The sequence below is a fragment of the Amblyomma americanum genome, chromosome 1 (assembly GCF_052857255.1).
Source record: "Amblyomma americanum isolate KBUSLIRL-KWMA chromosome 1, ASM5285725v1, whole genome shotgun sequence".
Lineage (NCBI taxonomy): Eukaryota > Metazoa > Arthropoda > Arachnida > Ixodida > Ixodidae > Amblyomma > Amblyomma americanum.
This window is the reverse complement of record NC_135497.1, coordinates 498708639-498780727: the sequence shown is the minus strand read 5'-3', so window position 1 is coordinate 498780727 and position 72089 is coordinate 498708639.

Below are 72089 nucleotides of genomic sequence, written 5' to 3'. Positions count from 1 at the left end.
CATTTAAGTTGGCCCTGGCGCTTGTGTCTCTTTCTTCTCCTATGGTTCCATCGTCTCTTTGATCTTGGTTCTTTATTCTTTACATTGGTTTCCTCAGAGCTCTGGGTCCCCCCAAAAAAGCTGTTGCTTGGAGACCTATCCTACTACCCACCCTCTAGCCAGTGGCACCACCGTAATGAATGCCATCCTGTGCAAAAAGGTGGGGCCTGACCTCGTACACTTCCCTGTTAACTTCCATTACCCCGTATCTTAGTCATCGACTCATTAACCTAATTACACGTTTAGCCTCAACGATCCTCCTTTCCGTTTCGCTAGCCTGCCTATAGACCTCTGGGATTGTGAATATCTTCACATGCACACTCTCAGAGGCTCTCTAAGTCTACGCATCCCCACTTCTAACTGCTTCTCGATATTCTGGATCCTCCCCTTCAGCACATCGTTGAGACCGGCATGGATAACGACAAGGTGTTCGCCATCTATGTTCTCCCCACAACCTCCTGGGCTTTGGTCATTGCAGCTACCGTCCACTTCCCTGACTGGGCCTCCACCTGCATCCGCCTGCCCGCCTTCACTGTCGACAAAACGCCTCCCTCAACCCTCGCAACGTTCCCAGTCCCCGACTACCAGAAACCTCCTGCGCTCTAACAGTTCGCTTCCTAACTGCGACTGTTGGCCTCCGGATCGCACTACCTGTCTCTCCCGCCGCCGTACGCTACTGTCGCGAGGTTTTACCTCTCTCTTTTCCCCAATCAAAGCCTGATGCGCTACAGCACTGTAGGATCGACGAGCCTCGTCCCCCACCTGACACTGCTCCGAACCGGGGTGCCCTGCCGGCCGTGACCTGAGCGCGTCTACTTGCTCATCTACCTGGGCCCGCTTTTCCGCTCCTCCTTCAGCTCGCCCACAATTTGCTCCAACAGGTCGGCATTAGCCTCCTCCCTCTTAAGCGAGTCGGTGACGTGATTTGCTAACTCAATCTGTTCACTCGTTCCGCCTTCAGGTCCCACTTGAGTTCCTTAATCGAAGCTGCCATTTCGCTTTACACGTCTGAATGGCCTCATAAAAAGGCTTACATATCTTGCACGCGAAGCTAGCCCCATCTGCCTCGGCTATGCTCCTGAACCTTGTCTCGTCTAAATAGCACCAATGGTCGCGCTCCTGGCACTGCACTAACTCCCCGTCCACCTTGACTTTCCTAGATTCCCGACCCATCGTCCGGCTGACTACGCAGCGTAAAAGCCCGCCAAAATTCCTACACAAAAACCTTTGGCACACACACTTCCGCTAGCCTTCCTACCCTTAATTCGGTTTAAAACTACCGCCCGACCGCATGTACAAGCGTAAACACCAAAAAGCACTTAGCTTCGGATATATTCGCTGGAGCTCCGAAAAAAAGCGCCCTCCTCCGGCGGCGTCACGAGCACCAAAAAATTGATTACCTGAAATAAAGTGCCGTGAATAAACTTGGTACTTGTCGACGTCCGAATGAAGGTCTCTCTTAATGCGCGCTAGCCATTCGCGCCGGCGTCTTTCCGGCAACAGCCGTGTCTTTCCACATTCGTCCACGCGCACTTTCGGCACCTTGAAGAACCGAAGGTCCGCTTCCTGGTTCTTAATCTTCTGCTTCTTCATATGAGTGTGAGTACTGCAACTAATGGTTGCGCAAAACCCCATGCAAACGCGGTTACAAGTGTTAGCAATGCGTCACTGACACTGCGTACGGTGGTACGGGTAGCACGGGAGAACGCGAGCTGCATCACAAAATGCCCGCTAATTCCAGCTGGTGTCAGTTTGCTGACGTAGGTGAATTCCCCCTATAGTAGGATACACCTTAAAAAAATAGCAGTTGGTAACACCAGGCCACTCTCCGTGGCATCCTGTATTATTACTCCGCTAGGCAATAACAACAATAAACGTAAGCTTTTAATGTTTGGCTTTATTAAAGAAGCCAGATATAGAAATTGTACATATCACAATTTTTTCTTGTGTTTAGCTTCCTTTTAGGCAACTACAAAAAGTTTTAACAACTAACTACTTTTTTGTTCTGGATGAATTTTGTGCGGCGCTCCTGAATGTGTGGAGAGCTTCACTGCAGACTTACAGGGCCTGTGACAGGGGCTCTTAAAAAAAGGTTCGATGTTCCTTGCATGCTAAAGGACGCTGCTTCACAAATATTGTCCACCAAAAATTATTTAAATGGGTTTTGTGGAAGCTGCGTTTACTGTAGTCAAAATTTGAATTTCCATGCCTTTGCGCCTTTTCCGCTCTCTCGTCAATTTTTCGTAGGCTGTAATGTCGGAGCTCCTCCGCTGGCCCCTCGCACTAAAGTCCCGTGATAACATGAAGAAGCGACACTCTCCTCCGTGCGGCGCTTTTCTCCTCGCTTGTCCTCGGCGCCGGCTCCCAACGCAGCACACGGGACGTTTTATCGTCCATGCTGGCACGTTTAGGGGCCGACTGCGGACCTCACTGAGTTAACAAATGTTCACAAATGGTGGTAAAAAGCATTGGTAATGCCGAAATTTACCTTGTGGGTAGTTTTCGTTTCTGTTTATTTTGTCTGTATTGGACATTCATGTGCGAAACATTTTTTCTTGTGTGCATTTTAAGCTTCATAAACTTTCTGTGCCACTAAATAAGGTGTTGAACGGCGTGTATCCAACATAGTTTTGTCGTTGGCAATACCCATCTGTGTTAAGGTTTGCTCAGTCCATGCGCACATATAGACTGTGTTATGTTTGGCAGGCCTTATGATAAAATAGTCGCGAGTGCAGAGCAAGACCAAGTGTTCGGTTTCTCAATGCGAACGTGGCTGTAGTGAACTGCACCTGAACCATCTGACAGAGTGGCGCATGGCACAGTGCCAGCGGCACCGTCAACCACTAATCGACCGCAGTAATAGGAGCTGCCACACATGCTCTGCTGAATTTCAATGCGAAGTCGTTAATTCGACCGTTGAGTGGAAGAACAGGCGCACTGCGTCCGATGGAGTTGGTTGAGTGCGGTGGTACTATCGCGAGTGTGATGTGATGCATAGGAGAGAAGCATAACAGCAGTGCTGATTAACAGTGCATAAGTAATGAGTGAATGAGAAGTGAGTGCTAATTAGCGGCTGTTAATTTCTTAAGTGTAATTTAAGTGTAAAAACGGCCAGAATGCCAAAAATGAACTGAACATTAATGAAATTGCTAGTACTTGGGTTACCATTAATCAGTGAATAAAACGGCTAAAATGTTAAGTAATAAAGGACCAAATATTAGTACCTAATTACCAACCCCTTATTAGTAAGAAGTAACCAGTGAATTAAATTTAGAAAATGTTCCAAATGTAATCAAATGAACGGTACCTGAAATGGAGGTCGTAAAGGCTATATAGTAGCATCTAATTATCGATCTTAAAAAGTTAGAGGGAATTAGTGCAAGATGGCTAAAAATTACCTGAATGTAATCGCATTGGCAGTATACTCGAAGTGCAGGTAGTAAGGGACTAAATAGTGACACCTATTTACCGAACCCTTATTAGTGAAAAGTGGCTAATGAAGGAGTGGACATCACAGTGCACTGAAGACTGAATTTAGGCACTGGCTCGGCCCAAATTTGGGTGCGACCAAATGTGGGGTGTGGTCCATTATAATTCCATACCAATTTTGGTGTCATTTGGCCAAGGTCAATTTTTGGGTCGATCATGTTGCATTTTGAGGGTAGCTCGGGCCACTAATGTCCAAGCCATTGTCGGGTCATGACTTACCCAGGAAGTGTCTATCATGTATAGGCAAAGTCTCATCACTATGCTTGGCTAAATGTTATAGTGTGCCTATGCAACCGCAGCTACGCAGTTGTTTTACTGATAAGCAAGACAAGATTTTGCTCGGAGTAGCACCCTCCGGATTAGTGCTTTCGCTCCAAAAACAGACAGAAATACTTTCACAACCCGAACCGAAGGCTCCGGCCACTGCATAGTAGCAAATGACAATTTAAAGCATCCGCGAACACTATGCAAATCTGTCAACAGAGTCTGTACCTCAGCCAATAGCAATTAAACTGCAATCATCATTCACTAATGCTTGGCAGCGGTATTCGAAGCAAATGTAGCAATAGGAGATGTACAACGTGGGCTAGATAACGCTGATCATCCCTTTACTTTGCCTGAGGGATGCTGATATCAGAGAACAAGCTGGAAATAACTCCTCTGCAAGGCATTGTTTGGTTTTCTGTAAGAAAGAAGCCTTCTAACATGTTCTGGAAAGGTGTGTTCAAGCTCATGTATTCATATGCGTGCTGTTCACAGAACAAATCAGTATCTACAGTGCTGCTACGCTGTTCGTAGTCGGAACGAAGGCCATTCTGCGAGTGTTGTGAAGCCACTGCTTCATCCGCAAGCGATCGCGCTCTCCTTGCGGGATCATAAAAACGGCGAAGCCGTCCTTACGTCTTTTACTGCAGTTAAGTGCACAGCAGCCAGGAATAACGCGAGCGCATAGCACAGAAAACAATGTGTGCTACGTCTGCTGCGGCCAGGCCAGGCGAAAATTGGCGCGAGATGAAAAGAACATCACGAGCAAAATCACTAGCGGCGCGCTTTTCCATTGGGAACGGCAGCAGTCCGCTGCTGCCGTAACGAGCGCTGCATGACGTAACGAGCGCGGATTCGAGCGAAAGCCCAGCACCTCAGGCGGCCGCTAGTCGCGGAAGTCGGAGTTTTAAAGATTGTGTTGTAAATTATCGACTGGCTCATGAGGTCTCGTACGCGGCATGAACACTCGTTGGCCTCTACTCCACATAATGCGGGCATTTTATAAACAACCTCAAACACCCTTTTCAGGCGCCCTTTAAGTTGTATCTGACTATAGGTTGCTCTCTGGCACCCCCTGCTAGAGTCACGCTTGTGATCTTGCCGCCAGATTTTCTTGACAACGAGGCCTTTAACATTACCGCGTTAGAATTCTAGATGTACCCACCGAAAGCTCTGTGTAACCGCAGCATAAGTGAATTCCGACTGAGTGCGATTAGCAGCAAAAAAAAAAACAAAAAATTCAGAAGACAATTACGCTCCGTTTTAAGGGTATGAAGCGATACCGTTAATGGGATGATGCCCATATATGTGGCATTGGTCATTCTCTACTTAACATTCACGTATCACTGGGAGTCCCCATGCAAGTCCTGACACAGTGGTGCAGTTGTTAGGCCATGCGCCATTTCCTTGCGATGGCAGGTGCTGCCAAAGGTAGAGCTTCTGCGACGCAGGTTTCAAGCAACCCGACGCCACCAATAATTAATTGAGCTGCCATATGACACGGTGGGCTGGTTGCCAATATGCCACAAGGCCACGTGACCTCTGCGATGTCTTCCACCTACGTGGTTGCTTCCACATAGGTTGCTTCTCTGGGGATTTAAGTGCGAGAGCACTACTTCACGAGCTCAAACTGGCTCACCGGTTTGAGTTACGCTTGACCTTGAGGGTGACCTTGGGCAAACAATAAATCAATAGAATTCGCTGTGGTTTAGCTATTGGTAAACCTTGAGTGACGCGAGAGCTTCATCTGGCCTAGTGCAACTGGCTCAGTAGAATTGCAACTCAGTCTCGCCGCTCCAATATGCTGGGCGTTTATTTTTCATCGTCTCCCCTGGAAGTGGATTCACTCTCTCCCCCTGTCTCTCCTCTCCACTCCCCCATCCCCACATTCGGTATCGCCGGAGAGCCGCGCCGCCGGCCGCAGCAGCAGCTCCGCACCACGTTAGTAACCACGTGACCACCCACGGCGCCACCACGGATATCAAGGGCGGCCACGCAGCTCAAGGGGTGCCACGCTGAAGGGTGGAAGTACTAGCGTAGTGCAGCTATAGCTAGAAAAAGAAGGGGGGTGGCGGGACGACGCCGTTTGCCTGCGTAAAATTTCTTACTTAGAAGAGTGGGAGGCAGTCGTACCCCCCCCCCCCCCCCCCCATTTAAGCTATGTCCTTGCTCAGACACCGTACAAATGCGTCAGTCTTGAGGAGCTCCTGTCGCAGAAAATTAGGTGTCATCGTCGTTGACGGCCAGCGAAAAATCCACGAACAATCCTCATAGTAGTAACCTAGAAGGCAGGAGGGCCACATGGGGCACGTGACCTTGCTGCGTCATCACAACCTGACAACCAAATTTGTGGGCCAACTGCGCACCATGGCAGGTGGCAGAAAATTTAATTATTGGGCGCGACAGGTTGCTCTTCGCGGGCAACCTGGGTCGAACAAGCTCCAACAATGCGCAGGTCACTGGAGGAAAACCTAATTTACCGCTGCGCAACTTCGCCAGGAGGTCTATGAGGACTTGGAGGGATCTACGAACGTTCTGTAGAGGATTGCCAATTCTTCATATATGGACATTAGCCCATTAACGCTATCGGGCAGTACCCTTGAGGCGGGCTTAATTGTCCGCTCCATCTTTTTTTTCTTCTTAACAATGGCTCGAGGGGCTCGACTTGCAAGGTGCACATCATTGTTTCCCCAAAACGAGCCACTGTGGGCATGCGCAAGGAGGCAATTCTCTGAACATTTCTTTTAATGCAAGAAAAAATAGAACTTAAATTGTGCGCAGCTTCAATTTTTGTTTGTTTTTGAACATTGCGACGTCTTCACACGAGTCTTGGCAAGTCGCCAACATAGGATATTCTTTTTGAGGAGCAACGTAATCATTAAAGACATAGCCACTCAAACACCTTAATCAAAGGGTGAGATCAAAACCGCAAAATGTTATCTGATACTAGGCGGTGCTGTATGTGTCCTAGAAAAGCTCGCGCATTGCGCGCACCGCGCAGCCAAAGCAGAAGCCTTCAGCAAGATCACCTCGTGTACAGCAACGCCCTGGTAAGCCTTCGGCCTTCATACTGAAATAAAGAAAACATACGCCGGCAACCGCAAGCCGACCACAGCGATATCAGCAGAAGCACTAGGAAGCAAGCAGTCGACGAACACCAGCAAGCCCCCTGAGACGGCGACTAACCCTCGGAAGGAAGCGACAGGAGTGGGCGACCCGTATTCACCGCCGAGTACTCGGTTGCAGAAGGCTCGATTCCAGAAGGAAATGGAGAAGATGGATGACTCCATGTCGGAGGCCAGCAAGCCCTGGAAACCGAAGTTTGCGACCGACTCGGCCCGATCCGCTTTGAAGGAGCTGAGGAACGCCTCCTAAGCGAAAGGTGGTGGTTCGGCGGCACCGAAGAAAGTCCCAACATCTCGGCAGGACCGAGCACGGCCTGACTTGGACACGGGGGCGCAAGGGACAAGTGTAGCTACCACTCCGTCCAAGGGGGCCAAGGGACCGGAAAAGGTCCAGCTAAAGGTGAGCGCTTCGATTGGTGCAAGCGTGCCATAACGTTTAGATTTTGAAATGTATTTGTTTGCAGTTGCAGTACTTAATCAGAAATCGCGCCGTCTTCCACGCAGTGGCTATACGCTTATATGTGTGTGGCACCTGATTGCTCACGCTTCGTTTTGCAAGTTCTTTACGTTCACTTGGAATTTTTTTTCCGTGTTCTCATTTTAAGTCCGGGCTAAAATATGTGGTGCCTGTTGTGTAAGCTTCTTCGGTGAATGTGGCACGGTTAAACCGTTTTCTATAGACTTGTTGTAACAAGAAAAAAAGTTGTATTGCTGCTGTTAGACCTCACGCATAGCTGGGAGCAAGCAAATAAATCTTCTGTAAACCTTCTATGAACAAACCAATACATGCTCGGCCGTCAGTCCTCAGCGGCTGCGGAGCAACTAACCACGGCGACGGTCAGTGCAGTGACGCAGCAGAGGCTGCTAAGAATTTCTGGCTCCGGACAGGGCTCCATTGAAATCTGAAGCTGGCAACGTTTAACGCTTGAGCTTTATCTAGTGAGGCTAGACTAGCAGTGCTGTTGGAGGGAAAAGTGGGAATTAAATGGGATGGTATAGGAATTATTGAAGTTAGGAGGACATGTGAGGCGTTTACAATACTAAAGGTCGGACACTTAACGTGTTTTCGTGGATTAGCGGATGGACGAGAACTAGGCGTGGGATACCTTATTAATCAGGATATAGCTGGCTTCATATAGGAATTGTATAGTAATAATAAGAAGGTAACAGCTATTGCAACTAGGCTCAATTGGAGTTGCAAGATGATATGGGTGCAGGCCTACGCGCCTACATCCAGCCATGATGACCAGACCGTTGAAAGCTTCTATGGAGACGTAAAATCGGCAATGAATAAAGTAAAATCACACTATACTGTACAGATGGGCGACTTCATGGCGAAAGTGGGCATGATGCAGGCTGGCGACCAGGCGGTAGGCGAATATGGGATAGGTTTGAGGAATAGGCGGGGAGAGTTATTAGTCGAATTCGCAGATAGCAATAATTTACGGATCATGAATACCTTCTTCCGCAAACGAGAGAACAGGAAGTGGGCCTGGGAGAGCTCCATTGGTGAGACTGAAAATTAAATCGACTTCATACTGTCACAGGCCAGACGGAGAACAGTCGTAGACGTAGAGGGGGACTGAAGAACGACCGAGGTTTTTAATCGCCCAGAACAGAGCCAGCTCGAGCGCGCCTCACGAGAACGCGACCACTTCGTCCTCGTCACGGCTTAGCGCGCAGGTAGCTCGAGCCAGGTCCGTGGCATTAGTCCCCCGAAAAAGAAGAGCATCGTCCCGATGCGAGGGTATGTACAAAGCAGAAAACGAACAGGAAAAGCAGGAAGGCAATGTTTAAAAAAAGAAACGAACAAAAAGAAACAAATTAAAACGCAGAACCCGAACACAGTTTAAAGTGGAGCGTCATCGCTCTCACGCGAGAAGTATGGCTTAAGTCGCATTGCATGCACAATGTCAGTCCGTGGTTGCCGACGACCGGTAGCCACAGTTCCACGTGGAACAACCTCATAATTCACGTTTCCAACAAGATGGAGCACCTCATAAGGTCCGAAATATCGGTGCAGCAGTTTTTCGGACCATCCCTTTTGGCGGACAGGGGTCCACACCCACACACGGTCACCGATGTTGTAGGTAACCTCCCTGTGGCGCCTGTTGTAACGTCTGGAGTCCGTGTCTTGTTGAGCTGTGATGTGCAAACGAGCAAGCTGGCGAGCTTGCTCGGCTTGTTCGACAAAGGAGCCCGCATCTGGTGTCAAGTCATCATCCACGCACAGGAGCATGGCGTCCAGCATCATCCGCACTTCTCTGCCGTAGACTAGACGGAATGGTGTAAAGCGGGTAGTTTCTTGAGTCGCAGTGTTGTACGCGAATATGATGTAGGGGAGTATTTGGTCCCAGGTTCTGTGCTCCACATCCACGTACATGGAAATCATGTCGGCCAGTGTTTTATTCAGGCGTTCTGTGAGCCCATTTGTTTGGGGATGGTATGCTGTCGTTGTTCGATGGCTGGTGTGACTCAGCTCAAAGATGTCGTGGACAAACTGAGCTGTAAATGCCTTCCCTCGGTGTTTGATGACGACGGACGGAGCGCCGTGTCGAAGCACTAATGCACGCATAAAGAAGTGCGCAACTTCGAACGCTGTGCCTTGAGGGAGAGCCTGCGTTTCGGCGTAACGCGTCAGGTAATCGGTTGCAACAGCTATGCATCTGTTTCCTCCCGACGACAAGGGAAATGGTCCGAGGAGGTCCATGCCGACTTGTTCAAAGGGTATGTTAGGAGGTATGATAGGTTGCAACATGCCAGGCGGTTTCAGAGGCGGCGTCTTCCTACGCTGGCACTCACGGCAAGTCCGAATATATCGCTTCACACATGAGGCAAGGTTGGGCCAATAGTAGTTCTGCCGCACTCTGGCAAGTGTGCGCGTGAATCCAAGGTGCCCAGAGGTCGGCTCGTCGTGGCAGGCGAGGAGGATCTCGTGGCGGAGGGCGGCTGGTATAACCAGAAGGTAACTCTTACCACTGGAGGCAGAGTTTTTCTTATACAACACTCCGCCTCGAAGACATAGGGATGGCAGCCTACGAGCCAGGTGGGAGGGTATCGAGGGATGGTGACCTTCTAGATGCTCCATGAGCAGCTTCAACTCGTCGTCCGCACGTTGTTGTGCGATGATGTCGGACGACGTGACTGCACCAAGGAATGCTTCGTCTTCTGCGTTACCTTCGTAAGGTTGCACGGGTGAACGCGACAAGCTGTCAGCGTCGGTGTGCTTGCGACCAGACTTGTAGATGATCGTGAAGTCAAATTCCTGTAAGCGTAATGCCCAACGTGCTAGGCGGCCACATGGGTCCTTGAAGTTTGTCAACCAGCACAATGAGTGGTGGTCAGTAATAACCTTGAACTGCCTGCCATACAGATAGGGGCGGAACTTTGTGATGGCCCATACTACGGCCAAACATTCCTTCTCAGTTGTAGAGTAGTTACACTCTGCACGGGAAAGTGCACGGCTAGCATAAGCGATTACTTTTTCGACACCGTTCGGACGCTGGACGAGAACCGCTCCAAGACCGACGTTGCTGGCGTCCGTGTGAATTTCAGTGGCGGCATCATCGTCAAAATGGGCTAGTACTGGTGGTGATTGTAGCCGACGTCGTAGATCGTCAAAAGCAGTTTGCTGCTCGGCACCCCACAAAAATGGCTCCTCATCTCGTGTCAAGCGCGTCAGAGGACTGGCCAGCTTAGCAAAGTTTTTTATGAAACGTCGGTAGTACGAACAAAGGCCTAGAAATCGTCGGACGGCTTTTTTATCAGTGGGAACCGGGAAGTCCGCGACGGCAGAAATTTTGTCAGGGTCTGGCCGGATGCCCTCGGAGCTGACGACATGCCCAAGAAACTTCAATTCAGTAAATCCAAAATGGCATTTTTGCGGCTTTAGAGTAAGATGAGCTGATCGGACGGCTTCTAACACCACTCTGAGCCGCTGCAAATGTTCCGAAAACGTTGTTGAAAAAATGATTACATCATCCAGGTATACTAGACATGTTCAACCTGCAATCGTTCAGAATGTGACCGTCCTCGGAAACGTGCGCTGTAGCGACCACGGAATGGTTAGGCCTCGAATTAGCTTACATTTGAAGAGGGAATGGAAGGAGCCAGAGAAGAGGAAGTCCATGAATGACTTAGCGGCAAGAGGGATAGTACAGAAATTCAGGATATCGCTGCCGAACAGATATTCGGTTTTAACTGAGAAGGACGAACTTGATGTTTATACAATGAACGGTAATCTCATGAGCAGTAGAAGTAGGCGGTAGGATGGTTCGAAAGCATACCGGCAAGCTATCTCAGGTGACAAAAGATCTGATTAAGAAACGCTAAAGCATGAGGGCGGTTAACCGTACCGCCAGAAAAGAACTGGCAGAGCTATCGCAGTTAATAAATAAGGGCAGGGGGTGGAGCCGACTAAGAAAGTTTAATATGGAGAGAATGGAGCATGCTCTAAAGAACGGAGGTAGCCTACAAGCGGGGAAGAGGAAACTATAGCATAGGTAAAAACCAGATGCATGCGTTAAAAGACATGGAGGGCAACGCCATTAGCAATACGGAGAAGATAGTTAAAGTAGCCTAACAGTTCTACAAAAATCTGTACAGTTGCCAATGTAATCATAACGTTAATGTGAGAGACAGTAGCCACAGAAATGCGTTATGCCGCCATTAACGAAAGAGGAAGTAAAGAAAGCCTTAGGAGCAATGGAAAGGAGAAAAGCTTCTGGGGAGGATCTGGTAACAGCAGCAATGTTGAAGAACGGAGAAAATATCGTGCTAGAAAAACTAGCTTCCCTGTGTACGCAAAGCCTTGTGACCTCGACCGTACCAGATGCTTGGAAGAATGCGAACATTATCCTAATTCTTTCAGAAGGAGACGCCAAGGACTTGAAAAATTACAGAACGGATCAACTTACTGTACGTGGCATACAAGGTATTTACTAAGGTAATCGCTAATAAGGTCAGGGAAACCTTAGACATTAATCAACCAAATGATCGGGTAGGCTTTCGTAAAGAGTATTCCGCAATAGATCAAATCCGCGCTATCAATCAGGTTATACAGAAATGCGAGAATATAACCAGCCTCTATATATAGCCTTCATTGACTACGAGAAAGCATTCAGCTACGTTAGAACCTCAGCAGTGATACAGGCATTCCGTAATGAGGGTACACAAGCGCCTTATGTCAAAATACTGGAAGATATATATTGACACGAGGATTGGAAGTAGAAGAAGAAAGAGATCGCAGCCTCTAGAAGTAGACGACGCTGAAGTGTAGGTCCGTTTCTCTGGTGCCCTCGTTCAGCCGCTGCAGTTCCTTTTCAGTGTAACAACTGTTACACATCTGGTGGAGGTGCTGGGTGCGCTTCCCGACCTGCGTACGCCTACGAGATAAAGACGGCACTCACACCGGTCCATCAGCGCCCAAGCCGCCGCCTCCGCGGTGAGACACCTGAGTTCGGGCCTCTTGACAACCCGACGAGGAAGACGCAGCCTCGACCGACGGTCCCACCGGAAATGGCCACAGACAGTAGGTTCCCGGCGCCCATCCTCTACCACACGCCGCGAACACCGCCATCTTTTCACGGTGACGTGTACGAAGATGCGGAAGACTGGCTGGACACCTTCGAGCGCGTCGCCCGCTACAACGGTTGGAGCGACGACCGTAAGCTCCATATTGTGTATTTTGCGCTCGAGGACTCCGCTAGGACATGGTACGAGAACCACGAGAGCAACCTGTCCACCTGGGAGACATTTCGCCAAAATCCCATAGCTACATTCCCCAACGCGGACCGCCGGGAGAAAGCTGAAGCTGCGCTTCGCTCCCGTAACCAGCGGACTAACGAAAGCGTCCGCATGTATGTAGAGGACATGACGCGCCTCTTCAAGCGTGCTGACACATCCATGGCGGAGGAGACGAAGCTTCGCCACCTCATGCGCGGGGTCAAGCAGGAACTTTTCGCCGGTCTTGTGCGCAGTCCACCGCGTACTGTTGCCGAATTCCTCACGGAAGCGACTACCATGGAGACGACGCTCCTAAAACGAGCCCGGAAATACAATCGGGATGTAAGCACGCTTGGGCCCGTTGTTTCTTCGATGCCGCTAGGGAGTGATGCGGCCGTTTTACGGGACCTAATCAGGTCGATCGTCAGGGAGGAATTACAAGCCCTCCAGCTGCCTCCCAGCGCGCCGTCTGTTACATCGCTGTCTGAAGTCGTCCGGGACGAAGTGCGCCTAGCAGCACAGCAGCAACAACTGCCTGAGATTCCAAGACAGACTGAGGTCAGACCAACCTATGCATCTGTCCTCTGCCGGGCCCCAACGCCAGGCTACGACGTGAATACCGCGACTCACGCAGCGCAGCAGTGTGGTCTTTCCCGCGTGCGTGCTCAACCAGCTTATCAGCGGCCACGGAAGTGTGGAGTGTGGCGTGCACCGGACCGGCGGCCCCTTTGCTACCACTGTGGTGAGGCGGGACATCTTTACAGGGCCTGCCCGTACCGCCGAGTGGGTCTGCGTGGTTTCGCGCCCGACGACCCTTGCCCCCGGAATGGCGAACGACCATTCGAAATTGAAGCTCATCTGTCGGCCCGTCAGAGGCCTGGAACATACGGCCGCTACGATCCTAGGTCGTCATCTCCGCTGCGTTACCGTTCCCCAAGCCCTCGCCGAGACGCCGGCTACCCTGAGCGGCGTTCTCCCAGTCCACGCCGGGAAAACTAATTCCAGCGGTCTCCGGAGGCAAGGCCGCTGCTGTCGGGAAAACTGAAGATCCTCCGCCGCCGATATATATACGCTGATCCCTCACCGGGGTAGGGTAGCGACAGTATCCGACGCGCTACTTCTGATTTGCGTGTGACGATTGACGGAACTGACACCTTCGCTTTACTTGATACTGGGGCTGACTATTCCGTGATGAGCCACACCCTCGCCCAGGAATTGAGCAAAGTTTTGACACCCTGGTTGGGCCCTAGCATTCGCACGGCTGGAGGTCACCTCATTAGCCCGGCCGGAAGGTGCACAGCCCGAGTCGGCATCCGCGGTTTCGTCTACGTGGGTGAATTCGTCGTGTTGAGCGAGTGTTCGAGAGATTTGATCCTGGGCCTCGACTTTATACAGGCAAACGGTGCTGTGATCGATCTACACGAGGCGCGAGTCACATTTTCGACGAAGCAAGCCGTGGCGCACAGTAACACAGAAGGCCCAGGAGTCAACGCTCTGCGTATAGTCGAAGACGACGTAATGCTGCCACCACGGTCCAGTGTGCTGGTGTTAGTGAGGAACGACTCGTTTCCCGACTACGAAGGTATTGCGGACAGTCACCCTTCGCTGTTGCTCGAGAAGGGTGTGGCTATCGCGCGCGGTCTTGTTGAACTGAATGACGGCTGTGCGACAGTTTTTCTGACGAATTTCACGAACGAAATTCAGCACCTCGCCAAGGGAACGGCCGTCGCCTTCCTCGACGACGTGGATAGGTTGCCGAATCTGTGCCCCGTACAGGTGAATCTTTTCGACGATGCCGCACCAAGTAACGCCCTTCAGAAGGTTAAAATCAACCCGGACTTGTCACCTCATCAGAAGAACCTTCTGTCGTCGCTGCTACTTGATTTTAAAGATTGCTTCGCGGCGAGCTCCAAGGTCGGACGTACGCCGGTAGCCAAGCATCGCATTGTCACCGATTCGACCACGCCACGAGTTTGTCAGCGTCCATACCGCGTTTCGCCTAAAGAGCGCGAAGCTATTAGGACGCAAGTCGATGAAATGCTTGCAGACGACGTTATACAGCCGTCAACAAGTCCGTGGGCGTCGCCGGTGGTCCTAGTGAAAAAGATAGACACGTTGCGATTTTGTGTTGATTACAGGAAACTGAATATTGTTACTAAAAAGGACGTATACCCACTCCCGAGGATCGATGATGCCCTTAACCGACTCCGGGACGCCAGGTTCTTCTACTTCCAATCCTCGTGTCACAGTGACACGAGGATTGGAAGTAGAAGAAAGAGATCGCAGCCTCTAGAAGTAGACGACGCTGAAGTGTAGGTCCATTTCTCTGGTGCCCTCGTTCAGCCGCTTCAGTTCCTTTTCAGTGTAACAACTGTTACAATATATATATATATATATATATATATATATATATATATATAGCGACTGCATAACTACCATAGTCTGCAATAATATTCCAATAAGGAAGGGCGTCAGGCAAGAATACACGATATCGCCAATGCTATCCACCGCCTACGTACAAGGCGGTATTCCGAGGCCTGAATTCGGAACAGTTGGGAATAACAGTAAATGGAGAATACTTAAATAATCTGCGATTCCCAGATGAAATTGCCTTGCTGAGTCACTCGGGAGGTGAACTGCGAATCATGATCAATGAGTCAGACAGGCAGAGCAGAACGCTGCGTCTAAAAATTTACATGCATCAACCCAAAGTAATGTTCAGAAGTCTAGCGAGGGAACAGCAGTTCACAATTGGCAGCGAGGGACTGGAAGTGGTAAAAAAATCTACTTAGGGCAGGTAATGACAACTGATCCGGGTCAAGAAAGGTGAATAACTGAAAAGAAATGAATGGGGTGGAGCGCATATGGCAGATTTTCTCAGATAATGAATGGCAGTTTACCAATATACGTCAAAAGAAAAGTGTACAACAGCTCTAACTTACTGTTACTCACCTTCGGGACAGAAACATGGAGGCTAACGAAAACAGTCCAGCTTAAGTTAAGGACAACGTAGCGAGCCATGGAAAGAAAAATGATAGGTGCAACGTTAAGAGACAGGAAGTGTGTGATTGAACAAATGCTGGTTAATAACATCCTAAGTGAAATCAAGAGGAAGAAATGGGCTGGTCATGTAATGCGAAGGCAAAATAACCGCTGGTCCTTAAGGGTAACGGAGTGGATTCGAAGACCAGGCAAGCGTAGCAGGCGGCGGCAGAAGGTTAGTTGGGCGGATGAGATTAAGAAGTTTGCTCACAAACAGTGAATGCAGCCGGCAAAGGACAGGGTTAATTGGAGAGACGTGGGAGAAGCCGTTGCCCCGCACTGGGTGTATCCAGGCGGATGATGATGATGATGATGAAATAAGTGTGTACCGGAATAGAATTCGTTGGATGCATGAGGCAGTGTTCGAGTTGTTGCGCTTGAAGTCCAGTTCGATACGTTCCCTGCGACAGTGATTTCTGGAACCGTAATCCCTGTGCATTGCGCCTCATTGGTGGGTCTCGTTTGATTTTCTTGGGTGCGTCGTCATAATGCAGATGTATCCAGGGTGAAGCCAACTTCATGGAACCGCCGAGAAGTGGGCAATAGTGACCTGGTGTATCAACTTTTCTCAAGCTCATGAAAATCTGAATCTTTCGGTTGTCTTCGCATGTCTCGGTATTCGTTGTCGCACAACATGAATACAAGACGTGACCCACCAGTGACTGGCGTCACATTGAATGCGATAAAGCTTCTATAAAACGGAGAGCTGAGCTAGTTGGTACATTGGGAATAACAGCGCCGAGACGAGTGACGAAGAAAGAAGACGAAAGGACCGGCGGACGCGCTAACGGCCAGACGCCAATTGTACAGGCGTCTGCTTAGAGATTCATTTATAAGCGCTTTAACTGCCCCCTTCTCTCATTGTAACTGGTACAGTGTCCTACAGGCAGCTTCTACTCGGGGGAATTCCTGTGTTTTAATAAAATTCTGGGATGTTGTATTAACCTTACTGCGTGCTCTCTTATACTCTGCAGGTGTCGTCCAACACTGGTAACCCCGTCAGATTCAAGTGGGAACAGCTACTCGAAATTGGCGCCACTTCCTCCGCGAGCAGTCATCGGTCGATGAAAAGACAGGCGCAACACACCCATTAATTTAGCTTGGCCTTTTAAGTGTGATTCGCCTGGTCTGTGGATAGCGAATAAACGTTTTTTAGCGCTGAAAAATGGGAACAGTTGTTACGTGCCCATTTCGTTTTTTTTTTTTGCTTCACCACATAATGGTGGCGGTGGTTTTCAAAGGTTGCCAACGGTTACGCAGGTGTCTGGTTCTTTAAGAAAAGAAAGCGCTGCCAATTATTCGCAAGTGTGCAGTCCCTACAGACGGATTTCATGGAATCTGAGCTTCTACAGTAAAACGGAGAGTTGGGCGAGGTTGTGCAAACTTGAACAAAAACCACGCAGCAACAGAGACAAGAAATCACTGGACAGGCTCCTAGACGTGTTTCCTTCTGGTCGCTTCACGACGTAACAGAAACAAAAACAAATGCCGCACACTGACAAGTATAGCCTTATTGTTGCTCACGGTATATTCATACTCTGTTGTGCTCTCTGATCAGAGCGTGAACACCAACTCTCGATCCTGCGTAATAACAGCGCATTCTATAGTAGGCGAAACCACGAACTGCAGTATTCACACTGTGATTAAAATATGCACCATCAGGAGCAAAACTAACAGAACCCCCTCCCACTCAAGCTCATGCTCATGCCACTCTGCGTATGGGCGCCACCTGGAAGAACTTCTGTCAGGCCCGTCTTTGTGAACGGGCCCACTGCGCCGGTCTCGCACCAGAGGTGTTTTGTCAGGTGGCGCCCCCATGCAGAGTGGCACGGGCCAAAACTTGTAGGGGAGGGGGGTCTCTTACCATAGAGTTTCTTACTATTAATTGTAAGAAACTCTGTGTGTTATTTTTGCCCCCGATCATACCTATAGCAAGCATGCTGGGAACTCTAATCAGAAGAAACAGGAACGCTGCTCACGGGCCAGGTATGCTTGAAATGCTTGCACTGACCAAGGCTCTTGAAAAGAGATAGCAAATGCCCCCTTGCTCGCCTTGCCTCCCTTATTTATTACTCTAATAAAGATCTTAATAAATCTTCAGCCCTCCCTCGCCATCACCCTCAATACGTGAAATGTGGTGGTTCTCCCCCACATCAGCAGTCTTAACGTTCTGCGTTCTGCCTCACCCCTGCCAAGCGGGGTGCACGAATCCTTCAAACGAGGGCCATGTGTGCGGGAGTAGGCATGAAAGCAGACATGTAAAGAAGGCATGTAAAGCACTCACAGCAAGTCATGTTTGTTAGCAGAGCTTCGGAATGTGTGTCCGTGTTCACGCTACTTATGATCCTCCTTTCCCCAGACCTCCTAGGGAAGTCCGACGCCCCCTTGCTAGGGGGGGGGGGGAATTGCTTGTTTGAAAATGGGTTTTTTTTTGTTCAGTAGCTACCCCTAAGAAGCATAGCAGTGGACAAGGTCCGATGCTTTTGAATGCTTATGCTTTCGCCTGGTACGCCTGACGCCGCCTCTCGGTGCCTAGATTGCGTGAGCCCGAGCCCCAGACTAGCTGGCATGCGCCAGAGGGCATCGCCACATCATCGGGAGTCCCGAGGCCACGTGCACGGTGCTGTACGCATCGCGGCCTGGAGAGCTTCGCAAATCCTGTTCCACTACATGGGCTGAGCTGGTTATCAGGACAGACTCCCGGTCCCGCTGAGGATAACGTGGCTCCGGGAGTTAGCTGCATTGCACTTTTACTGACATCCAATTGTGCGCGTTCCGAACCGCTGTGGCAGCGCGGAAGTATGCATGCAGCTTTGCCCATGTGTAAGATTGAAATGTTGCGTACTTGCACAGTGTATAGCTCCTTGTGACCCGTGTTGAAAGTATTTATATTAAAAATGCTTTCGTCCACTTCTTGAGTGAGATTCCAGCCTTTTGCCGCACCTCCGGCCATAAACACACTTACGCGACATTTCCGAGGATGTTACAGTTTGAAAACACTAAATATGCAACATTTTATATTTTATCATGTGTATTATTTTCTAGCTGTAGCGTCTTCGGTAATGTCCTGTAAGTGTGGTTAAAGTAATAGAGACGCATGTATTGTGCATTCTAACTGTGACGTTTTCGGCAATGTGGTGTAAGTGTGTTCAAGAGCTGGAGCTAAGGCAAAATGCTGGAAGCTCATTGATGCATGCTAGCGCAAGCAGTTGTGTGCTGTGTTTGTTCCCTGCGGCATTTTATAATTTTTTGTCCGCTGAAAACGAAAATCTTGTTCAAGAAGATCGGAAACACACGCAAAAAGCTGTTTTTCTAGAAGACAACGCGCCGCATCGCCTACAGGCGCTGAGCGAACGCCGTTGTTGCCCGCGATTGGCCGGGTCCGTCGTGACGTCATCCATGGGGATCTCCGGCCAGCACCGACGGAGTTGCTGCATAGCGCGTTACTTCAACTGGCTTAAGAACTACGTTTTAGAAATTATGAATAATTCATGCAGTGTTGAGCAGTTTGGACTCTCACCATACGTGTTCGAGCTATCAGCGGCTCCAGGAAACGGCGGAACTAACGAAGCCGCGGAATGCGCCGGCAGCGAAAGTCAAGTCGCGACTTTTTCACGTGCTGGAAATCTCCATTTGCTTTGATTTATGGAGGTTTAACTTCCAAATGCGACTCGGGTTCTGAGGGACGCCGTAGCGAAATGATCCGGGAATTTCGGTCACCGGGGGTTCTGTAAAGTGCACTGACATCGCACAGTACACGAGCCTCTAGAATTTCGCCTCTATCAAAATTCGACCGCAACGGCTGGGATCGAACCGGCGTCTTTCGGGTCGGCAGACGAGCGCCATGACCACTGAGCCACCGCGGCGCGCGACTGATTCGTATGTTTTGCATCGCTGCATGCGCGTGCATATCTCTTGTGCAGGTGCAAGTGGCAATAAAAGAAAACGAAAATTGCGTCGAAAAGTTGTGTTTGCATTCCTCAAGTATACTACGTTGATATTTTTTTTCTCATTGTGCTCCCATGCACACAAGTGCTTCTTGAATGTGTATGCGAGTGTTTTGGTGTGTTATAGCTTTTGTGATCAGTAGACGTAGAATTGAATCCTGGTCCCAATACTCGTACGGATGGTTTATTCTGAAATTTCCTGACCTACGAAAAATTCGAAAAAAGCATTGAACAATTTCACGACTCACATGAGCCATTACTCTCAATACTAGAACACAACCAGTCAATATCAGCGAAATTTAAATCACAAAACAGAAAAACTGGTAGATTAGGAGACCTGGTATATTAAAAAAAAAACATCTAAAATGTCATGAAGGTCGTGGCAGAATCCGGTCGGTGCAGAGGGTGTGTGTTAGCAGGCGCAGATTTTAAACTTTTGATGGTTGATTGTTATCTTCACGCAAAACAAATTCTAAGGAGGTGGCTAAATTCACATGAAAACATTCTTTGCATTCAGAGACTGCTGCTAATTCGTCGCCACCACTGCCTGCAGCGCGGTAACAGCGAAATATCTCGTAGTTTTTCTGCGATGAAAAACCCGTTGTGGCGTACAGAACTGTGCAGCCAAGTTTCTGTCAGCACGATTATGTCAGATGATGTAGTCTCGGAAACACAAGAAAAACAAACGTTGTTATAGATAACACCCCGTATGTTAGTAAAAAGAATAAGATGTTTTTGCGTGCAGATAACAACCAGCCTTCAAAAGTTTAAAATCTGCGCCTGCTACCACGCAGCCTCTACACCGATCGGATTCTGCAACGATCTTCATGACATTTTAGATGTTTTATCTATACCAGTTTTCCTAATCTACTAGTTTTTCGGTTTTGTGATTTCAATTTCCCTAAAACTGACTGGTCGTGTTCTAGTATTGAGACTAATGAGTCATCTGAGTCGTGAAATTTTTCCATGCTTTTTCGAATTTTTTGTTGGTCAAGTAATTTCAGAATCAACTAATCGTATGAGTATTAGGACTAGGATTCAATTCTACGTCTACTGATAACAAAAGTTATAACACAGCAAAACACTCGCATGCACATTCAAGAAGCACTTTTAGGCATGGGAGCACATTGAGAAAAAATATCAACCTAGTATACTTGAGGAATGCCAACACACCGTTTGGACGCAATTTCTGTTTTGTTTTATTGCCATTTGCACTTGCACAAAAGGTATGCACGCACATGCAGCGACGCAAAACATATGTATCAGTCGAGCGCCGCGGTAGCTCAGTGGTCATGGCGCTCGTCTGCTGACTTGAAAGACGCGGGTTTGAGCCCAGTCGTTGCGGTCGAATTTATATATAGGCGAAATTATAGACGCTCGTGTACTCTGCGATGTCAGTGAAAGTTACAGAACCCCCGGTGACCGAAATTCCTGAAGCATTTCGTTACGGCGTCCCTCAGAACCCGAGTCGCTTTGGGAAAAAGCTCCATAAATCAAAACAAATAGAGATTTCTAACACGTGAAAATACCACGATTTGATTTTCGCTGCCTGCGCACTCAGCGGCGTCGTTGGTTCCGCGGTTTTCTGGAGCCGCTGATGGCTCGAACACGTATGGTGAGAGTCCGACCTGCTCAACACTGCATGAATTATTCATAAGTTCTAAAACGTAGTTCTTAAGCCAGTTGAAGCAACGCGCTACGCAGCAACGCCGTCGGTGCTGGCCCGAGATCCTCGTGGATGACGTCACGACGGACCCGGCCAATCGCGGGCAACAACGGCGTTCGCTCAGCGCCAATAGGCGATGCGGCGCGTTGTCTTCTAAAAAAACGGCTTTTTGCGTGTATTTCCGCTCTGTTTGAATAAGATTTCATTTTTCAGCGGACTAAAAAGTGTAAAGTGATGCAGGGAACAAACACAGCACACAACTGCTTGCGCTAGCATCCATCAACGAGCTTCCAACCTTTTGCCTTAGCTCCAGCCCTTAGACGCCCTTACACGACATTACCGAGAACGTTATAGTTAGAAAACACTAAACATGCGACTCTTTATCTTTAAACACACTCACAGAACATTAGCGAGGACGTTACAGTTATAAAATAATAAACATGTGACACTATATAATGTCGCATATTTAGTGATTTCAAACTGTCACGTCTTCGGTAACGTTGCGTAACTGTGTTTAGGGCCGGAGGTGCGGCAAAAGGCTGGAATCTCACGTAAGAAGCGGACGAAAGCATTTCCAATATAAACATTTTCAAGAACAGTCACTAGGAGCTATACACTGTGCAATTACGCAGCATTTCAATCTTATGTCTGCGCAAACTTCATGCGTACATCCACGCGGCCTCAACGGTTCAGAGCGAACTCAAGAGGGCAGGAGAGATAGTGCGATGCATCTAGCCGCTTGGGCCACGTTATCCTCAACGCGACCGGGAGTCGGTCCTGATAACCAGCTCAGCCCATGTAGTCGAACAGCAGTTGCGAAGCTCTCCAGGCCGCGATGCGTACAGCCCCGCGCAGGTTGCCTCGGGAGTCCCGCTGATGTGGCGGTGCCCTCTGACGCATGCCACCGAGTCTGGGGCTACGGGCACACGCACTCTAGCACCGAGAAGCGGCGACAGGCGTCCCAGGCGAAAGCATAAGCATTCAAAGGCCGCGGACCTTGTCCACTTCAAGGCTTCGGAGCTTCTGAGGGGAATAAATCTACCGAACAAAAAAAAAACATTTTCAAGCAAGCAGTTCCCCCCACCCCAGCAAGGGGGCGTCGGAATTCAATAAGTGGTCTGGGGAGAGAAGGATCACAAGGAACGTGACCACGGACACACATTCCGAAGCTCTGCTAACAAACATGACTCGCAGGGAGCGTTTTACATGCCTTCTTTACATGCCTGCTGTACGTGCCTTCTCGCCCCCACATGGCCCTCGTACGAAGGATTCGTGCACCCCGCTTGGCGGGGGTGAGGCAGAACGCAGAACGTTAAGACTGCTGATGTGGGGGAGGATGGCCACAGTTCACGAATTGAGGGTGAGGGTGAGTGAGGGCTGAAAATTTATTAAGATATTTATTAGAGTAATCAATAAGGGAGGCAAGATGAGAAAGAGGGCATTTGGCCATCTTTTTTCGAGACCCTTGGTCAGTGCAATCGTTTCAACAATACGTGGCCCGTGAGTAGCGTTCCTGCCTCCTCTGATTAGAGTTCCCAGCCTGCTTGGTGTAGGTATGATCGGGGGCAAAAGTAACACGCACAGTTTCTTACAATTAATAGTAAGAAACTCTATGGTAAGAGACCCTCCTCCCCTCCCCTACAAGTTTCGGCCCGGGCCACTCTGCATCGGGGCGCCACCTGACAAAACACCTCTGATGCGAGACCGGCGCAGTGCGCCCGTTCACAAAGACGGGCCTGACAGATGTTCTTTCAGGTGGCTCCCCTACGCAGAGTGGCAGGGGTAGGAACTTGAAATGGAGGAGGTTCTGTTACGTTTGCTTCAGATGGTGCACATTTTAATCACTGTGAATACTGCAGTTCGAGGCTTCGCGTACCACAGAATGGATGGTTAATACGCAGGATCGACAGTTGGTGTTCATGCTGGGATCAGAAAACACAACAAAGTATGAATATACCGTTAAAAATAATAAGGCTATATTTCTCAGTGTGCGGCATTTGTTTTTGGTTTGTTACGTCGTGAAGCGATCAGAAGGATATACGTTTAGAAGCCTGTCCATTGTTTTCTAGTCTCTGTTGCTGCGCGGTTTTGTTTTTTCAAGTATGCACAACCTCGCTCAACTCTCCGTTTTACTGCAGAAGCTCAGATTCCATGGAATCCGTGTGTACAGACTGCACACTTGCGAATAATTGGCAGCGCTTTCTTTTTTTGAAACGCCAGACACCTGCGTAACCGTTGGCAATCTTTTAACACCATCGCCACCATTATGTGGTGAAGCAAAAAAAAGCGAAATGGGCACGTAACAACTCGTCCCATTTTTCAGCGTTAAAAAACGTTTATTCGCTATCCACAGACCAGGCGAATCACACTTAAAAGGCCAAGCTAAATTAATGGGTGTGTTGCGCCTGTCTTGCCCTTGACCGATGACTGCTCGCCGAGGAAGTGGCGCTAATTTCGAGTAGCTGTTCCCACTTGACTCTGACGGGGTTACCAGTTTTGGACGACACCTGCAGAGTATAAGAGAGCACGCAGTAAGGTTAATACAACATCCCAGAATTTTATTAAAACACAGGAATTCCCCCGAGTAGAAGCTGCCTGTAGGACACTGTACCAGTTACAATGAAGGAGGGGGGCAGTTAAAGCGCTTATATATTGATACGGGAATAAAAGAAGAGGCGGAGAGCGAGCGCGAGCGGCGAGCGCGCGCCTCTAGCACGAGGGAGATAGAACGAAAAAGCTTGGCCGCCGCCGGTCGTGCTTCGCCGGCTCTCCTCCGTACTGTTGCTATATTTCTCTGGGCGGGCCCGTGGCCACCCCGTGGCATCCCACACCGTAACATTTTGGTGGCAGCGGTGGGATCATGCCGCTCACCCGCTCCCAGAATCAAGCACCCGATGTGCCAGACGACAGGAGTCCACCACCAGCCGATAGCGCCGACGACGCGGCGGCCGGCGCCGCTAGACCTAGGCGCTCGGAGAGGCTCGGCTCTTCGCAGCAGCCGGACGCCGGTGTTGAGCGCCTCCTGGATACAGTCACCCAACGGATGGACGCATGGGAGGCCCGTCTGACTGCCCAGGCTTGGGAGATGGAAGCTCTCCGGCGCGAACTCCGTCGCCTGGTGCCAGCCGAGCCGAGCACAGGTCAGGTGCCTTTGGGCGTCCCCGCCGCCGCTGTTTACGGCTCTGCCGTCGCTGGGCCTGCGGTCGTGGCCGCCAATGGCGTGCTCGGCGCGGGTGCGTCCTCGCCGCAGTGTTCGTTGGACGTTGTGGAATTGCCCACATTTGACGGCACCATCTCGTGGGATGCTTACCGCATCCAGCTGGACGGTATTGCGGCGGCGAGAGGCTGGGACGAGCAAATGAAGGCATGGATGCTCATTGCAAAACTGAGGGGCCGCGCCACCGAGCTGCTGCAGAACGTGCCGCCCGACCAGCTGGGCTCTTACACTGTTCTGGCGGGCCTCCTCGCCGACCACTATGGTGCCTCAGGTCAACCCCGTGTGCAGTACCATCGCCTGCGAGCCCGCCGTCAAGAGCCCGGGGAGACGTACCAGGACCTCGCCGCCTCCATTGAGCGCCTGGCTCTGCAGTCGCTGCCGGGAGCGCCTCAGAACGCCGTGGCCCTGGTCGGCACCGAGGCGTTTGTCGACGCCATCCGACTCCCCGAGGTGCAGCGCTTGGTCCGCTCTGGCCGTCCTGATTCCGTCCGCGCCGCCATGGCGCTCGCCATCGAGGCGGAATTGACTTTGCTGGCCACGCGGGGGTCGCCACCGTCTGCCGAGCGCAGCGTCCGGGTGCAGGCTCCTCGGTCCGCAGCCCCAACTGCAGCCTCTATCCGACGCCTGCGTAACGACGTCCGCATGACCTGCTTCCGCTGCGGCCTGCGGGGACACTACGCGAGGGACTGTGCCGGCCCTCCAACGTCGGGAAACGATTTGGCGGAACTCCGGGGGCACCGTTCCGCCGAATAAAGTCCCTCCCCACACTCCTTCGTTCTGCGCGTCCCCTCCTTTCGTCGGCTCCGATTACCACTGATGCTCCTTACGTGCTCGTCGACGTCGCCCTGCTTGACCGGCACGTAAAGGCCTTGGTTGACACTGGAGCGGCTGTCAATGTACTGCACAAATCGTTTGTTGGTAACGCGCCCCACCTGCTTCTGCCAGCCGCCAAAACCCGGCTCTTAGCTTTTAACGGCATCCCTGTGGAGCAAGTCGGACGTGTCGTCGTCAACCTGACAGCACTCGGAAACACCATCTCCACCGAGTTTGTTGTCGCAGACAGCCCTATTTGGCCAGTGGTCCTCGGGTGCGGGTGGTGCCAGCAAGCCGGAGTCGTCCTTAATTTTACTAGAACCAAACCACGGGCGAGCCGAACTCTCTGTGGGCCGGGCTGGCTTAGCCGGGTTTCCAGCCTCGGTGTCGCCCTGTGGCAGTCCCTGGTGTCGGCGACCAAGCGTGCCTCAGCATCTCTGCGTGACCTCGCGACGAAGTGGCCGTGTCGAGTCAAGCCGTTCGACGTCACTACCGTGACTGTGGCGTCCGCCGTGACCCTGCCACCGGGTGCGGCAACGTGGGTGTATGCCAAGCTTGACAGTCCGGTCACAGCAGACGTGCTGTTCGAACCCATCCGGTGTTCAGCTCCAGCCCGTCAGATGACCTCCCCTCGAAGCCTTCTGCCTGTGCTCAAAGGAGAGGCCCACGTATTTATACTCAACATCAGCAGTGTACCTCTCGCGCTGACTCCCGGCACGCAATTGGGTACAGCCTCAGTTTTGGACCCCGGGTCACCAGTGGCGTCTCTGAAACCTCAAGCCCCGCCTCGCCACCCTCCAGCGCCGGCGATCCTATCATGGGAAGAATTTAACTTTAGACCCAGCCTGACCTGCGCGGAGCTCGCCTCTCTGAAGACCTTGCTGCTCGAGCATCGCAGTTGCCTTGCTCTCAGCGCCGGTGAACTCGGGTGCACTTCCTGGGCTCAACACCGGATCAACACCGAAAACCGCAGGCCCGTTCATCATCAACCTCGCCGTGTAGCGCCAGCCGAACGGAGAGCCATCCAGCAGCACGTGTGCGACATGCTTGACCAGGGAATCATTGCCCCTTCGTGTAGCCCTTGGTCCTCCCCTGTCGTCCTTGTGCGCAAGAAGGATGGAACACTCCGCTTCTGCGTTGACTATCGGAAGCTAAATGCTATTACTAATTGCGACGTGTACCCGCTGCCTCGCCTCGACGATGCGCTTGACCGCCTGAAGGGGGCCCGTTATTTTTCCACGCTAGATCTGCTCTCGGGCTACTGGCAGGTGCCTGTTCACCCCGATGATGCGGAAAAGACGGCTTTCGTGACTCCCGACGGCCTTTACCAGTTCAACCGTATGCTCTTCGGTCTCTCGAACGCTCCAGCCACCTTCCAGCGTCTCATGGACCGAGTCTTAGGCCATTTGAAGTGGACTATGGCGTTGGTCTACCTGGATGACGTAATTGTCTACGCGGCTACATTTGAAGAACACCAGAGACACCTCAAACTCGTCCTCGAAGCCCTTACCTCTGCTGGGCTTCGCTTAAAACCAAAAAAATGTTTCTTCGGTTTCGCGGAGGTGACGTACTTGGGTCACGTTGTGAGCCGGCATGGCATCCGTCCCGACCCTGAAAAGCTAAAAGCGCTTACAGCTTACGAAGCTCCCACCACCGCCAAGGAGCTCAAAAGTTTCCTTGGATTTGCTTCGTATTTCCGTCGTTTCATTCCGGACTTTGCCAACGGCAGCGCTCCATTGACCGCCCTGCTGAAGAAGAATGCACCGTGGAGTTGGACGCAGGCCCAACAGCTCGCGTTTCTTGACGTCAAGCACGCCCTCCTCGAGCCTCCTACATTGGCCCATTACGACGAATCGGCCCCCATCGTCCTCCACACGGATGCCAGCCAAGGTGGGCTCGGCGCTGTCCTCCTGCAAGAAGACGAGTCTGGTGACCACAAAGTCCTAGCTTATGCCAGCCGCCAGCTTTCCGACGTTGAGCGCCGCCGCCACTCTTCAGAACTCGAGTGCCTCGCCGTTGTCTGGGCCGTCGAGAAGTTCCGTCCCTACCTGTACGGCCGTCACTTCACCATAGTCACGGACAATAGCGCTCTCACTTGGCTGCAGTCCGCCAAACATTTGAATGCCAAGATTGCACGCTGGTCCCTGCAACTTCAAGAGTACAATTTCACAATAGTGCATCGGCGCGGCTCTGCCCATCAAGATGCCGATTTCCTTTCTCGCCACCCTTGTTCCGTGACGGCTTTGACGGACCTGAGGACTGCACAAACGCAAGATCCCGCCATTGCTGCCATAATCCACTCCCTTGGCACCGCCGCCGGCGCAGGCCTTCGCCAACTACGCCGGGTCTATCGAATGAAGGACGACCTCTTGTGTCATGTGAAGCGGCTCCGTGGTCGACCACCCGTCTGGTTGCCAGTTGTGCCGGCAACACTGCGGTCGCAAATCTTGCGCGGCTTACACGACGCTCCCACGGCTGGTCACCTTGGTCGCGGCAAGACCTACGCACGAGTGTCGGAGCGGTTTTGGTGGCCTAATATGTCCAGAGATGTCAAGGAACACGTGGCGTCCTGCCAGACATGCCAGTACAGAAAACCGTCCACAGGTGTAACCAAGCCACCCCCGCAGGCTTTTTCGCCACCAAGTTCACCTTTCGAGCTGGTTGGACTGGATCATTTGGGCCCGTTTCCGAAGACGCGTGCCGGCAACCAGTATGTTCTAGTTGCGATCGACTACTTCTCCAAGTGGGTCGAAGCACTGCCCGTTCCAGACACGTCGTCCGCTCATGCCGTCGCGTTTGTGGAACAGCATCTCGTTCTTCGGCACGGTGTTCCCCGGCGCCTCATCACGGACCGTGGGAGCTGCTTTATGTCCCATGAATTCGAGCGAGCCCTCCGCTCCTTCGGCATTGCGCATTCCACTACATCCGTCAATCATCCGCAGTGCAATGGCCTCGTGGAGCGTGTTAACCGTACCCTCACGGATATACTCGCATCCTACGTCGCTCCATCCCACACAAATTGGGATCGTTTTGTTTCTGCTGCAGCTTTTGCAGTCAACACTGCAGCGCAAGAAACAACGCATGTGACGCCGTTCTCAGTCGTCTATGGCAGAACGCCCTCCATCCCTCTCGACGCGCAGTTGGGCCTTCCCCATCCAACTGCGTCACCAACTGAATCTGCTCAACGACTTCATTCCGCCCGCCTCGACGCCCAGCGCAAGTTCCTCACAGCTCACGCGCGTGTGCAAGCGGCCAACGCGGCAGCACCACCACATCCCTCCTTCCGGCCCGGTGACTTGGTCCTCGTTCGCCGCACCATCCGTGCGACTGGCCGTGCCGCAAAGCTCTTGCCCCGATACCGCGGCCCTTACCGTGTCGTTGCCCGACTCGGCCCCGTGACATACCGCCTCGAAGACCTGCCAGAGCATCGACCATGCGGTGTGCACCACATTTTCCCAGAGCATGTTTCAAACATGAAGCGATATGTCTACGGCGCCTGCGGTGACTCCGACTTAGCTACCGCGTCCTCATCAGTGCCGTCGTCGCCTGCTGGCTCCATGCCTTCCCCACGCAATGCAGTCCCATAAACGGATCGCCGCTCAATATGCATAAAACTCCCTGAAGTTAGCCTAACCGGTGTGGGTCCTTCTTCGGCGACTGCTGACACCTTCGCCCAGCTCACACACTTCGAATTCAACGAAGAGTGTGACCGTTTCCTATCTGCGAGCCCACATTGCATCGCCCCAGGAAACCCCGCATCAAAGCACGGCCTGACTTCTCCCCCCCCCCCCCCGGTGGAAAGGTGATACGGGAATAAAAGAAGAGGCGGAGAGCGAGCGCGAGCGGCGAGCGCGCGGCTCTAGCACGAGGGAGATAGAACGAAAAAGCTTGGCCGCCGCCGGTCGTGCTTCGCCGGCTCTCCTCCGTACTGCTGCTATATTTCCCTGGGCGGGCCCGTGGCCACCCCGTGGCATCCCACACCGTAACAATATGAATCTCTATGCAGACGCCTGTACAATTGGCGTCTGGCCGTTAGCGCATCCGCCGGTCCTATCGTCTTCTTTCTTTGTCACCCGTCTCGGCGCTGTTATTCCCAATGTACCAACTAGCTCAGCTCTCCGTTTTACAGAAGCTTTATCGCATTCAATGCGACGCCAGTCACTGGTGGGTCACGTCTTGTATTCATTTTGTGCGACAACGAATACCGAAACATGCGAAGACAACCGAAAGATTCAGATTTTTCATGAGCTTGAGAAAAGTTGATACACCAGGTCACTATTGCCCACTTCTCGGCGGTTCCATGAAGTTGGCTTCACCCTGGATACATTTGCATTATGACGACGCACCCAAGAAAATCAAACGAGACCCACCGATGGGGCGCAATGCACTGGGATTACGGTTCCAGAAATCACTGTCGCAAGGAACGTATCGATCTGGACTTCAGGCGCAACAACTCGAACACTGTCTCATGCATCCAACGAATTCTATTCGGTACAGACTTATTTCATCATCATCATCATGATCCGCCTGGCTACACCCACTGCGGGGCAACGGCTTCTCCCACGTCTCTCCAATTAACCCTGTCCTTTGCCGGCTGCATTCTCTGTTTGTGAGCAAACTTCTTAATCTCATCCGCCCAACTAACCTTCTGCCGCCCCCCGCTACGCTTGCCTGGTCTTGGAATCCACTCCGTTACCCTTAAGGACCAGCGGTTATTTTGCCTTCGCATTACATGCCGTGCCAATTTCTTCCTCTTGATTTCAACTAGGATGTCATTAACCTGCGTTTGTTCACTCGCCCACTCTGCCCGCATCCAGTCTCTTAACGTTACACTTATCATTTTTCTTTCCATGGCTCGCTACGTTGTCCTTAAATTATGCTGAACCCTTTTCGTTAGCCTCCACGATTATGCCGCGTAGGTTAACACGCGCAAGATACAGCTTTCGTGCATTTTTCATTTGAGGGATTTGGTAAACTGCCATACATGATCTGAGAGAACCTGCCATATTTGCGCTCCACCCGATTCTTGTCTTTCCAGTTATTTTGCTTTCATGATCCGCGACAGCTGTCATTACCTGCTCTAAGGAATGTATTCCTTTACCAATTCCAGCCCCTCACTGGCAATTGTGGACTGCGGTTCCCTCGATAGACCGTTGAACATTACTTTGGTTTCGTGCGTGCTAATTTTTGGACGCAGCGTTCAGCTCTTCCTGTCGAACCCATGGATCATGATTTCCAGTTCACCTCCTGAGTGGCTCAGCAAGGGAATCTCATCTGCAAATTGCAGATTATTTAAGTATTCTCCATTTACTCTTATTCCCAACTGTTCCCAGTACAGCCCTCGGAATGCCTCCTGTAAACATGCGGTGAATAGCATTGGCGAGATCGTGTCTCTTTGCCTGACGCCCTTTCTTATTGGAATTTTATTGCGGACTATAGTAGCGGTGCAGTTGTTATATAGATCTTCCAGTATTTTGAGCTAAGGCGCTTGTATAACTTGATCTCGCAATTCGTGTATGACTGCTGAGGTTCCAAGTGAGTCGAATGCTTTCTCGTAATCAATGAAGGCAATATATAGAGTTTGGTTATATTCTGGGCATTTCTTTATCACCTGATTGATAATGCGAATATGTTTATTTGCGGAATATCCTTTACGCAAGTCTGCCTGATGATCTAAGGTTGCCCTGCCTCTATTAGCGATTACCTTATTAAATACTTTGCAGGCTACCGACAGTAAGCTGATCCGGCCTGTAATTTTTCAAGAGCTTGGTGTCTCTTTTCTTATGCATTAAGATAATGTTCGCATTCTTCCAAGCTTCTGGTACGGTCGAGGTCATAAGGCATTGCGTATACAGGGTGGTTAGTTTTTCTAGCACGATCTCTTCTCCGTCCTTCAACATATTTGCTGTTACCGGATCCTCCCCAGATGCTTTTCTCGTTTCCATTGCACCTAAGACTTTCTTTACTTCCTCTTTCTTTAATGGGGGGATGACGCATTTCTGTGGCTACTGTCTCTCTCATTAACGTTATGATTACATTGGCCACTGTACAGATATGTGTAGAACTCTTTGGGTACTTTGACCACCTTGTCCATATTGCTAATGGCATTGCCCTCCATGTCTTTTACCGCATACATCTGGTTTTTACCTATGCCTAGTTTCCACTTCACCGGTTTTACGATGCCTCGGTTCTTTAGAGGATGCTCGTTTCTCTCCATATTAGATTTCCTTATGACGGCTGCCTCCCCCCCCCCCCTGCTCTTATTTATTAACTGCGATATTTCAGCCAGTTCTATTCTGTCAGTAGGGATAGAGTCCCTCTAGATTTGGCGTTTCTTAATCAGATCATTCGCCACCTGAGACAGCTTGGCGGTATGCTTTCGAACTGTCCTACCGTGCACTTCTACTGCGCACTCCATAACGATAGCTGTGAGATTATCGTTCATTGTATATACATCAAGATCGTCCTCCTCAGTTAAAGCCGAAAATCTGTTCGGCAGCGATATTCTGAATTTATGTGCTTTCCCTCTTACCGCTAAGTCGTTAATGTACTTCCTCTTCCCTGGCTCCTTCCATTCCCTCTTGAAGTCTAAGCTAATTCGAGACCTAACAATTCCGTGGTCGGTACAGCGCACTTTTCTGAGGAGGGTCACTTTCTGAACGATGGCAGGTTGAGCTCATAGTATGAAGTCGATTTCATTTTTAGTCTCACCATTGGGGCTCTCCCAGGCCGTCTTCCTGTTCTCTCGTTTGCGGAAGAAGGTATTCATGATCCTTAGAATATTTCTATCTTCGAATTCGACTAATAACTCTCCCCGCCTATTTCTAGAACCTATCGCATAGTCGCCTACCGCCTGGTCGCCAGCCTGCATCATGCCCACGTTCGCCTTGAAGTCGCCCATATGTACATTATAGTGTGATTTTACTTTATTCATTGCCGGTTTTACGTCCCCTTAGAAGCTTTCAACGGTCTGGTCATCATGGCTGGATGTAGGCACGTAGGCCGACACCCATTTCATCTTCTAACTCCAATTGAGCCTAGTTGCAATAGCTGCTACCCTCTCAGTAATGCTATAAAATTCCTCTATGAAGCCAGCTATATCCTGATTAGTGAGGTATCTCACACCTAGTTCTCGTCAATCCGCTAATCCACGATAACACATTATGTGTCCGACCTTTATTATTGTATACGCATCACCTGTCCTAACTTCACTAATTCCCATGACATCGCATTTAATTCCAGCTAGTTCCTCGAACAGCCTTGCTAAGCTAGTCTCACTAGATAAAGTTCTAGCGTTAAACGTTGCCAGGTTCAGATTTCAATGGTGGCCTCTCCGGAGCCAGAAATTCTTAGCACCCTCCGCTACGTCACTGCACTGACCGCCGCCGTGGTCAGTTGCTACTCATCCGCTGGGGACTGAGGGCCGAGGGTTTATTGGTTTGTTCATAGAAGGTTTATTGAAGATTTATTTCCCTGCTCCCAACTGTGCGTCAGGTGCAAGAGCAGCAATCCAACTTTTTTCTTGTTACAACTTGGCCATAGAAAACGGTTTAACCGTGCTACATTCACCGAAGAAGCTTACATAACAGCTACCACATATTTTAGCCCGTACATAATATAAGAAGACGGAAAAAAATTCCAAGTGAACGTAAAGAACTTGCAAAGCGAAGCGTAAGCAATCAGGTGCCACACACAGATAAGCGTATAGCCACTGCGTGGAACACGGCGCGATTTCTGGTTAAATATTGCAACTGCAAACAAATACATCTCAAAATCTAAACGATAAGGCACGTTTGCACCAATCGAAGCGCTCACCTTTATCTGGACCTTTTCCAGTCCCTAGGCCCCCTTGGACGGAGCGGTAGCTACACTTGTCCCTTGCGCTCCCGTGTCCAAGTCAGGCCGTGCTAGGTGCTGCCGAGGATTTGGGACTTTCTTGGGTGCCGCCGAACCACCACCTTTCGCTCCAGAGGCGTTCCTCAGCTCCTTCAAAGCGGAGCGGGCTGTGATGGCGTCAAACTTCGGTTTCCAGGGCTTGCTGGCCTCCGACGGTGAGTCATCCACTTTCACAATTTCCTTCTTGAATCGATTCTTCTGCGACTGAGAACTCGGCGGTGAATACAGGTTGCCCACTCCTGTCGCCTCCTTCCTAGGATTAGTCGCGGGCTCAGAGTGCTTGCTGGTCTTCGTCGACTGATTGCTTCCTACTGCCTCTCCTGCTTATATCGCGTTGGTCGGCTTGCGGTTGCCGGCGTATGTTTTCTTCATTTCCGTATGAAGACCGAAGGCTCACCAGGGCGTTGCAGTACACGAGGTGATCTTGCTGAATGCTGCTGTTCTTCTGCGCGGTGCGCCCAGTGAACGAGCTTTTCGAAGACACATGCAGCGCCGCGTAGTATAGGATAACCTTTTACGTTCCTGATCTCACCCTTTGATTAAGGTTGCTCCTCAAAAAGAATATCCTATGTTGGCGACTTGCCAAGACTCGTGCGAAGACGTCGCAATGTTCAAAAAGAAACAAAACTTGAAGCTGGGCACATGTTAATTTCTATCTTTTCTTGCATATAAAAGAAGTGTCCAGAAAATTGCGTCCTTGCACTTGCGCACAGTGGCTCGTTTTGGGGAAACAATGATGTGCACCTTTCAAGTCGAGCAGCTCGAGCCATTGTTAAGAAGAAAAATTAGATGGAGCGGACAATGAAGCCCGCCTCGAGGGTACTGCCCGATAGCGTTAACGGGCTAGTGCCCATATATGCAGAATTGGCCACCCTCTACAGAACATTCGTACATCCCTCGAAGTCTTCATATCCCTCCTGGCGAAGTTGCTCAGCGGAAAATTAAGTTATGCTTCAGTGCCCTGCGCATTGTTGAAGCTCGTTCGACCCAGGTGGCCCTTCGCGGGCAACCTGTCGCGACCAATAATTACTTTTTCTGCCACCTGCCATGGTGCGCAGTTGGCTCACAATTTTGGTTGTCAGGTTGTGATGACGCCACAAGGTCATGTGCCCCATGTGGCCCTCCTGCCACCTAGGTTACTACTTTGGGGATGTTTCCTGAATTTTTCGCTCACCGTCAACGACGACAACGCCGGAGTTTCTATGACAGGAGCTCCTGAACGCTGACGCATTCGTATGGGGTCTGAGCAAGGACATATTACCTTTAAAGAAGGGGGGAGGACCACTTCCCCCACTCTTCTAAGCGAGAAATTTTACGCGGGCAAACGGCGTCGTCCCGCCACCCCCCTTCCTTTTGTAGCTATAACTGCACTACGCTAGCACTTCGACTCTTCAGCGTGGCACCCCTTGAGCTGCGTGGCCGCCCTTGATCTCCGTGGCGGCGCCGTGGTTGGTCATGTGGTTGGTCACGTGGTGCGGAGCTGCTGCTGCGGCCGGCGGCGCGGCTCTCCGGCGATACCGAGTGTGGGGACGGGGGAATGGGGAGGAGAGACAGGGGGAGAGAGTGAATCCACGACCAGGGGAAACGATGAAAAAGGAACGCCCAGCATAATGGAGCAAGTTCTACTGAGCGAGTTGCACTAGGCCAGATGGAGCTCTCGTGTCACTCAAGGTTTAAGCATAGCTAAAATCACAGCCAATTCTTATGATTTATTGTTTGCCCAAGGTCACCCTCAAGGTCAAGCATCACTCAAATAGGTGAACCAGTTTGAGCTCGTGAAGTAGTGCTTTCTCACTTAAATCCCAAGAGAAGCAACCTTTTTGGGGTTAACCACGTAGGTGGAAGCCGAGGTGACGTGGCCTTGTGGCATCTTGGAAACCTGCCCACCGTGGCATGTGGCATCTTAATTAATTATTGATGGCGGCAGGTTCCTCGAAACCTGGGTCGCAGAAGCTCTACCGGATGCAGCACCTGCCATCGCAGGGCAGTGTCGCATGCCTTAACAACTGCACTACTGTGCCAGGACTGGTATGGGGACTCCCAGGGATCCGTGTATGTTAAGTAGGGAATGACCAATGCCGCATATATGGGCATCAACCCATTAAATGTATCGAGTCATACCCTTTAAATGTTGCGTTGTTGTCTTCTGCATTTTTTTTCTTACTGCTAATCGCAATCTGTATGAATTCACTTTTCCTGCGGTTACACCCAGCTTTTGCTGGATTAAGCTGCAATTCTAACGCGATAACGTTAAAGGGCCCGCTGTCAAGAAAATATGGCACCAAATCACGAGCGTGACTCAAGCAGACGGTTCTAGAGAACAACCTATAGTCGGATACAACTTAAAGAGTGCCTGACAAGGGTGTTTGAGGTTGTCTCTAAAATGCCCGTATTATGTAGAGTACAGGCAGGCGAGCGTTCATGTCACGTACGAGACCTCAAGAGCGAGCCGATAATTTACAACAAAATTTTTAGAACTCCAAATTCCGCGGCTAGCGGATACCTGCGGTGCTGGGCTTTCGCCCGAATCCGCGCTCGTTTCGTCATGTAGCGCTCGATACGGCATCAGCGCACTGCTGTCGTTGCCCATGGAAACGCGCGCCGCTTGTGTTTTTCCTCGTGATGTTCTTTTCGGCTCGCGCCATTTTTCGCCTGGCCTGGCCGCAGCAGACGTAGCACGCATTGTTTTCTGCGCTATGCGCTCGCGTTATGCTGGGCTCCTGTGCACTTTACTGCAGTAAAAGGCGTGAAGATGGCTTCGCCGTTTCTATGATCCCGCAATGAAAGCGCGATCGCTTGCGCATGAAGCAATGGCTTCCCAACACTCGCAGAAAGGACTTTGTTCCGACGTCGAACAGCGTAGGAGCACTGTAGATACTCATTTGTACTCTGAACAGCAAGCATATGAATACATGAGCTTAAGCACACCTTTCCTGAACATGTTAGAAGGCTTTTTGTTACTAAAACCCAAACAATGCCTTGCAGAGGAGTTACTTCAAGCTTGTTCTCTGATATCCGCATGCCTCAAGCGAAGTAAAGGTATTATCAGCGCTAGCTACTCCACGTTGTAGATCTCCTATTGCTACATTTGCCTCGAATACCGCTGCCATTGGTTAGTGGGTGGTGATTGCAGTTTAATTGCTATTGGCTGAGGTACAGACTCTGTTGACAGAGTTGCATAGTGTTCGCGGATGCTTTTAATTGTCATTTGCTACTTTGCTGTGAATGAAGCCTTCGACCCGGGTTGTGAAAGTATTTCTGTCAATTTTTTTGGAGCGAAAGCACTAATCCGGAGGGTGCTACTCCGAGCAAATCTCTTCTTGCTTAGCTGTAAAACAACTGCGCAGCTTCGGTTGCATTGGTACCCTATAACATTTAGCCCAGCATAGTGATGACACTTTGCCTATACATGATAGACACTTCCTGGGTCAGTCATGACCCGAGAATGGCTTGGATTTTGGTGGCCCGGGCTACCCCCAAAATTCGACAGGATCGAGCCAAATATTGACCTTGGCCAAATGGCACCGAAATTGGTATGCAACAATAATATAGCACACCCCAAATTTGGTCGCACCCAAATTTGGGCCGAGCCAGTGCCAAAATTCAGTCGTCAGTGCAATGTGGCCTGCAGTTCACGTCCACACCTTCATTAGTCACTTTTCACTAATAAGGGGTCGATCAATAGGTGTCACTATTTAGTCCTTTACTACCTGCCGTTCAAATATACTGCTATTGTGATTACATTCATGGAATGTTTAGGTGTTTCGTTCGCTAATTACTTGTAACTTACTACGATAGATAGTTAGGTACTACTATTTAGCTCTTTACGTTAGCTCTTGGTTAACAATTAACCTTGTATAGGACTCCTTATACTACAGTCTTATGTCCCTAAGCAAAACATCTCCAATATTTGCATGTTCTAAGACAGCAAACAAGAAATCGTGGCGAACTTTATCAAAAGCCTTGGCAAGGTCAATCTGAATTAAAGCTCCTTGTCCGATCTCATCTGGCACTGTTTCCACTACTGTAAGCGCAATCTGAATATGGCTTTGGATGCTGCGGCCGCCGATACCACAGACCTGATGCGGGCTGTTGGGGACGAGGGGTCCTTGAGTGAGCTGACTCTTTCAGCGCCGCAGGTCCCTTCTCCGAATGACGTTGTCGGACTTGGTTATGAAGGAAACTGTACAGGGGGTTTATTTTACATTATTTACAAGATTTTGGAACCCATTGGAGGGTGATGGGGGAAGGTCGGAGGATCTGAGAAGATCTGAGGCTGATCGAGGATTCCTTCTCACGGCACTCGTCGTCCGGTTTAAAAAGGGTCCGGTCCCCAGGATTCCCCAGGTCCGAGAATGTCTTCGCCAGGTTGGGCGTGGCCTAACTTGCGCTGTCGTACTGACACACACACACACACACACGGCACTTCACATAGGGACGCGCCCCGTCACATGCCTCGCCGGAGAAAGAGGGTGCCGCTGGACAATCGCCCCCCCCCCCCACCAGAGAGAGTGTTGTCTTCGCGTCCGAACGACAGTTCTCACCTTCCAGCCGGCCACGTCTTCCGGGAAGTCCGAATAGGCGAGACGCCGGCGAGCAGGCATAGTTGAAGGGGTGAGTCACCCCCTGCTCGGTGCTGGCGGTCTCTAACTGCCTCCGGGCCGCACGATCTTCCGCGAACAAGGTTTACAAACGGCAGTGGAATCCTCTGTCTCGAATCCAATAAACCTCGCGAGGACCGGCCGTGGGAACCAAAATGCCTATCGCCGTGCAGTGACCACGGTTGCAGGTGTCCTGGCCGAATACGCAGCTGAATCAGACCACCGGCTCTCGCCGTCCGTGTTGGTCCCCTGGATTGCAATATCATCGCCCCCAAGGCAGAACCCAAAGCACCACCAACAAAGGAAAGCGCAGGTGGGACGTTCCAAACAGCAAAGCACTGCCCCACCCGCAAGCGCTCGGACTTCGCCAAAGAATCACCAGGCTTCTTCCATTGACAACAATACACTTTTTAAAAAATTGTGTTCAAATTTGGGTTAATGTTGTGCCGACTGAGCGCGAAACATCTCCTTTTGAAACTGCCACAGCCGGATTACTCGGAACAAAGTAAAAAAAAACACTCACACAGGAGGAGATTCCTCTTAGTTCTCCCGCTTACATCAGTCTGCTCAAGCCATCAGCATTTCCGTGCAGTTTCCCCTTCTTATAACGCACCGAGAAATTGTACTGTTGGAGAGCCAGACTCCATCTGAGCAAGCGACCATTTTTGGGGGACATCTGTCGCAGCCACATTAAAGGACAATGGTCAGTCTCAAATACAAACTTTGCTCCGTACAGGTAACACGACAACTTCTGTGCTGCCCAAACTAAACACGCGCACTCTTTTTCGGAAGCGCTGTACGCTTCCTCTCTACTGGTCAGTTTGCGGCTGATGTACAGAACTGGGTGTTCTTCATGGTCGTAGCCAACTTGGCCTAAGACAGCACCCAGCCCTCTATGACTGGCATCACACTGGACTATGAACTCTTTCCCATAGTCAGGGGTCCTGAGCAAGGGTCGGGACACGAGTCCTTCCTTCAGGCTTTTGAAGGCGTTTTCTTTTTGGTTATCCCAACTTACGTTAGTAGGTGCTCCCTTTTGCAAGGCGTCAGTTAAGGGACTAGCCCGCTGTGAGTAGTTAGGAATATATCGCTGGTAGTACCCAACTAATCCCAAAAATGAGCGAATGGCCGTTTTCGTCCGTGGTTGCGGAAATGCTGCGATCGGGGCAATCTTTAACTCGGATGGGCTCCTAGTTCTCTGGCCTACGATGTGGCCCAAGTACGTCACCTGTGCGCAACCAAATCTACACTTTTCTGCCTTCAGTGTCAGTCCAGCCTGTCGTGAACTGGAAAACACGGTCTTTAGGTGTTCTAGATGCTCTTGCCAGGTTTCCGAAAAATTGCCACATCGTCTAAATAAGGGAGTGCAAAGCACTGCATGTCCTTCAGTACGATGTCCATGAGTTTCGAGAAGCTGTAGGGGGCATTCTTCAACCCAAAACTAAGCATTAAGGGTCGAAAGGTGCCCGCTGGGGAGATGAAAGCGGCATACCTGCTCGCGCTTTCTGAGAGGGGAACTTGCCAATATCCCCGTACGAGATCGAGGGTGGAAATGAATTTCGCGCCGCTCACCCTTTCTATCCTTTCCTCTATGTTGGGAATCGGGTATAGCTGATCCCTGGTAATTGCATTAAGCTTTCTATAATCCACGCAGGGATGAGGATCTTTCCCTGGGGCCTCAACAAGAATTAGCGGTGAGGTATAGTCACTTTCCGCTGGATCTACAACCCCTAACTCCAACATGCGCTGAATTTCCGCGTCCATTATTTCCTTTTGCCGCGGTGATACCCTGTAGGGTTTCGACCGTACCGGCTCATCAGAGGTGAGCTCGATTTCGTGTGTCAGGAGGTGTGTCTTTCCCGGGCGACTGCTAAATAGGTCAGCGAATTCGCTCAACAACTGCTTTAGCGTGTCGACCTGTGTCCCGCTTAGGAATTCTGCATTCACGGAGTGAGCCAGAATGTTTTCCACGTTGTCACTAGCGTCCGCACCTCCCTTCCAACCCTGACTCTCGCTGTCCAGCTCTTCTGGTTCATTTAGAGTCAGATTGACGATCCCGCTGCGTTCCACGAACGGCTTCATCAGATTGCAATGATAGATTCTCACCTGCTTTCCCCTGCCTGGAATCCTTAGCGCGTAATTCGTCTCCGAAAGTTTTTGCAACACTTCTACTGGACCATCCCAGTGAACTTCCAGCTTGTTTTTTCTCGATGGCCGGAGGATCATCACGCGATCGCCCGCGGTGAAACCTCGAAGGCGAGCGTTTTTGTCATAATAGACCTTGGCGGCCTCCTGGGCAGCTTTCATATTTCGATTTACTAATTCCCTCGTGTTGTTAAGGCGGTCCAGTAGCTTAAGCACGTACTCAACCACTGTCTGGTTCTCTCCTGTCCCTTCCCACATTTCTCTCAGCATTCGGAGGGGAGAGCGGAGGGCTCTTCCGTACACGAGTTCTGCTGGCGTAAACCCCATAGCTTCGTGGGGGACTGTTCGTAAAGCGAAAAGTGTGGCCGGCAGACAATCCTCCCAGTCTGCTTTATGCTCACAACAAAGAGCGCGTAGCACCCGCTTCAGCACCGAATGCCATTTCTCTACACTGTTGGACTGCGGATGATACACCGAGCTGTGCAACAGTTTTATTCCGCATCTTTCTAGGAATGTGGTCGTCAAGGCGCTTGTAAAGACCGTCGCCTGATCGGCTTGGATTTCGGCTTGGATTTCGGCCGGAAATCCTATTCTCGCGAACACTAACAAAAGGGCATCAACTATTTCTGTGGAGCTCAAGTCCTTCAACGGAATTGCTTCGGGAAATTTTGTGGCGGGACATAGCATAGTAAGCAAGTACTTATAGCCTGATTTCGTGTTAGGCAAAGGGCCTACTGTGTCAATTACAAGCCGGCGGAAAGGTTCCGAGATCAATGGAACAATTTTCAGTGGAGCCTTCCATGTCTCTCCCGGCTTGCCCACGCGCTGGCACGCATCGCATGATTTTACGTAGCGTTCTGCATCTTTGAAACAACCCGGCCAATAAAATTCCATTAATAGGCGCTCCTTTGATTTTATTGATTCCCAGATGTCCTGCCCAGCCATTTCCGTGGCAGAGGCTCAGAATGTCCGCTCTGTATTTTTCGGGCACGACCAGCTGATCAAATGTTTTGCCTTTTTTGTCCTGGTAGTGTCGGTATAGTAAGCCTCCCTTCTCATGCATCGTTATGTTGCGTCTCGCGATGCCCTCTTTAGCTGTAAGGTGCAGTCTTTCCAAAGTGGGATCCTGCTTCTGTTCTTTTGTTAGGGACTCCCTGTTCACCTGCAGAAGGCGATCAAAACTACGCGATGTTGGAGATAAAACGGATCCTTCAGCATTTTCTGATTCCTCTACCGACTTAGTGGTTGAAGTCCCTCGTCGCTCATTTGCTCGGTCAGCCGTCTGGCTTTCATTCCTCATTGGTTCACTCCCCTCCTCATTTGATTGCAACGATATGCTGGCTGGTGCTTCTCTGGCTACCTGAGGTTCGGGAATCTGACTTAGTTGAGATGCGAGCTGACGAGTTTTCGATCTTGTCAAAGCTTGTATCACCCCGCTTCCGAGTTTCTGGCCTCTCTCGCGTAGCAATCGGTCTGATCGATTCGAGAAGAGGTAAGGATATTGAAGTGGCACGGCCTTCGAAACTGCGGCCTCAGTGATTAGCTCTCCAAACGGTCCACAAATTATCACTCTAACTATGGGAAGGCATACACTGTGTTCTTCTACTGCCTGTTTTATCCACGAGACTTCTCCCGTAAAATCGTCCACTGACACGTAAGACGGGTGGACAACGTCCATCGTCGCGGCGCTATCACGAAGCACCCTGCACGGTTTCCCGTTAACGTGCAGCTCGTGCAGGTATGGCTTAAGGAGCTCTAGATTCTCGTCGTTATCCTCGACGCACGAGAACACCAAACGTTGCTTTGTACACATGGCTGCAAACTGCCCGACACCATTGCAGTTGTAGCAACGAAATGGCCTACTAGCCTCAAACTCTTTTTTCGCGGCTTTGTCTGCTCCCTGTCTCTTCGCCTGTTCTTCACGCTTTTCTGGCGCTACCTTCGTTGCCTCTGATTGCTCCGAACTTCTAGCACTTCGCGTCCTTCTGCTAGGCCCTTTATCTCGCATCGCGTTTCGAGCGTGTGACGCACCCTCTTCAGTGCTCAACCTTCTGCGCGAAACGTACTCCTCTGCTAGCTCAGCGGCCCTTTCAACTGTGTCGACTTTTCCCCTGTCTTGAACCCACAGTTTCACCACTTGGGGAATGCTTCGGTAAAATTGCTCAAGGCAAAAGCACTCAATGATTTTGTCTCGGCTTTCATAAACCTCGGCTCCTTTTAGCCACTCTAGCAGATTCGTCTTTAGTCCATACGCGAAATCCGGATAGCCCTCGCTATCGTTTTTCATAGCGTTCCTGAAGCGCTGTCGGAAAGCTTCGGCTGACAGTCGGTACCTTTTTAGCAGGCTGGCTTTGACTTTTTCGTAGTCAGCTGCGTCTTGTGTGCTAAGTCTCGCTATGACTTCAGCTACTTCACATGGCAAGAGTGTCAGAAGCCGTTGCGGCCATGTACTGCGAGCAAAGTTCTCCCTTTCGCAAGTTCTCTCAAAGTTTCCCAGGTACAATCCTATGTCCCTTCCACTTTCATAGGGCTGCATGAATCTGTTCATTCTATATGATTGTACATCGCTTGCTCTTTCAGGAGACCCGGCTCTCGAACTGTCGCCTTTCTTTCGATTTTCGCTTTCAAGCTGCAATCGCTTTAGATTTCTTTCTTCTTTTTCAGCTTACCACTTTTGCCGTTCTTTCTCTTTTTCCCATTCCGCTTCCCTTTTTCTTTTTTCTTCCTGTACCAAATTTCACGTATCTACCAGCTGATCGTCATCTACGTGCTTTTCAATTGTCTTGCATATTTCAAGTTTTGTAATTTTTCCCGGTACTTCTATTGACAGTTCCTCGCATACCAACAGCAAGTCCGACTTTGACAATTTCATAAGGTCCATGACAATGCTTTCTCCGCTTTGGCAATGCTATCTTCAAAATGTCGTGAGATTACCCTTTCTCAATTGACATACACTTCCCAGTGATTCTAGATTATTCTCTCAAAATCTGAAGCCTGGCGAATCCTATACCAAAATGCCGAAACGCTTACCGGTTGGGAAATCACGATGTCGCACGGTCCATCCCACCGCTGCCACCAGTTGTTGGGGACGAGGGGTCCTTGAGTGAGCTGACTCTTTCAGCGCCGCAGGTCCCTTCTCCGAATGACGTTGTCGGACTTGGTTATGAAGAAAACTGTACAGGGGGTTTATTTTACATTATTTACAAGATTTTGAAAACCCATTGGAGGGTGATGGGGGAAGGTCGGAGGATCTGAGAAGATCTCAGGCTGATCGAGGATTCCTTCTCACGGCACTCGTCGTCCGGTTTAAAAAGGGTCCGGTCCCCAGGATTCCCCAGGTCCGAGAATGTCTTCGCCAGGTTGGGCGTGGCCTAACTTGCGCTGTCGTACACACACACACACACACACACACACACACACACACACACACACACACACACACACACACACACACACACACACACACACACACACACACACACACACACACACACACACACACACACACACACACACACACACACACACACACACACACACACACACACACACACACACACACACACACACACACACACACACACACACACACACACACACACACACACACACACACACACACACACACACACACACACACACACACACACACACACACACACACACACACACACACACACACACACACACACACACACACACAGCACTTCACATAGGGACGCGCCCCGTCAGATGCCTCGCCGGAGAAAGAGGGTGCCGCTGGACAATCGCCCCCCCAACAGAGAGAGTTGTCTTCGCGTCCGAACGACAGTTCTCACGTTCCAGCCGGCCACGTCTTCCGGGAAGTCCGAATAGGCAAGACGCCGGCGAGCAGGCATAGTTGAAGGGGTGAGTCACCCCCTGCTCGGTGCTGGCGGTCGCTAACTGCCTCCGGGCCGCACGATCTTCCGCGAACAAGGTTTACAAACGGCATTGGAATCCTCCGTCTCGAATCCAATAAACCTCGCGAGGACCGGCCGTGGGAACCAAAATGCCTATCGCCGTGCAGTGACCCCGGTTGCAGGTGTCCTGGCCGAATACGCAGCTGAATCAGACCACCGGCTGTCGCCAGAAACCTTACAGGGCCTATTAAGTGAGCGACAACTACCTGGAGAAGATTCCAAAGAACCTATGCAAAAAGTTTGTTATATACATTACAGAGGGAAATTGGACGATATCCCTCAACTGTTTTCAGCCGATTTCAATCTGCGCTTTTTCGATTTAATACAGTATGCCCAGAAAATAAAGTGGGGGAAAAAACTAACATCGCAAGATGCCTGGAAAACTTCCATCAATACAGGAGCTAGGCAAGTGGGAAATATTTTATAGAGCTCGCTAGTAATGCCATCTGGCTCAGGATGAGCCACCGAGTCAGGTGACTGCATTAGCAAAGCCGCTGTCTTTTTAATCCTGCGCAAAAAGTGCGCCCTTATTGTCTTTATAGGACGAGGAACCGAGATGACAGAATATAAAAAATGGAGTGTATAGAAAGCTGCTAAAATAAAATGTTGAACGAAGGTCTGCTAAATAAAGTCATCGTTTTCTCCGCGCGCAGAGATAGATCAAGGCTCCGCCTCCTTGAAAAGGTTTTTCGGGTTATTTACAAGCTAGCGATGCTACGTGAAGACCTGCTATAGCACCTGTGTGCATAAAAATGCAAATAGGTTTGGATTTATTGCAGCTTTCGGTTATAGGTGCGGGCAGGGGAGGTTGTAGGAGGAGACAGTTTCATGTGCATGGATTTTTAATGGTTATTTTCTCCCCAAAAATCTGGTACAGTGTGGATGGAGGAAGACCGGCCTCGTCTCTCTAGCCTCGTCCGCGACGAAAGTGGGGACCGATTGAATGTACCCGAGTTGGAGCGGGAGTCCAGCTACTCACGGAGGCCGACGATCTGGAGCTACTCATTTCCCACCTCTCCGGCACCTCGTCCTTGATGTCTATAGCCAACGTGCGGTGTGCCGCACACGCGCGGGAGGTGGTTCATGGAGTCCTTTGAAAATCGACCATATGCATCATTAGCATTAGCAGCCGCGTGTTGTTCGCGTTATCGCTATGAGCTGAACGCCTCGGAGCATCTCACAGCTCCCGACCGTTTCGCATGACTAGCCAAGCATCCGGAGCACAGCGAGTGCTCGGGGGGTAAAGCATATGAGGTTCTCGAACAGTGAAAAATGCCTGTTGTAGAGGGGAAATGACGTGCCCTCCCTTAAATTACTCGTCTCAGTAACAATGAAATCCATGGCTCTTTCTGGCTATAGGATGATGTTTGTCCGGCAGTAAAAGACACATTTATTGCCCTGAAAGTTGTACTTGAAAATTTTCCGCCACTCAATTGAAATTCGTGGCGCCGATGCGAAAAAGGACTCCGTGATCGTAGTTGGAAAATGAACGGCTATGTAGCTTGGCCTCAGAGACCTGCGATGAACTGTCGAACAGCGGTTTGTTTGCGAAAACAGTCCGCACTTCATTATAGCCGTGCTTCATATCTTCATATTTTCCTTGTTATAAAGGCTCAGTTTTGATTAAATTTGCCCCTTTGTGATTATAACCTGGCAATCAATCGACCCTGGCCATTATAATTTTGGTCTAAAACATCCCTCTCAAGATCCAATGCTGTTTGCGTTCTTCGCAAAAACTGTTCATGCACAACTCTTGCGAAGGCTGGTTGCTCAGCGATATTCGCGATGTCCTCAGGGCGCCATGCGACAAACAGAAAGAAGCCGAAGTGTAGCACACCTCTGTGCAAAGACAGCCCTTCCTCATCAGGCTCCTCCACTCGCTGTAGGGGTGACGAATAGCAGTGATACAAGCTCAGCGCATCAGATGAAGTGCCTTGAGATGCTGGCTTCCAGCATTCAACGCATCAGCCATGACGGTTCAGCTGACTCCACCGTGGTGCACGGAAGTCTTCATGAACGTATGGTAGATAATATAGGGTCGACATGATTGAAATTTAAAATATTTTTATCCCCGGCTGAACTATTTCAAGCGCGCGTTTTCTTCTGGTGTAAAAAGGTCGGAAATCTTTTTCTCCATAATTAGCACTCCTTATTTGAGAAAACAACTTGAATGTCTAAAAATCTAGAAATCACTGACGTAAGCGGAATCGCACACTTATTCTTATACTAAATACATTATTACATGACGCGCCGCAAATACTTAATTCGTGTAACATCTGAATGGCTTCCCCAAAGAAAACACAGATAACAATGTGCTTTCGTAAAGTATTCCACAGCGCTAGAAGCAAAAACAGAAGCGACAACATGGCACAGCACTTCCTTGGCGGGCCGTAGATCTTTGCAACGTCTGTTTTATTCCTTGTTCTGGGAAAGAAATTATTTTACTATAGAGGAAATGGCCCTGCCATGTATTTGGTTTTCAAATGTAGCCAAAATGACTCCAAAATGTAGCCAGCTTGTCTGTCTTGGTGGTAACACTGCTATACTTTTCGAGCAAATTTTCCGCGAATGTGAGTCAACGCTCTTTCTGTATAAGTATTTAAATAGCTTACTTGACCACCTGTTATCGCCCAATTTCCTCAGGCGTTCTTCATATCGTATTTTACCCTGAGCTTCCCGTGCTTGGAATGATGCCCATGACTCGCCAACAGAAATAATGAACCGTGAGGGGATACAAACACTCCAAATACGTACTAAACTCGCGCGACACAAGGGATGTATGAACTAATTCACTAGCAATTAAAACTTGATGTTACTAAATATATTTCATTTTCTAAAGCAAGATCGACGCGTTACAAACATTCTAATACACTTAACGAGCACCCTTTCCATACTGACTGCTTCAAATACTCATTTTTTCCGTTTGCCACTCGTGAATGGAACAGTCTAAACCCTTCAATAACAAGCAGCTTATCGTTAGGAAAGTTCAGCGCTGATATCGAGAGCTCGGTACTTAATTAAAAAATATTTTTTGTGTGTGTTTTCTGTGTTGCTAATATTGCTTCCTATTGAGTGTGCCCTTTTAATGTTAACTTTGTTCAGGTATACACAGACTACCAGTATTGTTTTCGGAACCATTGCGATGTAACTTCTGTCATGACGCCTATTGTGAGATTAATTTGCCTTGTTTCGATATGGTTATACTGTTCGTTGTATTGTTATTCTGCGTTGTTGTATTTTTGGTTGTATTTCCATAGTTGATTCCAGTGCCTTTGCTTTACCCTTACTATTAGTTGTTTATTTTACGATCTTCACCAAAATGATGTATTTTTTGAACTGTTATTACTAACCCTATTTTGCCCTTCTGCCACAATCCCAAATGGAATTACCAGTATGTATAGATAACTAAATAAGTAAATAAATAAATAAATATTCCCCTGCACTGCCTCGTTTGTGGTTTTGCCGTGGACACCTAGTGCTAATCCTCCAACACCTCTCTGATTTACCTCAAATCACGCTTCAACTTCTGCCCTCAAGCATAGAAGCGGATTCCCGAAAGTCAGCCCCCGGCACCATTTTTCCTTTCCAAATACCTCTCAGTACTATATTAGTTGTAGCCTCATAATGCCTTATGCTTCATTATCCCGGCATCTTTTCGCCCTTTTGCCATAGTAGACTGTTGCGTGCTTTTCCGTTTATATCTGCCCTTCGTTTACCCATTCCCCCAGATATTTTTATTCGGCCACTCTGGGTATTTCATGGCCTTGTATTGCAAGCACCTCATCAGTTGTATCGTTGAAAATCATCACACCTGACTTAGTTGCGCTTAAACCTAGAGTGTCTCCTTCGTCTCCACAACAATTAACCAGAGTTTGCAAATCTTCCTGTCTATGCGCTAACAGTACAATATCCTCCGCATACATTAAACCCGGTAGTCGTTGCTCAAGAACCTTTCCACCTTATTGGTACGGCAGATTATAACCTAGATTCTTCCTTGTAGCCTTTTTTTATATTTATCACATAAAGCATGAACAGCAGCAGTGATGGAGTACAACCTTGCCTTAATCCTTTTTGTACCTCGACCAGTTGTAGTTTTATTCCCTTCTCTTGTAATTTCAACTTTATTTTATCGGTGTATTTCGTGCAGAAAATCAATTAGGTCATGACCGATACCTTCATCTTTTAATATGTACCACAGGAGTTCCCTGTTAACGTTGTCGCATGCATCCCTTATGTCCAGGAGGGTTAAATACAGAGATTTGTCTTCCGCCTTTGCTATTGCTATGCACTGGGTAAGCACGAACAGGCTATCATCTAAGCGCCTACCCTTCTTAAGCCCGTTCTGAAGTTCTCCGAGTAATCTAATAATTTCTACCCATGAGTGCATTTCAAATTCACCGCCAGCATACCAGACTTTATATAACTTATGTTATCGTAATTGGCCGTAAAAATTTTAAGTGTATGTTGTCTTTTCTATTTACAAATCAAATTAATTTTACTCTGCTTCCGGCTGTGTGGAATTTATTGGTTAGTACCCTCTGCAATGTTTTCATAAGCGTTTCCTTGCTTCCTAGCCCAAGTGTCATGAGTGTTAAGCGCCATCTGGAGACGTACTGATTAGGAGATCTTTATTCAGACGGGAAGATATTTTTTAAACTTTCGAGTATTGATTTCGCCGGTGACTGATTGTAATCCCGCTCAGAGATTTCACCAGTTTCTTAAGCATTCAAGTATAAGTAAAATGCATACTTTTCGTACGCCGTCGTTTCGTGACATTAGGGTCAGTTGCCTTATGGGGCGAAACTACAACTTAATTGCAGTCTTGATGGACAGATGATATTTCAAGGATACCAGATATGGAATTTTTTTTTTGAAAGCGAAATATATTGCCACAGGGCATCAATTATGGTTGAAGGTGTGATGAATGATCTAAATGAATGGAAAAAGGTTAGCTGATTTGATGAAGTCCAGTAGAGAACGATGGTACGGTCCCTGCGTCCTGGCAATGTATGAAGAACAGTTGCTTGGTGAAAGACCTGCTACCATCAGGTGCCGGATCCTTGTAGGCGCGAAAGCTGGGCAGTCCCACCGTAAGTGATGAATGTCGGCCTCAATGTCCTCGTGTTTACATACCCGGACACCCTGGCTGAGGAAACATTTCTCGGTACTGAGGCCACTACCGAGTGATGGCTGGTGTGAGGGCAACCCCGACCAGGATCCTCCTAAGCGCAACCTACTCTGCACGGGTAAGACCGCGTGGGAGGGTTACCGCACACGGAGGGATGAGAGCACGTGTGCGGCGCCGGAGGAGTTTCTTTCTTGATGAAAGGAGGGTAAAATTGTCCAAATGAAGGAGCCGAGGCGGTGATGAGTTTGCATTCTCAAGGCGGGTCGCTAAATCTTCCTGCCTTTGATAGGTCAGCAGATCCCATGGGACCCACTCAATACGTACTGGCTGCGGGATGCGTGCCGCGAGCCGGTGGATGTCCTGACATATCATGGGACAGCGGCTAACACGTCGTACCAACCGGACAACTTGAAGGGCGTCAGTGCGGATGACAACGGGGGCCGCAGGGAGCATAGTTAAGTCGGCCACAGAGCAGAGTGCTTCTTGAACTGCAACGAGGTCAGCACAAAATGACGAAGGGGGTTCTGTAAGCTGAAACCAAGAGGTTTGATTCAGGGCAGGTCTGCACGGGCAGCAGATAGCTGTTGTTGCTTTGCAGTCTTGTATGCTTGCGCCTACGTAGACAACAATGGATCCTTAAGGCAGGCAAGCATCTTGTTCCTCAAATTTCTGGCGAAGCAATGATGCCGAATGAGCAGATGTTGGCCGTCGATTATCTGTTGGCTTGTTCTCGCTGAGCTGTACAAACTTCCATGGGGGAAGAACTGGCGTTGGCGGCGGAAGAATGGTGTGTGACGTTGCATAAGTCCTCAGTGCATGCGTGGAGTGCGATAGACTGGCCTTAAGGCTGCGCGGTTCACGGCGCTGCTGCACAAGCTTATCAAGGGTATTGAGCGGCGCATTCTCTTGTAAAGCTATGACCGGTGTGATGCGTGGAAGGCACGTAATGGTCCTCGTAGCCTACGGTTCACGGCTTCAAGGCGATCCCATTGGGCTCTTCTAAGATGTTGAAACAGGGCTTGATAAACAATACGTGGCTGCAGAACTTCCCTCACCAATTGCCGTGCAACGAACGAGCCTGCGCCATCAGTTTTAGGCGCAATTCTTCTAATCAAACCCAAAGTCTGAATAGCTTGCCTTTTTGCCTGAGAAAGCCATGCAGTCGCTGATACTGATTGGTGAATCATTAAGCCGAGGATTTTTACACTCGGACTTTCCTGTATTGGGGTGCCTGATACACAAAGACGGATTGGACTTGCAGCAAGTTCGCGGCGTCCCCAGCGGTTGGCGACTGACGTGTATGTTGTTTTATGCACGGATAGCTGAAGTCCGATGAATGATGCGTAATTACAGGTAACATCCAAGGCAGATTGATGGGCAGCCTCCTGAGTACGGAGATCTTGGTGAGTACTCCACTCCGTGATGTCGTCAGCGTACTGAAAAATTTTATGTCACGGATGTCATGTAAGCGCCAAGCCAGTGGGATTAAAGCAATATTAAATAACGTCAAGGACAATACTGATATCTGGGGCACGCCGCAGAGAGGAACAAATGATCCGACCGCTTCGCCGCTGAGGCGTATTTTAAATTTTCTGCCTTCCAAAAATGATTGGACAAAACTACGCACTCTCAGAGGGAGATGAAGAGAGTCAATGGAGTTCAGAATGGCTGCATGGCTGATGTTATCATATGCCTTTTAAACGTCCATTGCTAAAACAGTACGCACATTGCGGCTGCGGGTAGATGACAAAACTGCAGATGCTATGACAGTCAGCCCGTCCTCTGTACCAATATATGAACGATAGCCGATTTGTGCTGGGTGATAAAACTGTGCTGCTCTAGCCACCATCACAGTCGTGTGGCTAGCGTTTTCTCCGCCAGCTTGCACAGCGTAGGAGATAAGGACACAGGTTGCAAGTTGGCGAGGTCTGTCGGAGGCTTTCCTGGTTTCGGGATAGGAATCACGACCGCGGATTTCCAGCTCTCGGGCACTACGCCATCCAACCATACTTTGTTTATGGTGTGAAGTAATTGAGGGAGTGCAGCGCTACTCAGGTTCTTGTACACCTCGTACTGAATATTGTCCGGGCCGTGCGCTGTTTTTCGTTTCGCATCATTTATCGCAGCAAGAAACTCAGGCATAGAGAATGGACACGCAATTCTATTTACGTCGACATCAGACGGCATTTGATATACATGCGCTGGGATGCCTGCCATATTTAAACGAGCGGATGAAGAAGGCACAGCATCGTACTTCGGGAAAAACTTTCGCGCTGCTTCTTTGGCGAAATCATCTGGCGACAAGTTAGCCGCGAAGCATGCGGTAGCCGCTGCGTCAGTCGTACGGCGACCGCGTTCCATAGTACGGAATGTTCGCCAGAGAGAGGCATTCGATGATGTTGCAGAAAATTGTTCGCACCCCCGTAGGGAAAACTAAAGACAGCAACCTCTGGAGGTGAGGTTGATCACGAGCGAAACGCCGAACATCTTCCACCGACCACGCCCCATGAAGACGCTGCACCCGCGACGCCGCAAGAAGAACCGGCACTCACAGCACCGACGCCGCACACAATGAGAACCCCGACCACGACGCGAACTGGATTCAAAACGACGCCGCCATACAGAAAAGCTTCGACGACACGCCCCAACCGCGATTGGCATACGCAACGAAGCCGTGACCTGACGCCGAGGCCGAATTGCAATGCAAGAGACAGGACATCCTACTTAGAAGTGGCTATCGACGGCCGCAAAGTTACTGCACTTGTCGGCACAGGAGCCGATTAATCGGTGGAGAAAGGAACATTCGTTGCGGAGTTGAGGAAATTCTTGACCGCTTGGGACGGCCCATAAATTCGCACCACAGGGGACCACCTGATTACGCTATCAGGGCGATGCAGCGCGAGTGACTGTCAAAGGACATACATATCCTGCGTCCTTTTCTGTGCTACCGCAATGCTCCCGCGAAGTAATCTTGGGCATAGATTTCCTTAATGATCATCAGGCGATCATCGACCTGCGATCCAAGGTGATCACGCTTTCGACGTACGAGGCCTTCCCTTCGAAGAAAACTGGAAAATCACGTTGCCCTGAGTGCCCTGGAGGAAGCAGTGAGCGTGCCACCCCGTTCGAATGTTATCGTGACCGTAGGAACCACGAAAGCCATTAACGCTGAAGCAATAACCGAGGGGAACATGCAGTTGCTCCTTGACCGAGGAATCAGCATCGCAAGAGGCATCGCACATTTCCGCGATGGCCAGTCCGAAGTACTGCTGACTACTTCAGCGAAGAATAGCGGCACATTAACAGAGGAACCAAGAGTGCGTTCGTCGACGAAATATCCAACGTGCGATATTCGTTCGCCCTCTCCAACCGATCCTCAGTGGATTAGCCTGACTAAGAGAACTCGCCCACTTTCGACATCAACCCAGCCCTGCCCCGGAACATACAAGCCCAGATCCAAAATCTGCTTTGAAGCTACAGCGAGTGTTTTTCGTCAAAGCCGAAGGTCCGACAAACGCCGATTGCCAAGCATCGAATTATTACCGGCCAGCACGGCCGACCTTTCCATCAAAGCCCCGAGCGTGTGTCGCCGCCAACACGATCAGGCCATCCGGAATCACGTGAAAGAAATGCTTCGCGACGACGTCATACAGCCATCAAACTGCCCATCGGCGGCACCGGTTGCTCTAGTGATAAAGACGGCGCACTTCAGTTCTGCGTTGATTACTGCCGCCTGAACAACATAACAAAGACGGACGTGAACCCCTTCCTCCGCATCAATGACACACTGGACCGGCTCTGCAACGCCAAGTATTTCTCTTCGATGGACCCGAAGAGCGGCTACTGGCATATTTGAGGTGGATATAAGTGATCGCGAGGCGACAGCGTTCATCACTCCGGATGTGCTCTTCGATTTCAAGGTGATGCGATTTGGTCTGTGTTCCACACCAGCGACGTTTCAGCTAGTAATGGACACAGCACTGGAAGGCATGAAGTGGGAAATGTGTCTGGTATATTTAGATGACGTCGTTGTCTTCGCCTCGAACTTCGAAGAGCACCTCAAAAGACCTCGACCAGTATTAGACGCCATCAAGTCGTCCGGCCTAACCTTGAAAACAGAGAAGTGCCACTTTGCCTATGAAGAGCTGCAGTTTCTAGGAAACGTCGTTAGCAAGGAAGGAGTAGGCCCAGACCCGCAAAAAACAGCTGCTATTGAACAGTTGCCACCGCCGGCCGATAAGAAAGCAGTGCGCAGTTTCCTCGGACTGTGCGCATATTACCGACGATTTGTAAAAAACTTTCCGCGCATCGCCGAGCCCCTGACAAAACTGAAGAAGACAGACGTGCCATTTAAATGGGAAGCCTCGCAAGCGGAATTAAGCCTTGAAAGAACCTTAGCGTCGTTTACAGTCCCCACCGATCCTTGCGCATTTTGATGAAACCGCAGATGTTGAAATTCATACCGACGCAAGCAGTGTGGGCCTAGGCGGCGTCGTCGTTGAAAGAAGCGACGGGCTGGAGAAAGTCATCGCATACGCTAGCCGTTCCCTTTCCAAGGCCGAGGCTAACTATTCGACGACTTAAAAGGAGTGCCTTGCCATCATCTGGGCTACGTCGAAATTCCGCCCCTACCTGTACGGATGACCGTTGAAGGTAGTCAGCGATCACCACGTGCTCTGTTGGCTTGCCAATTTGAAGGACCCCACTGGGCGCCTCGCTCAATGGAGTCTGTGCCTACAGGAGTTTTACGTCACAGTGGTTTACAAGTCCGGACGCAAATACTCTGACGCCGATCGCCTATCACGAGCCCCTGTAGATGCGCCGCCGCTGGACGACGATGACGACGCCTTCCTGGGACCCATCAGCTCCAGCTCTTTTGCCCAGCAGCAACACTCGGACCGCGACCTAAAACGCCTCATCGATTACATGGAAGGCAAAGTTTCTTCACCCCCGCCTCATTCAAGCGAAGACTTTCTTCTTTCTGTGTAAGAAAGATGCCCTCGAGAAGAACTTCGCACCGAACAAAACAGTCTATCTCCTTGTAGTACCTTCTTGTATCCGCGAAGAAGTTCTACACGATTCACACGACGATCCGACAGCTGGACATCTCGGGTTTACTCGCACCCTCCGCCGCATTCAAGACAAGTATTACTGGCCCGCACTGTATGCCGATGTCGCACAATATGTGAAAACATGCCGAGATTGTCAGCGACGAAAGACCCCTCCCACCCGACCAGCAGGATTTCTAATCCCCATTGAACCCCCCTCGATGCCCTTACAGCAGATGGGCATGGACTTGCTTGCTCATTTCCCAAATCAACGTCTGGAAATAAGTGGATCATCATAGCGACCGACTACGACTACCTGATCCGCTACGCCGAGGCAAAAGCCCTACCGAAAGCAACAGCAGCAGAAGTCGCCAAATGTTTCGTGGAGTGCATTATTCCGCGACATGGCGCCCCCGATGTGCTCATAACGGACAGACGATCAACATTTCCGGCGGAACTAACGCAAGCCATCCGTCGTTACAACCAAACCAGCCACTGGACGACAACTGCATACCATCCGCAGACCAACGAGCTGACCGAGCGCGGGAACAAAACCATCGCCGATATGCTCGCCATGTATGTCGATGCCGAACACAAGACCTGGGACGCCATCCTGCCTTAAGTTGTCTTCGCCTTCAACACAACAGCGCAGGAGACCACCAAGATGACGCCTTTTAGGCTCGTCCCAGGCAGGGAGGCAACGACCGCACTAGACGAGATGCTGCCCAATGTTACCGAAGAAGAGAACGTCAACGTCAGCGCCTACCTTCAACGCGCAGAAGAAGCTCGAAGGCTTGCCCGTTTACGGATCAGAGACCAGCAGCGGACCTACGCCAGACGCTACAACCTACAAAGACGCATCGCTGAATACAAGCCAGGCTACGAAGTGTGGGTTGGGACGCCCATTCGCCGCCGTGGATTGAGTGAAAAGCTTTTGCGCTGCTATTTCGGCATTTACAAGGTTCGTCGTCGGCTAGGTGAACTAGATTATGAAGTGATCCCTGACGCAATGACTGCTTCCCAGTGACGCCGCGTACGGCCAGACGTTGTCCATGTCGTCCGTCTGAAGTGCTATTATGCGCGCTAAAAGACGCTTCATTTCCACACTATGCGTTTATATTCGCACTATCCGTTTTTTCTGTTGGTAGTAGCGTTATTTGTTTTATACATCGGGTCGATGTTTCTTTGAGAGGGGAGTAATGCCGCCAATCTTTGCAGTGCTTCTTCCGTCTTCAAATCTGCCCCCACGCCACTTTATCGCTTTGTTTGCGACGCAAGACGTGACTAGATTTATCTCGATTCACCGTAGCCAGCAGAGCTGATTCTACGTTGTTCCGGAATGTTCTGCTTATTTTGCGCGCTTTATCTCGAAAGTTCGCTATCAGCTTTAAATTGAGCATGACCGGCAGCGGCGGGCATCCTGTTCGACGACCGCCGAGCACGCTTCTTGCTACGCCGCAGCCGAGTGATTCAGTCCACTGTGGGCGCAAGTCAGCCCAACTAAAAAGTTTTGTTTAGACACCATTTTCGCAGCCTTTCTTCTCCGGAGTGTAGTGACCGCTTTGTGACAATATAATTGTTTATCGATTTCCGGAAAGTGTTTGATAGATTATCGCATAGAATGCTGCTTAATGAACTGTCCTGAACCCTCGGCAACAATCACCTAGTGAACTTGATAGAGGCATTCCTATCACAAAGGGAGCAATTTGTTTCAATAAAAACTACTCATAGTTTTAAAAGTCTAGATTAATCAGCTATTCCGCAAGGATCGGTAATATGTCCTTTACTGTTTTCAATATATATAATTGATATGAGCACAGGTTTTCCGCCGCATGTTTCGATGAAACATTATGCAGATACCATTGTGTATTCAAAATATATTCCTCTTCTGACTAGCAAGAACTTAGCTGCCATTTGGGGAAAATCAATTTCTGGTGTGACGAGTGGGAAATGAAACTGAATGCATCGAAAACCTTTTTTATGCCCATGATACGCAAAAAAAAAATCCCTTGATATTTCCTTACAGTATCTATGGAGCAGCATTAACTCACGTAACAGGTGCCAAAAACTAAGGAATTCATATTAAACAAGATCTAAATTGGACAACGCACATTGACAACGTTTGCAATAAGGCCACGCGAAAGCTCTGGTTGTTGAGAAGAGAACGTCATCCTGGCACTGCAGAGGTCAAAGTACTAGCTTACAAGACGGCTGTGCTTCCAGTGCTGACTTACGCTAGTCATTTTTGGGAGCCGTACACTCAACAAAACATATCAAAATGTGAACGGGTACAAATCAAAGCTCTAATTTATCTCCAACTCGTATCCTAGAACCCAATCAGTGTCTGAACTTAGAAACAGGATCAGACTGACAACTGTGAAGTGGAAAATGCAGTTTAACAGGCTGATGTTCTTTTTTCATGTGCTGGCAGGTCAATCTGGACCGATACATCAAACCACAGGATACTTCTGGCAGCAGCACAAAACATTACAAACATATCACGCTGCTGAATTTTAGAACAGATTCTTTAAAATACACTTTTTCTGGTTCGTACCATTAACGAATGAACAAATTACCAAAAGAGGTTGTTCAATGTTCGAATTTAATGGTTTTTCAAAACGCTCTCACGAAGTATTTGTGACTGGTATGAACTGGTATGTTTTTGACCCATATCACATATCATTTGCTCTTAGTCGCTCCTATAATTTACTTTCCGCTGTTTCCGCCTGCTTGGGACACTGTACTGTTTAAAATTGCTTGAAATATGATTTGTATTCCTCCTGGGGCGGTGATCTGCTGATGTATTGGGTCTTGATTTTGAACATTTATTTCCGCTACATTTCAGGCCTTCGTTTGTAAATGGTTTGAAGGAAATCAATTTTGAACAGTTGATGCTATGTTTTGCTTTTTACCGTGAATGTTATGTTTTGAATTGCCGCATGTCTGACTCCAGAACGTAGCTTTCTATTACGTTTTATTTTGTTTAACAATTGCAGCTCCTATCTTGGCAGCAGCTCAGAGTACGATTAACTAAATAAATAATATCGCCTTGCACTCTATGGAGCCAATTCATCAGGCTTTGCTTGATGAGCGCCGTCATGCGGTTTCCAAGAGAGTATTGGCACCTTATTGTGGTTGTGTCTTTGTGACACAGGTGGATTTATTGATATCAGAATTCGAGGAATACCATGCGTCTGATTTCCGCTTCCTCCCGCGCCTCATTTGCTGAGGCTGTGGCGCGCTTCGCCTCCCTTGTGAAGCCCATTTCAGAGGGTGACTACTCGACGATTAGAAAGGCCTTAAAGCCCATCTTGATTCGCATTCTACTTAAGGGATTTCACTATTAGTCTGAACATCGTAGTTCTGTCGCAGACATTTACAAACAGTCCCACTGTACTGATACTAAAGAGCAATGAATAAAAAATTACAATATTTAGTCCCACTGTGCTATATTTAATGTAGACCATAAGGTTTTGTCGAATGTCTTAGCGAATCGGCACCAATTTACACTGTCGACTGTCATTGAACCTCACCAAACATGTTGTTTGTGTGGAGATTTCATTCGAACTAACATGCATATTGCCCCCAAAAGTTGTACAGTTTTGTAACAATACTCCGGAACAACTGGAGATGTTACACTCTTATGGAAATATTGACGATAATGGTCCATTCTTCTTATATGTAGCAAAATCATTATTTTAAAGTGTTTCCATCGATCGGATCGAACAGTTAAGACTCCCATAATAAGACAATGGGGAAACGTCTTGACGAAAGCGAAAAGGCTAACAGGAACATATACAAGACTGCCGTCGGGTGTCCTGCGGATATCTTGATTGTTATAGAGAAATCTTACAATACATGAGAAAATTGCACTCATATACTGCTTCCGACCCAAAAATGCTTTTATTCAGAATTGTTGGGTATGTGACCTTGCGAGGGCCTTCGCACGTGTCCATTACAATTTTCTCTTCATTTAGAATACGTTAATGTTGGCTCAGTTCTGTATGATTAAACACGTCTTTACTACAGTAATTGCTCCATCCGATTGATTTAGTTCACTTTCACAACCCGTGTCCGTCTTTTCGTCTGTCAGGCAAGGGTGTACATCATGACTACTACTGTTCGCACTCTACTTAGGGCCGCTGTTGAGCATCATGCAGAGTTGTGCCGTTCAAGGTTTCCGTTTCCTAGTCAGTGAGCTCAGAGTACTGGCTTGTGCAGAAGATCTGGCATCTTTTCAGTGCACGCAAGCCTAGCTGTTCGCGTAACTGCAGTTTGACAGTTCCGGGTGCCCAGATGAACCTTTCCAAGAGTTGCGGTCTGTGGTTTGGATTGTGGGGACCTGTACCCCAGCTGAATATGCTGACGTGACATGGACGTGTGTATACTTTCCAAGTACACATGGCACAGTGAAAACTTTTGAAAAGATCGCGTTTGACACGGTCCGTCAATATTCGGCAAGGCTACCGCCTGTAACTAGTTTCTAGCAAGAAAAAGGTATGTCCTGCAGGCTATCCATTGCCCCACGATTTCATTTCTATTGATAGCTTCCAAAAGGTGTTCACAATATTTGTTTCGATTTCTTCCATGTGGAACCCATTAGACGTCATTATTTTTTCTGGCTTGTCAGCGCGGATGGGCTATAGGATTAGTAAAGCTTTATGTGTAGTATATTGTTACCAGCTTTCACCGGCTGCCTTTGTAGGGCGAACTCTGTGTATGTCAGACCTCTGGGATCGAGGAAAAACTATCAAAATTGTCTTTGTTTTGGTCTTCTGTCGCCGCGCCTTTCTCAATGTCGGAGAGCTTGTGGATCGCGATTCGACGCTCTGCCTCTTTGGTTAAGGATCGTATTGAAAACACCGTGTTTCGTCTTCAATAATGATGCTGTCGACGAATGCGGCATCCTTCTCTCCCTCGCAGAGCAAATCATCGCTCACTGATGCCCGCGTGTCCTCGTGGTCCTGTGTGAGGGAGTGCGGCACAAGTCTGGCATTCATCCTTCGTTTCCCCAATTTCACAAGCAAAATTTGGTGTTATGTTGTATTACTAAAGTCGAGAGAATCTGATAGCATGCGGAGTGTAATGGTGTGGATTGCTTTACGATTTCTCTGAACCGAGCTACATTGTTTTGATTCGGTCAGGTTGCAGGGCGCCCCTGGTTTGTGTCGTCTTCCACCGACGTTCTCCCAGAAACGAACCTCTTGTGCCACTCGAAAACTCGCGCCCCCGAGTACGTCTCGTAGCCGTAAGCGTCACAAAGGAGCTCATACCTCTGAGTGGCTGTCATGCCAAGGTTCACGGAGAATTGTGTTTCCACGCTGTTCGAGGTTGACGTCCATCTGTCCACATTCACTCACAGTAGATTGCGCAGACGACTAGTGAAAACGTACTTTTTACATGTAGTGCCATATAGCGGCAGTCACGGCAACTAACCTAAATTGCTCAGGATAGCCCGAAAAGATGACGCTACACATAGTACGAACATTTTTAGGGGAATCATTTCTAGAGCATAAAATTAATCAGTCTCTAAACTTTACGTACAAAGGTTGTATTACTATCCTTAACCTGCCGCGGTGGCACTCTGACTGTGGTGTTTGGCTGCAGGTCCCAAGATCTCTGGATCGAATCCCCCACAGCGGCGGCCAAATTCCGATGAAGGCGAAATCCAAACGACAGCCTTGTGTTGTGCGATGACCGTTGACGTTAAATATCTCCAACAAATAGTCAAAATTTTGTGCGGAGCCGTTCCCCACGAAACCTCTTGTAGCCCACGTGCACCTTCCGGAATTTGATTCCAACATACCAGCCAATTCTTTCTCAATATATGTAGGAAACTGCTAACGCCCGGTGTTAGTGAGTGCTGGCCACCGCAGGAGTCCAAATGAGAGATTTTTTAACGATGTCGCTTTAAAGGCCTTGTTCTTCAGAAAGTCCGGTGTGGGCGTTGTGACCGAAGAGTTACGGGCATGGCTCTGGCGGGTGGTCCCCAGTGAGCAACCTAGGAGGCAGGAGGACACCTAGGTCATGTGTCCTTACGGCGTCAAAACAACCTGTCCCTCGGATAATGAGAAAACTCCGCACCATGGCAGGCGGCAGCTAAACTAATGATTGGTCGCTCGGGATGAGCAACCTGGGCCGCACAAGGCTCACCGCTGGGACCACCTGCCATCGGAAGGGGTTGGCGCATCGCTTAATCGCTGCACCACTGTGCAAGGAGGGGTGAAGGACTCCCAGGAATCAATGTATGTAATGACCTTTTGCATATATGAGAATTATTATTTATGCTATCGCGTCCAGAGGTAGGCAAACGCCCTCATTTTCGCCTTTCCTCCCTGAACCTCAACTATAAATTCCTGTCCTTCCTCATCCTTACCCTCATGTTTTAAAATTCTCTCGCCCTCCCTCGTCCTCACCTTCTCTTCGTAAAATTTGCTCGCCATCCGTTGCGCTCACTCTCACATTGTCGACCCTCCCACACACACCCTGGCAATCAGCAGGTTTAACATTCAACTTGTTCCTTATTGCCGATATTTGCCGATGTTACTGCGTCGCATAAAACAAGGACAGTTATACAGTGCGTCCGCTTTCGGCGATGCGCAGCCGCTTGGATCCTTTAAACCTGTCACACTCCGAAGTTCCCAGAAGCCAACAATGTACCCAAGAAATAACAGATACTGCGCTCAAGATATATCCGGTCACTGGGAGCAGCTGGGTACGTATGGCGCATCCAACGGCAGCGGCTAGAATTAACTCTGCCGGGAGAATCTGCACTATGAAAAGCACAGGAAGCTTTTCAAGAAGCCCTACGTAGCCACTCAGAGTCGAGTGCCAAAAGAATTGCAGCGAGAAAATTCTGCCAGATGGCCGAAGAAGTACCACTGCCATAATCGTTACTAGTGCCCACCGATGTGCATTTCGCAAGTTTGGTGGGGGCGGTGGGAGAACGTAGTCCAGTGCACTCGCACAATTGGGAAATTCAGTCCGGACTCTTGACTGAATGAATAATCGGGATGTACAAAGTGCAATGACATTTTACTTTTTGATTTTTTTTTTGTTTTCAGGCAAAACACTGCGAAACTAAGGTCCGCTGAATCCACTTTTGAAAGACTATTTACGGACATACTACATTTCCGTCGGCCGAGGAGCTTGTCGCAAACGCCTGCTCTCTGGGCTGTTGCAAATTGGTTCCGCTGCCGCTTCCACCGTGCTCAACCAAGTGCACACAACAGCCCAGCGAGCAAAATGGCGACGCCCTGGGAGCACTAATTGGAACGGTCTATATCTCCTGGACCTTGAGATTGTGGAGTAGATTTACATAATGACTGCAGCACCAGGAAGCGCTGAGGAGCCGGATAGTCGCATCAACAACGCGCTCCTTCCAGCTGTCACCGGCGAACACTCAAGTGCCGACAAGAAGCTCACAAAAACCGCTGAGCAAAGGAGTTATTGGAAAATCTTTTCAGAGAGACCGCGTTAGAAAGCACGGGAGATTTTTTCTGAGTTTCGTACAGTGATGAGAGATAAAGGCCGTGGAGGACGTTGCTCGAAGGACAGGCTTAACGCCGAGGTGAAGACGATGTATACAGTCCATGGCAAGAGTTGCTGAATGCCGTAACGGCGCACATTACAGATCTAGGAGGACAAAGAGATTCTTCTGGCCTATCACTGTGCTCGCGAGGACAGAAAAAGCTAGCACGACGTGAGGCTGTCACTGCAGGGCCAGATCCGAGGTCAGAAGAGGCCACGCCCGATACACGAAATAACCTGCCCTTTTGGAGTGTGTAGCACAGGAAAGCCAAAGCCAACGCACCTGCAGAAAGAAAAGGCGGTGGAAACAAAATGACACAATCAGGGAATTCGCGAACTCTCGAACAGCACGCAACCAAGGATACTATAGGCACAAAAAACTTATTTTCTAGCAGAATAATTAGGTCCCCCTGACATTTGCCCTTTTGGTAAAGCAAATTTCATGGATAGCTTGCGTGCGTGGTCGACGACGAGTGATCGGACGTTTAACCTGTGAAAAAGGGTAGCGGTGAGTTGTTGGGGCACAGTTGACACGAGTCGGGTACGGTCGCTCATGCATCCATAATATATGTCTAGGAACATAAGAGGGTGTAGGAATGCGGCGTTGAATATTTAGGAATATCCGGCTGCAGTAAGCAGTCAACCATGGGGATTAGGGGTGTGGGGTTTGATTGGGGTTTTATGGTGCACAAGAGCATATCCTCAGGTTGACCTTGAGTGTGGCGGATATGGACTCTGTGTGGACGTAGGGGTGTAAGGTCGAGCGTGGACGACGATGCGACCTCCCAGAACGACACCATAACTATAGCACTGACATGAGAAAATGAAAAGAAACAAAAGTAAGTAAAGACCTTTTGGAGCGGGCTTCACCTGCAATTAAATAAAAGTAAAATAATCAACCGCATCAATATCTCAAACCTAGCTGCCAGGAGAAGAAAACATAAGAAAAGGGGGATTGAAAAATGTGCATAGAGAACAGGAACGTTGAGGCGTCGACACTGACGTGCCGGCAATTTCGAACGAGGCACCTCGAGGAGACGAACGCATGGCAGCTGAAAAAAATGTATAAAATAAGGTGGTTGCAAACAACACCTTTTATTCAACACAACTCACAATTAAAGCTCGCGCTTACATGGCAGACAAAACAGACGGCGAGTCGTAAAGATAGCTTATCAGTATAGCCTAACAGAGGAAACCAAGAGCGAAAGCCGTTTGCTCACCCGGGGTAGACACTAAAAGCCCCGGCGCCCCGCCTCGCGTCGTTGATAGCCGCGCGCAGGGACAGATGAAGGCGGCAGCTCTATACTCCACGTCAGCAGCAACTCGAAGCTGGCACACTGGAGCTCTCGCAGCGGCGACGACGGTTCGTATGCAGCTGGTCACCGCGTTGATGTCTCAAAGGCGCTGACTGAGGCCCTCGCCAGTTGACGGGAAGCAGCAGAGTGGAAACCGTTCAGGAGTAAAACCAGTCAAAAAACGGGACTCAGCGAAGAGACGAGGCACACACACGACGACTGGACTAGCAACTGTGCTTGTTAGAAGAAAACAGACTCCCAGGAAAAGTGGCAAAGTTTGCGCAGCTCAGTTAACAGCAACCTACATCAAAAGATAAGCTGTAATCTAATGCCGTTGCGAAAGGAAGCTAAGTTCCTTCTGCATGAGGTAGATAGAAGGACTGCTGATACAATCTTCTCCTTGAATACTAATGAAGAACACTTCGAGGATTTCGCGCTCAACTTTTCCCTTGCCTCTGCCGACAATACTAACATTGGAAAATAGCGGGTAGCAACCGCATTCCCGGCAATGTCGAGGCAAGTTAGCGCCGTCAGTAGGGGACAGAGAGTTGTGGTGTTCTCTTAGTCTTTCATTAATACATCGGCCTGTTTGCCCAATGTACACTTTTTCGCAGGTCAACGGAATTTTGTAAACAACACCTGTGGCACAGTTGACGTAGCGGTTTTCATGTTGCGTCGAACCAACCGGCCGATAAGTCTCGCCACGACAGGAACTTCCAGCCTGCGAAGCGCAACTCCTCGAAATTGAAGTCCGCAGCTATGAGACTTCTGTTGGCCAACAACCTGGACAGCTTGTCTCAAAGGGTGAAGAATTGCAAAGGGAATCGCCTCCGCGTGTTTTTCTCTGCAAAAACGCACAAGGCTGACTGCCCTTTGAGAGCCATTGTGACAGAGGCAGGCACGTGGCAGAAGTTAGTGGGCCAGTATTTGCAGAAACATCTACGGTCCATCTCTGTTCAGGACCCTTACTGTGTTGCGAGCACGGCTGCAGTGATTGAAGTTCTGGACAAAGGCATCCCTGGAGCCAACAGTGCGTTTTCCATTGACATTGAGGACTTGTTTTACAGCATCTCCCATGGTGATCTATTTGTTGCGGTGCGTGAGCTGATTGAACAGCAGGGTCAAGTCGCCTTTCAAAATGCTTGTGGCGTTTCTGTGGATACGTTCCTTGAGCTGTTAACGATTTATCTTTCTTCCACAGTTGTTGATTTTAAGGATAGAATGTACGTGCAGAAAAAAGGAATCTGTATTGGGCCAAGCGTACCACCAGTATTGTGCCATATATTTTTAGCAAAGTTTGACAACACGTTGCAAGGCGTTCTTTTTGACAAACATGTGTGCAGAAATTTTAGATATGTTGATGATTTCCTGATTCTTTTGAATCTTTACCCAGTGACTCATTGCATGTGGTTGTAAACCAGATTTTGACAGCTTTTAAAGCTTACTCGAGTGCCCTCAGTTTTACATATGAACTACCCGCTAACCACTCGATTAGATTTTTAAAACTTCAATTAACATTTCGTGACGATGGCCATCTTTGCTGGTGCTTCATGCCTAGAACTAAAAAGTCCTTATTACCGTATTTGTCAGCTCATTCCAAGATTGTCAAGAGGGGGATTGCTACTAACTGCTTCCGTAATGCACTGCAAAAGAGTTGCCACCACAGCATGAAGACTAGCTTCTATAACCAGTATGAACGCTTGGAGGCGGCCGGTTTTCCAAAAGAACTTCTGAATGCAGTGGCCGAAACACTCCTGCAAAAGATAAAGGATCGAGACGTCAAAAGGGTTTACCCAAAGACAGTGGAAAAGAGAAATTTTGAAGTCATGCCTTATGTGCATAAAGTCGCCCACACCATCAAAAAGGTCGCCGGATAGCAGGGCGTCAATGTTGTGTTTTCAGCTCCCTGCAAGCTTTCACGCCTGTGCTCACGTGTTGCACGTGGCGGGACTTATCGGCCGGTTTGTTCGACGCAACATGAAAACCGCTACGTCAACTGTGCCACAGGTGTTGTTTACAAAATTCCGTTGACCTGCGAAAAAGTGTACATTGGGCAAACAGGCCGATGTATTAATGACAGACTAAGAGAACACCACAACTCTCTGTCCCCTACTGACGGCGCTAACTTGCCTCGACATTGCCGGGAATGCGGTTGCTACCCGCTATTTTCCAATGTTAGTATTGTCGGCAGAGGCAAGGGAAAAGTTGAGCGCGAAATCCTCGAAGCGTTCTTCATTAGTATTCAAGGAGATGATTGTATCAGCAGTCCTTCTATCTACCTCATGCAGAAGGAAGTTAGCTTCCTTTCGCAACGGCGTTAGATCACAGCTTATCTTTTGATGTAGGTTGCTGTTAACTGAGCTGCGCAAACTTTGCCACTTTTCTTGGGAGTCTGTTTTCTTCTAACAAGCACAGTTGCTAGTCCAGTCGTCGTGTGTGTGTGCCTCGTCTCTTCGCTGTGTCCCGTTTTTTGACTGGTTTTACTCCTGAACATGTACCAACTGACCCAGATTTCAACACTACTGGAAAACGTTGGTGTTCACGCCAAGTCGGTAGGCTTCGGGAAGGAGGCGACGAAGCTCGTTTTCCGCAATGCACCACCGGCGATTAGAATGTTAATCTGCCCATGTGCCAAGTCGTTGTGCCACCTCGCTTTTTTTTTCTGTTACAATCCCTCCCTCGCCTTTCCGTCCAGAGCACGTTCGACAGGTTACCTTGGTTTTGTCTTCCTAGTATTTATTTGATCCAACCTTGTGCAGTAATAACTCATGACAGGAGGAAGTACACTCAAGGGCTCAGATATAAACACACAGGTGAAATACATAAGGAAACAAGAAAGGCAGGGAAAGTAGAAGCGAAGTATAGAAATAGAGACAAATACTTTAGAGAAGAGAGCAACCTTGCACATCGCAAGATAGCCGGACTCACGCCCACAATGCCTGGTCAAGAGGGCCCCTTTAAAAGTTTGCGAATATCGCCAATTCGCACAAACAGGCGATCAGGAATCACCCCACTGATGAGAAGGGCTGCTTGTTTTAGAATTGTACTGGCACAGGTAAAACAATTTGCAATAAATGAGAGAATGAGATGTTTGGATGAAATTGTTGGGCAGTTCGCAAAACGTGCATAAATAACAACGGCGAAATATTATAAAATAAAAAGGAAAACACTATTAGCTCATAATTGTGTTACCGAGAGGTTAGCGCAGAGGAAAGTATTACGGATATTAAGAATATTACGCCCACAATGGTAAACCTTGATGTCTGAATTATGACAATAACTGCAGTGAGGTGTAATAAACGTAAGACGTGTGAATTTGGTGAAGTGCAGATAGACCTCAAGTGTGTGGCAATAAGTAAAGGCACTAAGAGCACCTGGATTTAGTGAAATTAGTGAAACTAGTGTGACTGGTAGCAACATGACTAAGGAAACCGGAGACAAGCTGGAAAAGAATTTGTATTCAATGAAGGGTGAACAGACCAAGTGTCCTGTGCACCGTCTTCTGTTGTAGATTCATAACACAGGCTTGTAAGCAGAGAAACCTCTTGTGGAGGCGTCATACGTTAGGCAGAAATAAAATATCTTGTGCGGCGCATGGATAATGGGCGGGTCGCAGATCCGAGCTGGCATTTGCTTATGCGCTCCAAGAAATTAAGTCGGCATATCTGCTGAGACATGTGGACAGCATGGGGCGCATGCTGCACTATGAACACGAATACGCCTATAGGGGAATAAAAAGAAATTAATCTCTCATCTAGCGCACTCTCTTGCATAAAAGGGAGTGCGCCATAGAGGTAAGCTTACCCCCTTTTCTCTCCTTTCTGACACGATGCACACTTTCGGTACTGTCGGGAGCATACATTGTGTTCAGGCACCACGCGAGCTTCGATTCAACTGCGCTTACTTTCCTGCTCCTGCTATCAAGACGGCAAAAGAAAATGAGGGGAGGCGCTTTCTTCCTCAACCATGTCGCTTTTGATGCTCCGTCGTGGTCCGCCTTACTGATAACAACGCTGATATGCGGTGCAGTGGAAGCTCCGGACAGAAACCTGCTTGATGCAGGAGGAAGCCCCCCGCATACTCATTAAAAAAAAACTCTGTGTCGAGGCTCGGAATCGAACCAGGGCCTTGGGCGTTTGACGCGGAGACGCTCACCCAGACTTTTGAATTCATGGTCCTTCCTCGCCCTTGCCCTCATTTTGAAAAATTATCCAGTCCTCCCTCAACCCTCACTTTGAAGATCTTGCTGAACCTTCGCCCTAAGAACTAGCGGGAATTCATAACGGGCTCCAGTGCACACATAAAAAAACGTCAGCCCGGAGTGCGGTTTTCGGCCCCTCAGACCCTCGGCTTCAGATCATGCCTCTTGCCCTTCCTCGACCTCAACTCGTCCTGTGTCTCATCGCTCACCCTCGACCGCACGAATTTTCATGCGCCCATCCTCCTTCACCTCACCGAGTGAAATCCTCTCGATGTGAGGGTAAGGACACCCTCACGATTGCTCGCCCTCGTGAGGATGCCAACGACTGATAGCGTCTTACGCTTAAGGCGGAGCTTAAGATCATCCTACTTTTTTTTCGCTAATAAACTGCGCGAAAAGCTTTGCGTTCCTTTCGGTTTGAAAGCACATGGTTTAGCAGTGATGTTACTAGTATCATTGGGTAATACAAGGAAGACATTCGTTAGTTGCTGTTAGATAGGGAATTCTGCATGGTTGTAGAAGCCCGAAGTTTTTAGCTCTCTCAATGCAATTTTGATTTTTATTGCTAAACTACCCTCAGCTGGCCGTATACAGAAATATATTTGCTTGCGCAGCCGGCTTTTTCCAGGATTCTAATCCTCGAATCCATAACAGACAATCTTCGTCTTCAGATTGTCAAACCAATTGTTTAAAGAATCCACCACTGGTTTAGACACACAGGCAGATTATTGATTTTGGCGCACGTTTATTGCAGGAAGCGTTTGCGAAATCGCGGAAAAACTGGGTTGGTAACTAAACCTTGATCACCACCGCCGCGTGTAGGCACGCTGGCCGAAACTCTAAACAGGTTTCTTATAGTCGTTAGTTGGATGTTTTATCTGTTGGGCAGAACTACTACCCATTTCAGCAGCAAACCAATGCATCAGTGCACAAAGAGTCCACATGTGAGACTTAAGTGGCGAAACGCCGCGCGAAAGCGTGGAACGCAGCTTAGTGTCTTGCCTGCGTTAAGCTATTGAGAACCAGCACGCCCGCTGTTTTCCGCACTGAACGCGTCCAGGTCACACAACTGAATATTGTTTTTGGGGAAAGGAAATGGCGCCCGTGTGCTGTGGGATGTCAGTGCACGTTAAAGATCCCCAGGTGGTTATTCCTAAGCCCTCCACTACGGCACCTCTTTCTTCCTTCCTTCTTTCACTCCCTCTTTTATCCATTTTCTTACGGCGCGGTTCAGGTGTTCAACGATATATGAGAGATACTGCGCCATTTCCGTTCCCCAAAAACCAATTATTACTATAATTATGGTTTATGGTTTATGAGGCTTAACGTCCCAAAGCGACTCAAGCTATGAGAGACGCCGTAGTACGTGAAGAGCTCCTGAAATTTCGACCATCTGGGGTTCTTTAACGTGCACTGAGATCGCACAGTACACGGACCTCTAAAATTTCGCCTCCATCGAAATTCGACCGCCGCGGCCGGGATCGAACCCGCGTCTTTCGGGCCACCAGCCGAGCGCCATAACCACTCGGGCACCGCGGCGGCTATTAATATTATTAATAATATTATTAAAGGAAAAGGCGCAGCATCAGGCTCACATATCGGCTGACACCTGAGTAATAATAATAATTGTTTTTTCTTTTGAGGAAAGGAAATGGCGCAGTATCTGTCTCATATATCGCTGGACACCTGAACCACGCCGCTGGGGAACGGATAAAAGAGGGACTGAGAGAACAATGGAGGAGAGAGGTGCCGCAGTGGAGCGCTCCGGCATGCTTTGACCACCTGGGGATCTTTAACGCGCACCGACATCGCACAGCACAACGGCGCCTTTGCGTCGCCTCCATCGAAACGCGGCCGCCACGCCGACTGGCTATCCCTTGTTACCGTTGCTGCGCGTGCGTGCAGTGCCGGCTGGCTGCGGCTCAACGGAAAAGTTTCTGCTTCGCCCCTCTGCTCGTCATAGTAGTCTTTGCCGGCTGCTTGCTGCGAGGCGTCAACACATGCTGGTGGCGTCAACGACGTTTGGGGCGGATGTCCGAACCTCCTGCTATTCTTCCGGTGAGCGACGCTGGTTGTGTTTGTATTAGCAAGACTTTCTTTGATGAACAATTGCCGGGCTGTTGTTAGTTTCCTTGCCATGTTTCTGCGTTAGTCGCCTATTGTTTTTCCCTTTTTCTACAGCATCTAGTGTCTGCTGTCCTCAATGGCAAATCATGATAATTGCGTTGCTTGTCAAAGGCCTCATCCTGCTGATGGAAAATTCATGTCTTGTGCGGACTGCCAATTTTCATATCATCTCGGACAGTCGGACTCGGGTATGGCCACGAATACGCTTACTACCATGGGTCAATCCAAGAGAGATGTTTGGGTTTGCATAACTTGCAGAACTAACAAAAAGAAACTCAATAGTGCGTCTGAGTCTTCTGATGAAACAATGTGTCGCAGTCCTCTTTGTTGGATGAGCTTAGAGAAATCAGAAAAAGTCTGCAATCGCTGCCGGCTCTTCATAAGAAAGTTGATTCTCTCGTACTGATGCAGGAAGAATTAACGCCGTCTCTAAATGAGTTCGGGAGTTCGAAGGATCTGTGTCGTTTCCAGCCGAGAAGTACGATTCCATTTTGAAACAGCAGCAGGACAGTGAATTACATGAACTGTCTCCAGGTGCTGAACTGGAAGCTTTGAAAGGAACTGTGTCGACTGAGGCAGCTTTGATACAAAAACAAGAGGAAAATCAAAAAGAAATCGATTAATACAGGAGAAGAATGAATCTTGAGATTCAGTGTTTGCCTGAGAACAACAGTGAAAACTTAACAGAAACACTCATGCAAATGGCATCTAAACTGGAACTGACGGGGTCTTCATCTGACGACATCGCGGCTGCCCATCGCTTGAAAGTCAAAACTGACGGTACACCGGTGTTCCTGGCACACTTCACTTCAGCAGGCTGGAAGCAAAAATGGTTTGACGCTCGTTGTAAGCTGAGATAGCTGCGTGACGATGGATCCTTTCCAAATATCTTTTTCTATGATAACTTGACTAAAGCTAACCGGGGCCTTATCTGGATAGCAATGACCAAGGCAAAGGCGGAGGGTTATCAGTTTTGTTGGGTGAAGTGAGGAATAAATCTTCGTGAAACAGAACGGAACAGCGTCTCTTGTTCGATACAGTAAACAAGCAGACCTGTAAAACTTTGTTTAACCGCTATTCCGTTTTCGTTCTGCGAACTACCCAAATTTGCTTCAATTAAATCAGAATTTGGATACAACTTGGATCACAATTTTAGGTTGTGAGCGTAAACATTCGAAGTTTGCGCAAATATTGGGAAGAGTTTAAATTTGTAGGTGAATATACAGCTGGCTATGTTGACGTTTTTGTAGTACCTGAAATCAATGTATTGCAGGCGTGCATTGATACACTTACTTTGCAGGGTTTTTCTGCCCATTATATTACACGAAACGGATGTCGTGGCGGTGGTATTGTTGTTTTTGTTAGTGAAAACTGTGCTGTTTCTCCTGTAGATGCATCTTCTGAGCGTGCTTAGTCCCTAATGCTCAAAATCTGTAAAGAGTCAATTTCTGTGCATCTGTTATCTCTTTATCGACCGCCCTCCTCCAGCCTTTCACGATTTCTTATTGAACGTGAAGAACATTTGCTGCGTTGGAGTGCCGTGGATCAATTCTGTTTGACTGGTGACATTAATTTTAACATTTCATCTCCTACAAATGTATCTGTTTGTGATTACCTATCAAGTTTCTCTGCTTATGGCCTAGAATGCGCCACTGGAGCTCCTGCTAGAGTGGAATTAGTTAAGAACCAAGCAGTGCAGTCGCGCCTAGATTACATAGCGGTCAAAGCTCCTGATTGCTCATGTCGGTCGCGTAAGAATTTACAAAGGTTGGCCGACCACTAATTCGTAGCATGCCGTCTTGCTTTACTGAATGCGTCTGGAACCCCTAATACGGTAACTGCTTCTGTTCAACGCAAATCCCTTATCCACATTGTCAATCATTCCAAGCTTCATAATCTTGTCGCTTAATTTGATTGGGCATCGCTAACTAAGGAAGTTTAAGCAGGCGAGGTTTATAAAAAGTTTTGTATGCCGCTGAAAAACAATGAATTACTGTGCACTCGGGTGGTCAGAAAGGGCCACTGCTGGATGAGGCCGGACATTCTTAATGCAATTTCTTATCGAGATAGTTTGTGGAAAAGGTGCAAAAGAAGTAAAAAAAAAACTAGCTCTGCGTTCAGAATAAAAGTAAGCAAGAAACAGGGTTGTCCCCAAAAAGAAGCAACGGCCAAACGCCTTTACTTCTTTTATAAATTCCAGCAATTTTCTAATAATGTCAGCAAAACTTGGTCTTTGGTAAATTATCTCAGAGGTATAATTCTAATAAATGTTCTCAGCCTCCAGTCAGCCTCCGCCAGCAGTAGCTGATGTGTTCAACAACTACTTTGTTAAAGCGTCGCAAACTGCGCTTATTTACACTAATAGCTCTAGTTCGTTAATAAAGTCCATACCTGCGTCCGCTTTTCTTCCTAAGATCTTTAGATGTGATCTGCAAGAGATTCTTTTCAGTTCCGGCTCTAGCAGTCCTACCGGATATGATGAGATACCATCACACATCCTTCGCAGATATCTTAATGTTCTGGCAGATATCCTCCTCTGCTTACTGAATGGTTTTTTGGGGTGCGACGAAATTCCTGAACGCTTGAAAACTGCAGTTGTTTCACTCCTACACAAGTCAGAGCATAAAGATGAGATTGAAAACTACTGACCAATTTCTTTCCTACCTGTCATTGCCCAGGTCTTGGAAAAATTTCTTTTTGGCACTGTGTCTTCTTTTCGTAACATATTTTCTGTCCTGAATGATTGTCACTCTGGCTGTGTCTGTGAGCGCGGTACTGCTGCCCTTCTTGAAGAATTTTTGGATGAACTGTTTTCAGCGTTTGATCAAAATTTTTTCACGTGTGCTTTCTT